At 38.2% G+C, this 72,089-nt stretch overlaps 1 protein-coding gene, 1 non-coding gene and 1 pseudogene across 2 annotated transcripts; 2 read left to right on the forward strand and 1 right to left on the reverse strand.

Annotated features, from left to right (window-relative positions):
- Positions 1-2,858: 2,858 nt before the first annotated feature.
- Positions 2,859-51,202, forward strand: LOC124597245 (aldehyde dehydrogenase 1A1-like). The gene is made up of 12 exons (XM_047135926.1): positions 2,859-2,891; positions 3,897-4,001; positions 11,287-11,388; positions 21,906-22,071; positions 24,342-24,532; positions 24,613-24,726; positions 30,007-30,109; positions 32,912-33,096; positions 42,245-42,409; positions 48,317-48,474; positions 50,414-50,488; positions 50,578-51,202. The coding sequence occupies exons 1-12, from the start codon at positions 2,859-2,861 to the stop codon at positions 50,645-50,647; spliced, it is 1,467 nt and encodes a 488-aa protein (XP_046991882.1). The 3' UTR covers positions 50,648-51,202.
- Positions 27,507-27,581, reverse strand: Trnas-cga. Its single transcript has one exon. It is a non-coding gene; the product is annotated as a tRNA-Ser (tRNA).
- On the forward strand, positions 42,977-43,094 carry LOC124555325 (annotated as a pseudogene).
- Positions 51,203-72,089: the final 20,887 nt, after the last annotated feature.

Consider the following 72,089-nt stretch of genomic DNA (forward strand, 5'->3'; position numbering starts at 1 on the left):
GATCCAAGATGACCTAAGATGGCAGAAACACACACAAAGCCTATGTAGTAAATTAAATACCATTTGTTATAGTATAAAAATTCTTGCTGGATGCACATCAATGCAAGCCATAAAAAATGTGTACTATGCCCAAGCAGAATCACTACTAAGATATGGTTTAATTTGCTGGGGAAATTCACCACTCAGCAAAAGCTGTTTTATTGCACAAAAAAGAATTATAAGAGCCATGGAGGCTCAGCACCTCAATCTTCATGCAAACCCTCATTTAAAAATTCATATTCTTCCATTACCATGCCTATATATCCTAGAAACAATAATGTTTATAAGGAAAATCGTAGATGAAAATAGCAAGATTGCTCCAAAAAACCAAAATATCCATTCATACAACACAAGGAATAATCAAGACTCACATATGCAGTTTTCACATACAACACTAAAACAAAAAGGACCCTTGCAAGCAGCAAAAAAACTGTATAACACACTACCTAAAAAAAAATTAAGGCAATAACTGGCATGCATAAATTCAAAACTGCAGTGAGTGACGACTTGCTACAGAATTGCTACTATAGTGTTGATGAATTTTTATCTACAATGTAAATATGTGAAAAATTTAAATATTTTATACAATTAAGACCAAAATAAGAAATGTGTACATGTAGATTTATCTGTGTACTATATGTGGTCTATTACATACACACGTGTGTGTCTGTATAATCACGGCCGAAAGTATGAAATGTGTGTGTGTAAAATTTAGTTGTGTATTTGTGAAATGTTATTCCCATATGTTGGAGTTATATTGCTATATACTGAAAACCATACAACAGTTTTTCTCTTAAACTTTATTGCAAATTATTTGACTTGTCCTATATCATTATGTACCCCTGTACAGTGTATGGTTCACAGGACCAATAAATATACAATACAATACATATCTGGTAAGGATCCCAGACTGATGAGCAATATCAAAACAGGGGTCACATTAGCGTTTTGTAAGTTATCTCCTTTTTTAATGGAGTACATTTCCTGAGGATTCCCTGATGAATCTGTCTGGCACTTGCCTTACCTGTGATTAATTTTGTGTGGTTTTTCCACTTTAAATTGTTCCATATGCGTATCCCATATTTTAAGGAAGTAAGTCTATGTACTGTATATGTGGTGCATTACATTTATGTTGAGGGTCAGTTACTACTCCCTGCAGCAAGTGTTGATACTCTGCTGGTCTTCGTTTCAAGGTTCAAGGGCATACAGCCAGCAAATGTCCAGAGTAGGTTGAGTTAAACGGATCTGGCCAACCTGTCTATAGTGAAGGCACTTAGAATTTGATCAGTTGCATGATGCGGAACATTTGCAAACTTGGATCCCAAAAAGTGAGCAAAGCCAACACAAAAACATCTGTTCTGAGTCATGGATAGAATGTCCATCCCCATTGACTGAGTGTGTGTGTGTGTGTTGTGAACAGATGGTGTCTGGAATTCCCGGTAACTGCTGCATCATGTTGTTTACCCATGGTGTCACTGTCTTGTATCTCTGTGAGTGCTCAGTGTCATTCAACAACTTGTTGCTGTGACAAACAAGTTAAGAACTGCTACCAGTGTAAGCTTTGGCTGCCACAATAACAATGTTGCCAATGGTGTGCAAATGAAAAAAAAATCTATCTGCAATTTGTAATCTGCCTTCCCACATAACATAGTCATGCAAAATCATTGCAGCCTGTTTAGGTGGGGGCAGCTTATTTAATCACAAAGTCCAAAGTGTATCATATCATGTGTATGTTGGATTTATTAGTTCATGTAAATGTCTCCAAAACTGTGATGGTGTTCTGCTGCCCAGATTTTCTACGTACACCACTTACTGTATTTACTGTTTTCTTGTTTTCGGTTAGGTGTTTGAGCAAGGTGGCTTTTGTTGTATCAAATTTGTTGGTGGTAGGAGGTGATTGTATCTCATTGCTTATGAGATTAGAGGCTCGTAGTGTGGAAAACATCAAAGTGTCATCCATTAAGTCACAGCTGGAAAGGAAGTTGTTCAGATGGAGAACACCTTCTCACAGGAATTTAATGGAAAATATATCCATCAGGCTCTAGTTCCGTCAATCTGAGGGCTTTGGTGGATGATTTTACATGGCATAGAAGGAACGCCGAAATTTTCTCATGTAACCCAACTGTGTTCCACATGGATTCGACCAGATTGCTTCCAGCATGGAAGGGCAAAAATTAATGATGTGAGGGGCTGCTGTGCAGTTGTGAATTAGCTAGGAATATAGACCCAAACACATGCACAATGTTCTGTACTTGGAGAACCCGATCAGAATCATTTGTAAAGTCAGTTAGGGGAATGGACTATGTTGCAATTTTTATAGTTATTCCATGTGACCATGATTATGTGCTGATGGTGAAAGTTTGTCACTTTCTGATTTCATTGTATACACTGTCTGTTCAGCATTGCTCAAAACACGTTGAAGGCCACTAAGAAAGCCACCACACTGGTAAAATGGTCCAAGTAGTTTGGATAACAGTTGTTCATTGGAACAAGCCATTATCTCTGTAAAATACACTGTAGCATATCTCAGATCTCATCAAAAATGATTTGCATACTTGTCACATGTCACCCCTGTAGAAACTGTAAGTAGATTGATACTCAGAATAACACTCATGTGGGTGTAGTGGGATGTTACAGTATTTGACTGAGTAGATCACTGAACACATGAACAAAGTGTTAACACAAGTAGGTTGCAAAGAACTAACTGTACTCATGCTACTCTATGAAGATAAAACACACTTCAAAGAACTGGTCACTCAGAATAGTTGCACACAATCTATTGCTCTTTGGGTGTGAAGTCCCCACTTCCACATTACTAAATGGGTAAAACAGTTCCTGGTGCTCGGTCCCAGGTACAGGTTGTGTGTCTGATGCCTTCCAGGGCCAGCAACAATTTGATTTCAAATATTTCATATAATTATTGACCAGATTTAAAAATTTAAAATTCTGTCATAATATATTCATTTCCCTCTACATTGATGCACTAATGATATTTCTTTTCAATAATTAAAATCAGCTTTAATTGAATTGTGATTTACGTAATCACAATAAAAGGTAGAAAAATTATGCCCATACAGACTCAAGCTCCTCATGTAGGATTCAGAGTGAGTTTTACATTGTATTGTGACAGTATTACACAAACTTCTATCTGGCATAAAGGAAGGAGTTGAGAATTCCTGTAGATTCAAAAGAAATAGACCTAATTAGTTACCTCTTTTATAAACTATCTTATTACTTAGTTTTGATGGCTGAAGCTTTCTGTTATGTGCATGACAAGAAGCTGTATTCATTCCACCAGGCCTTTGTTCTTATGGTACATAGTTAACTGTTGTTCTATGATAAATATAAAAGTAATTCTTCATTATGGATATATAAAATATATTACATGAATGAATGAACTGAAAGAACACTGCTGGGGCAAATATATTTTGGAAAATTGGAATACTCAATAGGAAAAACATAAACCACTTACAATCCACTGTTCCTTCTTGTCAATATGTTGTGTAACAGAGTGGTTTTCTCCTACCATCATATATTCTGATGTTGTGCTAATTGTTAAGATTATTTGAGTTGAGAAAATAGCGGCTGTTGACAACAATAAATTTATGAAGCAGTCTTCACAAAATTTTATTAACAAAAATTCAAAGGCAAGTGTTATAGTTTAATGAGGGATATTTTGTAGTCATTATCCCAAAATTATTGAAACCATTCTAATATGTGTTGTAGCCATCGCTGAGACCATGAATGCTATTTACAAAAGAAACATTCAAAGTTGCCTCATGTAAATTATGAACTATGCTGTTATTGCGAGTATGGTAAAATTCAGAAAACTGATGCTTTATCTAATTTCGTTTCAGCTATTCATCAATAATGAATTTGTTGACTCAGCATCTGGAAAGAAGTTCCCCATCATAAACCCTTCTACAGGTGAAAAGATTGCTGATGTTGCAGAAGGTGACAAGGTAAGCATTTAAAAAAAATATTTCTGTCCATTGTTAATAATTCCTGGCATGATTGAATTGAATGATATTTTATTGTATTTCACTCTGTATTTCAGTCCTTGCAAGTTCCTTGTCAGTTCGGTTTACTTCCTACATTATTTCCACTTACTATTAACTGATGTAAGTTTGTGGATAAGTACTTTCCAACGAGATATATAGAACAATCCTTAATTTTATACACCATAGCAGTGTGTAGTATTGTGCTTCACTACACAACATCAGTATGCTTAAGGTTCACATGTTAATGTGAGTACTATGCAGTGCAACACTGCACACTGTGAGGCTATAAAGATTAGAGACGTTTGTAAGTTGCTAATATCTTTTTGGTGTGACCAAATTTTAGTACTAGTCCTGGACAAAGTCAGAACAATTAGGGGAATTAACTGTACTTAGCTTTATGATGTTGAAGTTTTGATGATAACCTCCCAGGCTTCTCCTTCTTCTTCCTGTGCAGGCTTGTAAAAATAGGTTCTGGCAGCAGGTTTATGTTTGGCCTTTTTCCTTTAAATAAATAGTCTTGGCCATGATGTCATTTTTTTTACCATACGGTTTAATTCCAGATTCTGATACACTTTCACAGTTGGTTAGTACACTCCTGGAAATGGAAAAAAGAACACATTGACACCGGTGTGTCAGACCCACCATACTTGCTCTGGACACTGCGAGAGGGCTGTACAAGCAATGATCACACGCACGGCACAGCAGACACACCAGGAACCGTGGTGTTGGCCGTCGAATGGCGCTAGCTGCGCAGCATTTGTGCACCGCCGCCGTCAGTGTCAGCCAGTTTGCCGTGGAATACGGAGCTCCATCACAGTCTTTAACACTGGTAGCATGCCGCGACAGCGTGGACGTGAACCGTATGTGCAGTTGACGGACTTTGAGCGAGGGCGTATAGTGGGCATGCGGGAGGCCGGGTGGACGTACCGCCGAATTGCTCAACACGTGGGGCGTGAAGTCCCCACAGTACATCGATGTTGTTCCCAGTGGTCGGCGGAAGGTGCACGTGCCCGTCGACCTGGGACCGGACCGCAGCGACGCACGGATGCACGCCAAGACCGTAGGATCCTTCGCAGTGCCGTAGGGGACCGCACCGCCACTTCCCAGCAAATTAGGGACACTGTTGCTCCTGGGGTATCGGCGAGGACCATTCGCAACCGTCTCCATGAAGCTGGGCTACGGTCCCGCACACCGTTAGGCCGTCTTCCGCTCACGCCCCAACATCGTGCAGCCTGCCTCCAGTGGTGTCGCGACAGGCGTGAATGGAGGGACGAATGGAGACGTGTCGTCTTCAGCGATGAGAGTCGCTTCTGCCTTGGTGCCAATGATGGTCGTATGCGTGTTTGGCGCCGTGCAGGTGAGCGCCACAATCAGGACTGCATACGACCGAGGCACACAGAGCCAACACCCGGCATTATGGTGTGGGGAGCGATCTTCTACACTGGCCGTACACCACTGGTGATCGTCGAGGGGACACTGAATAGTGCACGGTACATCCAAACCGTCATCGAACCCATCGTTCTACCATTTCTAGACCGGCAAGGGAACTTGCTGTTCCAACAGGACAATGCACGTCCGCATGTATCCCGTGCCACCCAACGTGCTCTAGAAGGTGTAAGTCAACTACCCTGGCCAGCAAGATCTCCGGATCTGTCCCCCATTGAGCATGTTTGGGACTGGATGAAGCGTTGTCTCACGCGGTCTGCACGTCCAGCACGAACGCTGGTCCAACTGAGGCGCCAGGTGGAAATGGCATGGCAAGCCATTCCACAGGACTACATCCAGCATCTCTACGATCGTCTCCATGGGAGAATAGCAGCCTGCATTGCTGCGAAAGGTGGATATACACTGTACTAGTGCCGACATTGTGGATGCTCTGTTGCCTGTGTCTATGTGCCTGTGGTTCTGTCAGTGTGATCATGTGATGTATCTGACACCAGGAATGTGTCAATAAAGATTCCCCTTCCTGGGACAATGAATTCACGGTGTTCTTATTTCAATTTCCAGGAGTGTATATTCACATATATTAGTGATAACAATTGTTTACAGAGTGATCCATAACAGACATCAGCTTCCTAGAATTCCTGACAACCAAGTGAGTTATCTGCATTGATATGTCAAAGACCTCATAAAACCTTCACGTTCAGGCTGGAGTTGTTATTCCAGTTTTAGTTTAACCATTTTTAAGACAGTTTAATACCATTATAAAGCCAGAAAAATATTAAAACACAGGTTGAGAATACCATTTACAGTCATTTTGGTAATTATTTATGAAAATATGCTGTTCTGTATCATATTGACAATGGTATATTTAATTTGATCTGGGCATATTTTTCATTGTGATTGTCAAACAGGTGTTCCACAGTTTTTATTTTTTCTGCAAATAGGTTACATCTGTCTTAAGTTCTGTATCAGGACCTACAAATAATGAAAGTAATTTTGGTGTGAACAGTTTTGTGAATTGACTATGCTTTTGAATTCAAAATTATGATGTAATTTTCATATTTCAAATTTGGCTATTTTCTATCTTGGGTAGAACTGACAAAAACTAGGAAGTGTTTCAGTGTCTCTGTCTCCAAAGTTCTTGGATGAGACACAAAGTTCCAAAAAGTAATTTAATTAATTACACTGTTCTACAAAAAAAACCTTTTCTTCTATTTCTGATAAAAAATATTGTGATCCTAGTTGTATTTTGAGTGCTGAATTGAAAACTGTTTTTGGTTTTTTTCTGTCAGGGATAGTTTATGAGTAATCGCAATTTTATTTCTCTTTTCAGTTTGTGATATAGTGCAGCAAACGTGAGGTGAAATTCGACAAACAAATGCACATCTTTATGATGTTATAAGTTCATCACATTAATGGAGGGTGGGATCTAACATATAACACAGTAACCTTTGTGTATACACTTTGAAGCATTTATTTGACATGAGAAATTACAGAAAATTGTCAAACAATGAGCCACTGCCTTGTAATGCACATCACTTTTTTCTCTTGTATTGTGAATCTTTCTTCTCTTGAATGATATTCCAGCAATAATCTGCTAACATAGAAGGTACCCACTTCCCTTCATAGCGCCTTTCTATGGTAGAAATGTCTTTATGGAATCTTTCCCCATGTTCATCCGATACGTCACTACAACTCTCTGTGAAGTAGTCCAGATGAGAGTCCATCATATGTACCTTCAAAGACATATTGCACCCCAAATCCTGACATGCTTTGATCATATCCTTCACCATTGCTTTGTAGTTAGTAGCTCTTCTTCCTCCAAGAAAGTTTTCCGACACCATCTTGAAACAGTCCCATGCGGTTTTTTCTTTATCAGTTAAACATGCTTCAAAATTTGCATCTTTCTGCAGCTCCCTGACTTGTGGGCCCACAAATACACCTTCCTTTATTTTTGCAGCTGAAAGATGGGGGAATTTGTTAGCTAGATATGCAAACCGACAGCCTGTTGGATCCATGGCCTTCACGAATTGTTTCATCAGGCCAAGTTTGATGTGAAGCGGTGGAAGTAGTATATATTCAGGAGCTACCAGACTTTCACGTTGTACATTCTTTTCGCCAACTTTCCACCTTCGCCTAGGCCATTTCTTTTTCACGTAGTGAGAATTTCGGTCTCGACTATCCCACTCGCAAAGGAAACAGGCATACTTTGTGTAGCCTTGTTGCATTCCCAGTGCCATAGCAATTACCTTGAAATCTGCACATATTTTCCATTTGTGTTCATTGTATTTTAATGAATTTAGCATCCTTTGTACGAATTTGTAATTTTCTTTTGTCAAACTAGCATAAGCTACTGGAGCAGAGGGTATTTTATTTCCGTTATGGAGCAAAATACCCTTCAGACTTGTTTTCGATGCATCTATGAAAAGTCTCCACCCTTGTGAAATATAAGTGAAGTTCAGCACTTTCATCAGGCCAGCAACGTCATTGCAAAATGTCAGTGCTTCGTCAGTTGAAAAATAAGAAATAAAGGCATGTTCTCTGTGCCTGTACACACTGATTTTAGTACTTTGGTGCAGTAGATTATACTCTTGTAATCTTGAACCAAGAAGTTGCGCCATTTGTTTACTTAGTCGTAGATCATGTACTAAATCATTTAAATCTGCTTGTGTTAACAAATGTGGTGATGACTCACTTGTGCAGTGATATAAAGAATCATCATCTGTGATTTCTTCAGTACTACTTATTTCACTGTCACTCGGAATTTGACCTCGAGCTCTTGAAGGTACTGGAAGATTGTCGGAATGCTGCACTGGCATTCTCGCTGAAGGCAGATCTGGGTAAACAAAGTGCTTCTTTGACTTTTTGTTTGTAAAACCCTGAATTTTTGTTAGACAGAAATAACAATCAGTAACATGGTCCTTAGGCTCCCTCCACACCATGGGAACAGCAAACAACGCAACATTCTCTTTACCTTTCCACCACTGAATTAGTTTACAGTAACATGTAGCACAACAGATATGTGGTGCCCATTTTTTATCTTGGTGTCCTCCCTCTACTCCAAAGTAATGTTTGTATGCTTTCTTTATGACTGAAGAAATTTTCTTCCTATTTCTGGCAAAAGTGAACTTCCCACAGGTGTAGCAGTCGTTGTCCGGCTTATATCGACATCCACGACGACGTGGCATTTCTGCAAATTTAAAAATAGCACTTTGGTGAAACACCTGTATTAAATTAATAGTAGGGAACTAGAGGAACGCTGATGTGTAAAAACAAGCAGTCGTTTTACCTTCAGCACCAGGCTCAATCAGTTTACACACAGGAACTAAAAAAATTCAACCGTGCTCGGAAATATGACAGACAGTTACTTGGAAGCCAAAACACCCACTCGTTAAGACTGACACAAATTGCGGCTAACACCACTGTTGTAAACTCGATGCACCTGCCCCTAGGAGGCGTGAAGCTTTACTGCCGAGGCAGCGACCGGCTGTCACTGTTCGAGTTAATGAGATGTTTAAGGTGGTCTTAATGACATAGGTGTGGCGGGGGATAACTCAATGATGTCTGATTTTTCCCACCTGCTGTTGCACAAGAAATTATCATGTTCTATCACTACTGGATGCGGCAACATACCCGTATTTCTCTATAACGTCTCTGTGTTTGCCATGAATTGTGAATATACGTATATATACATATTACATAAAAAGTATCCCTGACAACGATATTTTGTTTACATATTTGAATTTCCTACGGTAAAATGGTCTAGAAGCACATACTTTAATATCAGAAATGGAACCCATGTCGAACAGTGTTATTTAACATATTTGCACAATTTGTAAATATTGTCTTTTGGTTTGTTATTGAAATTAAAATAGCTATTTCTATGAGGTTAAAGGCCAGGAGTTTGTTTACAAGCAATATACATTTTGTCTGTTTCAAAATCTAAGTTCTCTCAATAACTGAGTAGTTGCGAATTTCGTTTTAAGACTGCCCTGAAGATAATTTTCGATAAGTTGCAAAATCCATATCACATTTCTTCTATACAGATATTATAGGGTGCCTACAGGTATTATCTGTTGAAGTATTGTATGAACAGTTTGAACACATTAAGTGGTAAGGCCTGCATCTCCTGAACTTCAAAAGATGAACTAGACAGCTTTAATGAATCTACTGATACCATATACATAATGTTAATGTTCCTCCCACATTGGTAGCATAGCTCTTTTCCTTTAACTCAATTCACTCAAGAGGACGGGAGTATTTTAAAGGAAAAATATAACTGAAGATGACCTGTACAGTCCAAAATGCAATGTACTAAAGTAAAACATGAGTGCCTGTGACTAAAAATGGTGTTCATGGCACTCTCTGTGTAAGGTAACTGGTGATTTTAACTATAAAGTAATATTTTCAAAACACCATTCATATTGGCACTTAAACTTAAAGCTGATCTTGTGACTTGATGGTTGATTTGAACACCATGGCGAGTTAACAGACATGGTCTCAGTGAATTTGGTATGCCTATGTCTTCGTCTGATCTTTGAACTGACTTACCCAGGCAGTTATGGGGGGGACTATGGATCTCTTAAGTCAGGTGCAGATCAAGAGGGTGATGGGAAGGAGAAGGCATCAAGACATTTCACTACAAGCACTCATATTTTTAAATGTATCAATTTAGAAATTTTTTGTCTAATTTTGTGAGAATGTAGTAGCAAGAAAACTAATGAGTTTCAAAAATGGCAACGAATTCTGGAAAACTAAATGCTCTGATTAACACTAATACTTTCCACTTGATTTGTAATAGACTTCCTTCTAGTCTTACAGCTTTTTATCCTGATAGATATTCAGGCATCAGCTTTCTCTTATATCTACAGGCACAATTCATAAACAAGAGTCACAGAAAGGCTCAAATAAACTGGTATATTAAATAAAAATTCCAGATTGAGACACAAGGTCATTCTTTCTTCTTCATAAAGCACAAGTTTGCAACAAGTTTCAAGTTGCAAGTATTCAAAGGATCAGCAAAAAATCAATTCAGTGATAAAATTAAGTCCCTACATTAAGATGACAGTGAGGAGTAGTATTATGGCCATCCCTTAGAAACTAGGTATACAACAATGTGTGTTACTCACACAAAGTAGGAAAACGTTGTCATACAATTAAAGAACCATACCTTCTTGCTGTGGTCCAATGAATGTTTCTTGAGGTAGGGAGAGAAATACCACGATTTTAAGCTGAAGCCTTCAACATGCCAAACTATTTCCAGAGTCATGCTGAACCTCATATATTACACACAATAATCAACATTTGGATGAATACCGTTGTGTAAATGTACACCAATTTTACCATATTCAGTGCCAAAGAGCCAGTGGCTGATAATCTCACAGTGTTATTCGTAAAGAGTTGTCTTAAGTAACCATGACGCAGTTTTCTATTTCTCAAGAAGGTGACTAATTTAAAACTCCAAATTAAATTTATGGTTTATGGCAAATATTTATGAAAGCTGTTAAGAGATTATCAGAATCCCTTAAAACTGATATAATAAAGAGGGTTTAAGGTATGTGTTTCTCACACTAATCTTTTCATTCTAGTTCCATGTCACAGTCCATCACAACTCAGACAGCGCTTATTCAAACTGCCTGGTCAACCACAGTATGATGCGTAACATATATGTTGACTCATATTTACTTGTCACTCTATTGTTGCTTAAGTGGATAAAATAACACAGAAAATAACTGCTACTAATTGTTCATATATATATATCAGGATTGTTTAAATCAGCTTGTAAGAAGAAATTTTTTTGCAGATTGATATAGACAGAGCAGTTGCTGCAGCAAAAGCTGCTTTTAACAGAAAATCTGAATGGAGACAAATGGATGCCTCAGCACGAGCAAAGCTCATGAATAAGGTAACTATACACAAGACATTTTTGGTGTTCATGGACTTCTATTGCCTGTAGTATAATACAACTACAAAATATATCTGTCCACTTTGATTCAAAGGATAAAATGCTACTCACCTTACCCAGGAGACGCTCAGTCAAAGAGAGGTACAATGAACAGACTGCTATACATTGTGGCTTTCAGCCAAAGGGCCTTCTTCTGAAATAAAAAACACGCACACACACACACACACACACACACACACACACACACACACACACATATGCACAACTCAACTCACATAGGACTACTGGTCCCTGGTCACTGAGTCTGGCCACAGTGGCCAAAGTGCCTGTCTGTGACTCAACATCTCTATATGGTCAGTAGCAATCTATCCTTTTCATATAATGTTGAAATTCCATTCTGGATTTTCATGCACAAGCTGCAACATGCTCACACATAGAATAGTGAGCCAAAAAATATAGAATAAACATCTTTCATTCAAGAGCTGCAACATGCTCACACATAGAATAGTGAGCCAGAAAATGTAGAATAAATGTCTTATATTTCTGTCTATGATGACAAAATTGATAGGTCCTTAGACTACAGGTTTCAGTCAGTGATGATCAACTTCAAATCTACAGCAAAACATGGGAAAAAACAGATACAACTAGTGGACTGTGTACATAGTAAAACAATAAAATTGGCCATAGTGAAAAGTATTATTGAAGTACATGTGGAAAACACACACTTCAAATGTAACAGGGAATGCCTGTTTTAAAATGTATAACAAAGGAAATTGGTAAACTGTTAATTTATAGTAAATATTGTAGTGTTGTATTTGTTGACATTATTCTTAAAAAGTGTAAAAAGAATTTCTGTAAACCACTATACATTATATTTTTGCAATATTAGCTATAGACTTTTATTGTTCAAGTGTCAGACTGTCTTCCACAAATGCTTCAATGGTGTAGTAACATTTCTCTATTAAAATATTTTGGAGTAAACTTTTCAGTGAACCAGGTTCCATTGTTAATATGTTTCTTCCTTTTAATTTGTTATATATTTTTAGCCCCATGTATAGTGGTGTCTGAGCATAAAGCTTTAAGTAATGCGAAGGAAATTTGAAGTTTTCCTTGTGACGAGTACCATAGCTATGTTTAAAACGAAACTTTTCGAGATTATGTTGATTATTATATACAAAAATCAAAATTTCAAAAATGTACAATGAAGTAATTGTTAGTGTTTTTAATTTCTTGAACGATGCGCAACATGACTCATTTTCGTGGGCAGCACATGTTTCTACTGATTTTCCTCTGAAGAATTAGTAGCCTTGTACTACTTCTAGAGTTTCCCCAGAAAATTATCCCATACCGAATAACAGATTCAAAATAACTGTGGTAGACTGTCTTTCTTGTGTCCATGTGAGTAGCACCACATAAAATAAACATTGCAAAAGCTAGGGAATTTAGTTTATTTGCCAGGAAGTCTATATGTCTTCCAGATTAAACTTTTATCAAGGTTTAGGCCCAAGAATTTCACACGGCTCACTTCTGTCATCATTTGATTATTATGGGCTATTTGTACAGGACATATTACTGACAATTTAGAGGCAAATTGCATTATCTGGGTCTTAGCTTTAGTCTTGAGCTTTAGTCCATTTTTATGGATCCAGGATTCCAGTTTCCACAGAACATTTTCTATACTATCTGGAATCTTTCCTATTGTATCATTTTCTATCAGGACTGATTTATCATCTGCGTACAAGACTGAATAAGCATCAATACTTAATGATAAATCATTTGTATACAACAAGAACAGGTACGGACCCAGTATTGAACCCTGTGGAACTCCTTGGGAAATTGTTTTCCATTCGGAGTGGTAGTTAACTGAATTTGATGTTAAAATAACTCTTTGTTTCCTTTCTGTCAGATAAGAGTTGAACCACTGTAATGCAGTATCTTCGATGCCATAGCTCTTCAGTTTGTGAAGTAATAATGAGTGTTTCACTGAGTCAAAGGCTTTTGTTAGGATATTCCTGAGACTTTTGTACCCTGGTCTAGTGATGTGCTTATTTTTTCTGTAAATTCTCTGATGGCATTTATGGTGCCTTTTCCTCTTTGAAAATCAAACTGATTTTTACATAATAATATCATTTATTGTAAGGAAATTTTCTAGTTATTTTGTCACAGGTTTTTTAAAATATTTTAGAAAAAACAGGAAGGAGAGAGATAGGCCACTAGTTTCCCATATCATCTGGTGATCCCTTTTTAAAAATGGCTTAATCTCTGCATAATTTAGGGCATCTGGGAAAGACACATGTTCAAAGGACTGGTTTACAATAATAGTCAGTGGGTATGAAATAATACGGCATGCTGCCTTGATTACCATGGAAAGTATTCCATCCCATCCAGCTGATTTTTCTTTTTGTACTGATAATATTGTGTCTTCCACATCTCTCTGAGTGATTTTTCTGAATATTTTAAAACAAATGTTCTGTATGTCATTTCTGTGCCTGGAAATCATATTGTCCTGATGGGCTGTCATGTCTACTTGACATTTGAACATGATTTACAATGATATCAGCCTGAAACCTAATTTGAGAAATTTATTGGCTCTCATCTCTGATTTCTCAACAGGCTATACTGCCTTTGTTTTATTTCTTTGTTTGTTTTGAATATACTGTTTGCCAATTTTTTGCTGCCAGTATCACTTTTTTGAATATAGTCTTATAGCACTTAATGTAATTTACAAAATTAGGGATTCTATTTAATTTGAGCTCATTGTGCAGCTGTCTTTTTCTGGCACTTGAAATTTTTATGCCTGGTGTAATCCAATTTCATTTATTCCTGACTCTCTTTTGATAAGATTTTGAGGGGGAAATGTTTCATTGAATATATCCACAAAACAATTTAGAGATTTATCAACATTTTTGTTGCTTGAATCACAGTGGTCTAAAGGCCAGCTTATAGCACTTAACGTATCACAAAACAACTCCAAATTTTCTTTGCTAAAATTCCTTCTTATATAAGATTCAGATTTTAGTTTCTCTGTTTTGTGTGGGCTCTATAAACAAAACTGAGTTATTAGATATCCCTAGATCTAGGCAAAAATTCCTTGTATCATCAAACTGATAATTTGTAATAATATTATCTATGCAGGTTGCTGAGTGGAAGTTTTCTCTAGTGCACATAATAAAGTATAAGTTGAAACTAGATTTTTGGATTAAATTGTGAAATTTTTCAATGTCACTTCTTTCAATTAATGTATTTAAGTTGTTTATTACACATAAAAGAAAATCAACATAAATGTCCCCCAAGAAAATCAATTCACCTACATGACACATGAGTGGCTGCAACTAGGCTTTAGAAGAAATTAACAGCTACCAATATTTAGGAGTTAAATTTTTCAGTTCATAGTTTTCACAGGCATATGGCAGTCCAGTATCTGCCATTAAAAATGTTGCAGAGTAGTGGCTAAATGATGAAGCTTTTTATACACCAGAGAAATTTCATACAAACTGTAAAGATGATCTTAAAACTGACTCTCTTCTCTGTGAGAATATTAAAGTCCTATAGTTCTGATTTTCAAATTTTTTAACCAACATATTGTAGTTGATATTCATTGTATAAAGTGCCTATGTATTTTCTATGTAAAAATTGTTTAAAGATGGAATAAAATGATTTAATTTGATTTGACTACACAACAGCATTGTAAACAATACTGTAATCTTACTCATATTTGTCAATTATGTAATTGTGCAAAATGCAATAAAAAGAAGAATACGGAAGGTAAAGTCTACAGTGGGCTAACCAAATGTATAAATTATTGCAGTGATAAAATGCAATACATTAAAAACATCACTAAAGTAAAATTTAGATTGTTAAAAAGGAAATGCTTAAGTGACAATATGTAGTTCTGAGATATTATTGTGGTGATTTTACATAAAAATAATGACATATATAAGAACAAGCTTATCGAGTTAACAGATTAATATACTTTTGTGTGTATCTTTTGATGCTGCCGCTATGGTTTCATTATGATACAACACATTTTAAAACAGGTATCCCTCATCATATTTTGAGAACGTTTTCTACATGTATGTCAGTAACACTTTTCATTATGGCCAATTTTAGTGTTTTAAGATGTGGACAGCACACTAGTTCTATTCATATAAAATATAAAGTATTCAATAAAATAAAGTAACTATTTCCCATGTTTTATTGCAGATCACGAGATGGTCATTGCTGACTAAAACCAGTAGTTTATGGACTGAACAATTTTGTGATCAGAAATGGAAACAAAAGAAATTTATTCTAAAGAGATCATTGTGGGTGGTATTAAAGGGGAACAAACCTGTCTTCTTATAGTTGTTGTCAGTAGCGATTATGCACACACACAAAAGTATGGAACTGCACAAATAGGTTTAAAACAATTTAAAAAAATTGTATTACAGATTAATCATACAAAGCATGTAAACTTGTAAATAACAAGGAAATGAGAAACATATAACGTAAAATTACTGACTTACTAATTTAGTCAAAAGAAAATATACTTAAAAATTATAAAATTACAAAGACACGGAATGGCTGGCAAGATGTTACCTCGAATATGAAATTCCAACCTTATTGGTACTGTGCTAACATTTAAAAGTGAAAGGAATAATTCTAGGTTTTTGAATTGTTAGGTTCTTCCTTATGGAGGAAAGCGGGATTGGTTGCCTAAGCTTAGGAAGGAATGGTAGGTCATTCAGAGTCCCCTCGCCCATTTGCTGCAAGGGCGAGGGGAAAAACAATGATGAAGATAGTTAGGGTTCAGAGCAAGTAGAAGAGCAGATTAATGGAACTCACACAAACTTCATTGTTTCATGTGGAGATATGTGTACAACAAGATAATCTGGAAAATATTTCGAGTAGATTTCCCCACCATGTTATAGTTCTGGGTGGAGATTTTAATTTGCCGGATATAGACTGGAAGACTCAAACGTTCATAACGGGTGGCAGGGATAAAGAATCGAGTGAAATTTTTTTAAGTGCTTTGTCTGAAAACTACCTTGAGCAGTTAAACAGAGAACCGACTCGTGGCAATAACATATTAGACCTTCTGGTGACAAACAGACCTGAACTATTTGAAACAGTTAACGCAGAACAGGGAATCAGTGATCATAAAGCCAAAGCCTTGCAGACAAACAAAAATTACACAAAGCGAAATGTAGTGTGAGGAGGGCTATGCGAGAGGCATTCAATGAATTCGAAAGTAAAGTTCTATGTACTGACTTGGCAGAAAATCCTAAGAAATTTTGGTCTTATCAAAGCGGTAGGTGGATCAAAACAAAATGTCCAGACACTCTGTGACCAAAATGGTACTGAAACAGAGGATGACAGACTAAAGACCGAAATACTAAATGTCTTTTTCCAAAGCTGTTTCACAGAGGAAGACTGCACTGTAGTTCCTTCTCTAGATTGTTGCACAGATGACAAAATGGTAGATATCGAAACAGACGACAGAGGGATAGAGAAACAATTAAAATCACTCAAAAGAGGAAAGGCTGGTGGACCTGATGGAATACCAGTTCAATTTTACACAGAGTACGCGAAGGAACTTGCCCCCCTTCTTGCAGCGGTGTACCATAGGTCTCTAGAAGAGCGTAGCGTTCCAAAGGATTGGAAAAGGGCACAGGTCATCCCTGTTTTCAGGAAGAGACGTCGAACAGATGTGCGGAACTATAGACCTATATCTCTAATGTCGATCAGTTGTAGAATTTTGGAACACGTATTATGTTTGAGTATAATGACTTTTCTGGAGATTAGAAATCTACTCTGTAGGAATCAGCTTGGGTCTCAAAAAAGACGGTCGTGTGAAACCCAGATCGCACTATTCGTCCACGAGACTCAGAGGGCCATAGACACGGGTTCACAGGTAGATGCCGTGTGTCTGGACTTCCGCAAGGCGTTTGATACAGTTCCCCACAGTTGTTTAATGAACAAAGTAAGGGCATATGGACTATCAGACCAATTGTGTGATTGGATTGAAGAGTTCCTAGATAACAGAACGCAACATGTCATTCTCAATGGAGAGAAGTCTTCTGAAGTAAGAGTGATTTCAGGTGTGCCACAGGGGAGTATCATAGGACCGTTGCTATTCACAATATACATAAATGACCTTGTGGATGACATCAGAAGTTCACTGAGGCTTTTTGCAGATGCTGTGGTGTATCGAGAGGTTGTAACAATGGAAAATTGTACTGAAATGCAGGAGGATCTGCAGCGAATTGACGCATGGTGCAGGGAATGGCAATTCAATCTCAATGTAGACAAGTGTAAAGTGCTGCGAATACACAGAAAGATAGATCCCTCATCATTTAGCTACAAAATAGCAGGTTCAGCAACTGGAAGCAGTTAATTCCATAAATTATCTGGGAGTACGCATTAGGAGTGACTTAAAATGGAATGATCATATATAGTTGATCGTCAGTAAAGCAGATGCCAGACTGAGATTGATTGGAAGAATCCTAAGGAAATGCAATCCGAAAACAAAGGAAGTAGGTTACAGTATGCTTGTTCGCCCACTGCTTGAATACTGCTCAGCAGTGTGGGATCTGTACCAGATAGGGTTGATAGAAGAGATAGAGAAGATCCAACGGAGAGCAGCATGTGCTTTGTTACAGGATCATTTAGCAATCGCGAAAGTGTTACGGAGATGATAGATAAACTCCAGTGGAAGACTCTGCAGGAGAGATGCTCAGTAGCTCAGTACGGGCTTTTGTTAATGTTTCGAGAACATACCTTCACCGAAAAGTCAAGCAGTATATTGCTCCCTCCTACGTATATCTCGTGAAGAGACCATGAGGATAAAATCAGAGAGATTAGAGCCCACACAGAAGCATACCAACAATCCTTCTTTCCACGAACAATACGAGACTGGAATAGAAGGGAGAACCGATAGAGGTACTCAGGGTACCCACCACCACACACCGTCAGGTGGCTTGTGGAGTATGGATGTAGATGTAGGAGATATGTGTACATGATGCAACAGCATACATCAAACTGCTAATGTCAAAGGTACTCTCACCGCAGGAGGGTCAACCTCCGGCAAAGAATCTTATTATCTTGCACTTGCATCGTCAATGGTGAGGTCCCCACTGGAGCCCCATCTCCACACCTCCAGGAGAGCGGAACACTCGGGAGGATGTTGTTGGAAGTCGTAGCTGCTGGCATCACCTTTGTGAAGGTGCTAATGACCAACAGCGCTGAGGCTGACTGTTATGCAGAGCACGATTGTGTTGTTTCTTGGCAAGAGAGACGAGAAAGACTGTGATGCTCTGATCTTCACTCCATCTCTATGCAAGTGATATTGGCAGAGGTAGGGGTGGCTGTATTGGGATTGTTGGCCTGTGTCAGGATTGCAAAGCTTTGGCAGTGGAATGCTGGACTGTGGAGGTGACAGGGTAGTGGATGCAAAGACATCAGGCTCTCCTTACACGCTTAGAGGCAGTTGTTGTGTCTTAGGAGCTGTCATGATGAGGAACCCATCGGTCAATGATCCTAATGTAATCATGGCTAGTTCAGTGTCAGTGGGATAGCTTTTATGCACAGTTTCATGTCAAATACCTCTGTCTTTAACTGGCTCACACAAATCCTGAGGGGCAGGGGCAGTCACACACATGGAGGAAGCATGTGCACTGCCAGAAAAGTTCATCATACTGATTCGTGTCTGTGGTGGAACAGGCAGTCCATACTGTTTTGGCAATATGTGTATGCCCGTTGCCAACACTGCTGTCTCGTTCATGTAGGTCAAGCAGCAAGATGTGCATGGACTACTGTCCAGCCAATGCAGCTGTATATAATGTGGTAAACTCTGCAACTACTTTGCATATGGATTGCTGATGCCAAATCTGGAGAGAGATGAGAGTGACAGAAAAATGAGAACCAAGTATCAGTGACCAATGCGCCTGAACTGCGGCTGCATTTTTGTGTGTTGCAATATGGATTGCATGTTGCATTCGGGTGGTTGCATGGTGTGGAGCAGATTTGTGTCCGGTCGCCAGAGCGAGCATGGAATTGTTACAGTCACAATCAATTTGGTCCACTTGTGTCCAGGATATTATTGTTTGCTGTGGGTGCAATGGTCATGGCTTGCCAAAGGTCAGCAGCCTCACGGTGTGAATTAGTGGCATCACTCTCATGAGTGTATGGAACTTCTCTGATCACGTCAGCTGCTAGTGGCTGTTGGCAGAATATTGCGCTAGGAATATACTGGTGGTGGTCACTGTTGTCTGGAACGTTCAGTGGCAGCTGCTGCCTAAGAGCACAATAGCACTTGAACATCCTAACCTCCAACACCTTGCGGATTTATTGGTTATTTTTCTTTGAATGCTGTTAAAGGTAACATAGTAACATAGGTGCTGTAATCTGAAACATATGGCACTCAAATCTAATGCACTACTGCTCCTCTAGACTTTGAAATTTGTCATCAGGGTCACAAGCACACCTTTGTTGTGCACTTTTTAAGTAGCTTTTGCGCATGCGCAACTCATGTGATGTAGTTGCCTTACAGGCCAAATACAGACAAATTTGATAAATAACATGCACAGGTCATGATGTGCACAGCTAGCACTTACCACTCAACTAGAAATTTACGTCAGTGCCACCAGGTGGTAGCACACTGTGGCAGACTTTTATTCCCGTTCGCTTGGCATAAATCCTGCTGGATGATAGTACACTCCTCAGATATTCTAATTCACTCACTATATACTGTATTAAAATTAGATAAAACATCAGTATATCTCAGAGTTGTACTGACGGTAAAACTATTGTGGGTTTCTGAATGAGTCGTAATATGTTAAGTTACGAATTTTATCATACGGTAATCCAATTGAGGCACTGAGAATCGTAACGGCTTAAAGCACATCACCATCGATTGTGAGATTGTAGAATGTATTCATGCTTCTGAAATCTGTTGATCTTAAGGTGAGTCAAGTTTATCTGTACTGCAGGCCCACATTGTATATAAGAAAATTCATGAAAAGCTGTATCACTGGTTTCTCTGATGTTCACTTAAATTTGGGATTGACTGTAGTGTGCTTTAAACCCTTAATGTTCCCAGCACCTCATTTGTATTCTAGTCAAATGACCATGTTCATTGACATTACTACTTGAGTTTAATCATTTCCACAAATGGCACATAGTATTTGGAGTTGGTTGTTTATTATGCAAGAATTAACTTTCATGTGCAGTGTAACATGAACTTGTTGAATCTATTTTATATGCTAACAGAAAAATAAAGCTGTGAGGATGGGTTGTGAGGTATGCTTGGGTAGCTCAGTCAGTAGAGCACTTACCCATGAAAGGCAAAGGTCCCCAGTTCGAGTCTCAGTCCGGCACACAGCTTTAATATCCCAAGAAGTTTCATATCAGCACACACTCCGCTGCGTTTGAGTCTCGGTCCGGCACACAGCTTTAATCTCCCAAGAAGTTTCATATCAGCACACACTCCGCTGCAGAGTAAAAATCTCATTCTGGGATAGGAAAAATAAATTACCAGGAAAAGTTAGCCACAAAGAAAGTAGAGCCTCCAAGAACAGATCCTTTGACTGAGAGAGTGACAAATTAAAATAAGTGTGACAACAAGCAAACATTTAAAAAGGGAAGTGTACAGACGGCACAAGTTGAGTGGATGCAGCATAAGAATATCTGATTTTCTGCCTGGAGTAAATTTGTTAGGGATCTTGTACATTTGTCCAAAACAAAAATGGAAAAGCACAAAAACACCCACTTGTACAAAAATGCAAAATGGAGAGTTGTGAAAGCTTACACATTATTTCATTATTGCCCTAAACTGTACTTAATTACATGCCTCTTGAAAATTTTTGGGTACAGACTCAGAATGAATATCCCAATTTAGTAAGGAGGGTGGCGGACATGTTATTAGGCTTCAATCAACTTATTTGTGTGGTCAGTATTTCCCACAAAGCCATTAGTCAAGATGAAACATTGGTCTCAACTGCAGTAGGAAGAGGATCTGTGAGTTGCTGTTTAAAATACCCAATCAAGACTGGAAAACATGACGCTAAATTTGAAAATGTCAGAAAACTTTGAATTTTGAACCATGTGCGTTTTTACTCTTGTTTATTTTCTTTATGGAGGACTAGTTCGATTAAAACATTTTTAAATTGGCATTTAAATGTTGACTGTTGTCCTGTTGTCATTTGTATGTTATGATATTTCAAATATTAAAATGTTCTAAATGAATCAAAAGCAATATTGATGGAAACAGTGAAGCTTTAACTAACCAATTTGAAAAAGAAAAAGAAAAAAAAAGAACCACATTTGTGTGCTCTGTAATTAATCTTCTCTTGTTTTCCAATATGGCAGCATAATTATTTTAAGATATTACCTGAAGCTGACTCATCCTACATTACAATAAACACTCTGTGTATATAATGTAATCAAATGGGATGAAATAAAAATTAATCAATTGTGCAATATGGAGTAGTGATGTTCACAACTGTAAGAACTTCATCACTGTTTGTATTCTGTTGCAGTTAGCTGACCTAATAGAAAGAGATGCACAGCAGCTTGGGAATTTACTAACAGCAGAGGGAGGTAAGCTTTATTATGGCGCCTGCTATGAGGCTGTTAATACTGCAAACACACTGCGCTACTTCTCTGGATGGTGTGACAAAATCACTGGGAAAACAATTCCTGCTGGTAAGTTTGTCATATTAATTTAAATAATGCTTTATCAAATAATGGAGAATCCAGGATGAAATGTAGCAAGCCAGTGCAATTTGGAATCTTCACACCAACACCAGCTTTTCTGAATTGTGCAGGTGGGAACTCTCCCTGCAATATATCCTACATTCCCGTAATCCTACTGCGTCAACCTTTGTTAAGTCATTGTCCTTACCCATCTAGCCCCTTCCCTCTCCCCATTCCAGCGTTACACAGCTCTCTATTCCACCAATGCATCCCACAGACGTTTTACTTCTCTCCTATTCTGCTACCCCCTCCCCATTCCTCCGACACTCCTGATTGATTGCACCTAGCTGCATAACGTGTCTCCACCTCTCCCCCTCTATTCTTCCACAAGCAGCTCTTTATACCATCCCCCACCCACTACACTGCTATCCCTCCCCATCCAAGCCTGCTCCTTAGCCCTATCCAGTTGCTTCTCCCACCATGCACCACTACTTGCAGTCTGGCCTCAACAGCCAGAGACCATGGTCATGCATGTGTGAGCTGTGTTTGCATGAATGTGTGTGTGTGTGTGTGTGTGTGTGTGTGTGTGTGTGTGTGTGTGTGTGTGTGTGTGTGTGTGCGCTGTCTACTTCTGACAAAAGCCTTTTTGACCAAAAGCTCACTTTCCGAGAGTCTTTTTATTGTGCCTATCGGCAGTTCAGCATCCCTGCTAAATGGTAAATAATGCTTTAAGAATAAAGAGTGAAATTGTGATTTACCCCAAAGTGGAAATAGTAGCTTCATGATGCTCCTCACAATTATAGGTAGTCATTTTCATGAAAACAGAAGAGAAAGACAGAGCCTATCTGGGAAACATATTGACACAGTATATCCAATAATTTGGAATATAAATTAACTATCAAAAATAGTTCTTACTGTAACACAACAAAAGAAATGAAAGTTCTGAGTGATCACTCTTAATCTAATGTTACATCATAGTCAGTGGAACAAAAGAAGATAATTGTGAGTTACTGCAGCTGTACATCTGTTTTAACAGTGCTGTGATGGATTATGGATTTATTCCAGAATAAGATTTTCACTCTGGGAAACATATTGACACAATATATCCAATAATTTGGAACATAAATTAACTATCAAAAATAGTTCTTACTGTAACATAACAAAAGAAATGAAAGTTCTGAGTGATCACTCTTAATCTAATGTTACATCATAGTTAGTGGAACAAAAGAAGATAATTGTGAGTTACTGCAGCTGTACATCTGTTTTAACAGTGCTGTGATGGATTATGGATTTATTCCAGAATAAGATTTTCACTCTGCAGTGGAGTGTGCGCTGATATGAAACTTCCTGGCAGATTAAAACTGTGTGTCGGACCGAGACTCAAACTCGGGACCTTTGCCTTTCGCGGGCTAGTGCTCTACCAACTGAGCTACCCCAGCATGACTTACGCCCCATCCTCACAGCTTTACCTCTGCCAGAACCTCGTCTCCTACCTTCCAAACTTTACAGAAGCTCTCCTGCGAATCTTGCAGAACTAGTACTCCTGAAAGAAAGGATATTGTGAAGACATGGATTAGCCACAGCCTAGGGGATGTTTCCAGAATGAGATTTTCACTCTGCAGTGGAGTGTGCACTGATATGAAACTTCCTGGCAGATTAAAACTGTGTGCCGGACCGAGACTCGAACTCGGGACCTTTGCCTTTCGTGGGCAAGTGCTCTACGGATTTATTACTTAAAATATATTAGGAAGGGTGTGTTGAAAATCCAAGTATATAAAAAAAGAGATACCTCCCTTAAATACTGAGGAGTGTACTATGATACTGCCCTGGAATCAGATTAAACAGCAAATACTCACCCAGTTGTCACAGTGTCTGTGGAGGTATCTTGTGGAATACCAAGATAAGTGTGCTTTTGTAACTGGGGCAAGTATGACATGACCCAAAAATCTTGTGTATTATGAATGAGTTTGAGTTGTTTGTATTTTACTTTCAAGCCATACATTGGCTAAGTGGTTGTTAGCTGCCAAAGAAAAATTAAATAAATAAAAGCAGCATACACATGGTATGATTCAGGAGCACAAATGATTAAGGAGATAGTGACTGGAAAAAATTAGAACAGTAGCACACGTAATGTAAGTGCTTTATGTAAGTTAAAAAGTAAGCATATTTATTTGTGTATGTGAATGTTATTTCTATATTTTGTTTACATGTTTCAAGATGGTGCTGTCTTGAAGGTCTTAAGTTATGACTTATATCTGTAAGTTTATGGTTGATTGCAGATGGTCCATTCTTTACATATACACGAAAGGAACCAATTGGTGTAGTGGGGCAAATTGTCCCATGGAACTTTCCACTGACACTGACAGCACTGAAATGGGGCCCTGCACTTGCCACTGGATGTACAATTGTATTAAAGCCTGCAGAGCAGACTCCTCTCTGCATACTGTATTTGGCTGCTCTTACAAAAGAGGTAATTCATTTATTATATGGGTCACACTACAACTAAAGTTTACTGTAAAATTATGCTTTCAATAAATAATGTGTTTCTAGGCTGGATTTCCTAATGGTGTTATTAATGTCGTACCTGGTTATGGACCCACTGCTGGAGCAGCTGTTTCTTCTCATCCAGACATAGCTAAAGTTGCTTTCACAGGTTCTACACAGGTAAGAACATCAATAAATTCAGATCCACAATGACTTTGAGTGTTTAAATGCATTAATACACTGAGGTGGCAAATCATGGGATGGCAACATGCACATATACAGATGGCCATAGTATCACATATGCAAGGTATAAAAGGGCAATGCATTGGTAGAGCTGTCATTTGTACTCAGCTGCTTCATGTGAAAAGGTGTCCTTTGTGATATGGCCACACAACTGGAATTAACAGATTTGCTTGCAGAATAGTAGTTGCACCTAGACAAATGGGTCAGCCCATTTCAAAAATCATTAGGAAATTCAATTTTCTGAGATTAGCAGTGTCAAAAGCATGCCAAGAATATCAACGTTCTGGCATTTACCTCTCACCACAGACAATGCTGTGGCCGATGGCCTTCACTTAACAACAGAGAGCAGCGGCATTTGCATAGAGTTGTTAGTGCTAAAAGATAAGTAACATCGTGTAAAATAACTGCAGAAGTCAATGTGAAATGTATGATGAACGTGTCCACTGGGACAGTGCAGTGAAATTTGGCATTAATGGGCTATGGCAGCAGGTGACTGATGTGAGTGCCTTTCCTAACAGCATGACATCGCCTGAAGCGCCTCGAGCTCTTAACTGAATCGATTGGACTCTAGATGACTGGAAAACCGTGGCCTGGTCAGATGAGTCCTCATTTCAGTTGGTAAGAGCTGATGGCAGGGTTTGAGTGTGGCACAGACCCGATGAAGCCATGAACTCATGTTGTCAACAAGGTACTGGGCAAGCTGTTGGTAGCTCTATAATGAAGTGGGCTATGTTTAAATGGAAGGGACTGGGTCCTCTGGTCCAACTGAATTGATCATTGACTGGAAATAGTTATGTTTGCCTACTTAGAGAATAATTGGCAGCCATTCATGGACTTCATGTTCTCAAACAATGACGAAATTTTTATGAAAGTCAGTGTGTCATATCACCAGGCCACAACTGTTCACGAAAGGTTTAAAGAACTTTCTGGACAATTCAAGCAAATCATTTGACAACCCAGATTGCCTGACATGAGGCAGTTGGTGTGCAAAATCCTGCACCAGCAAAACTTCCTTAATTATGCACGGCTATAGAAGCAGCATGGCTCAAAATTACTGCAGGGGACTTCCAATGACTTGTTGAGTCCATGCCACATTGAGCTGCTGCACTGCGTCGGGCAAAAGGTCCTCAGAAAAAATCAGGGAGGCTACTCAAACTTGAAAAAGAAATTCCCTGAGAATTCCAGGTGGGGAACACAGTGTTATCACAAGGATTTCCTGAGAAATTAACAGTGAACAAAGAAGGGAGGGGGGGGGGGGGGGGGAGCATCTTGCAATAACTTTTTAACTGTTCTTTTCTCTCAGCTGAGATATGCTAGCTATAAGCAGTAGTTTGACCACAGTTATTACCCACTGATAATTTATATGGAATAATTTTCATATAAATAACACTCCAAAACATCAAGTACTTTAAACTTTTTTATTTATAAAACTCAATAAAATTAAATTACAATACTTTGTTAAAAACAATTCCCAGAGATTTTATGACATTCCTAAAATTCCCTGAGATTTCCCTAATTTTTCCAGGTAAACTTTAATTCCCTGAGAATTCTAGGTTTTCCATGTTTTCCAGAAGAATATCTTAAGATATTAGAAGGTATCCTATTACTTTTGTCACCTCAGTGTAAATTTAGTTTGACAGTGGACACTAATGTGAATAACACAAAAACTGATATAAGAAAGGCCGCCAATCAGGTATACAGGGAAAACGATGAGTAGTAGTTAGGCACATTTGGAGCTGAACATATTTGCTAACCCTTTCAATCATGTGTTCTTGAGAACAAAGGATTTCAGGAATTGTAACAGTCAAAAAATGAGAGAGGACAGTCAACTACTCAACTAAAGGAGGAGTGAGGAATTGGCACACTCAAAAAGATTACTAAATCACACAAACTCTAGAACTGGGTGCCTAGAAATTCCACAGACGGAGTTTATTGCAGTGTGTGCAAACTGAACTGGACCTACGGTAACTGTACCTGATTTTCATTGGTGGATAATTTCATAAGGAGTTTCTGAAAGGATTAAGACTTGACTTAAGCTATTTGCTGCAAATAATTTTGTAAGCATGTTTCACGATTTTCCTAACTTCGTCTTGTATTTGACCACTTTATTAATAGACTTTATCATCAACAAACATCATAGTTTTGAAGAGTCCTACATTGATCTTTGTATAAATCATTTATGTACGTTAAGTCCATGAGTGGGTCAACTAGTGAATCTTATGGTACCCAACATTTAGTGTTTCCTCATCCCAAATTTTGTTTTGGCCAAGGGGCATTATTTGTTAACTTGATCCTCACTTTTGTATTATTGAAAGAAGACTCCACATAGGGAAAGGAGATGCCTTTAAAACCATAATTATTTATTTATTTGTAGTAGAATTTTATGATCTACATAGAAAATGCTAAAAGAGTTACTTTCATTGTTTGTTGTACAAAATTCGAAATTTTGGCATCATATTGTAACTGCTTTTCCTTTAGAGAATAATTTGTGGAATTCAAATTGAACAGCTGTTGAAAGGTTATTGTCAGATAAGTGGTTCAGTACTCTGGTTTAAGCTTAATTTGAGAGGAGGGAGATGGGTCTATAATTACAGGTCATTTGCTTAGCTCAACTTCAATAAATTAGAGTTGCTTCTGCATACTTCCGTCTCTTAGGAAATTCATCTAAACACACTGAACAATTACAAAACTGAAACTTCCTGGCAGATTAAAACTGTGTGCCCGGCCGAGACTCGAACTCGGGACCTTTGCCTTTCGCGGGCAAGTGCTCTACCAACTGAGCTACCGAAGCACGACTCACGCCCGGTACTCACAGCTTTACTTCTGCCAGTACCTCGTCTCCTACCTTCCAAACTTTGCAGAAGCTCTCCTGCGAACCTGGCTAAGCCATGTCTCCGCAATATCCTTTCTTTCAGGAGTGCTAGTTCTGCAAGGTTCGCAGGAGAGCTTCTGCAAAGTTTGGAAGGTAGGAGACGAGGTACTGGCAGAAGTAAAGCTGTGAGTACCGGGCGTGAGTCGTGCTTCGGTAGCTCAGTTGGTAGAGCACTTGCCCGCGAAAGGCAAAGGTCCCGAGTTCGAGTCTCGGTCGGGCACACAGTTTTAATCTGCCAGGAAGTTTCATATCAGCGCACACTCCGCTGCAGAGTGAAAATCTCATTCTGAATTACAAAACTAATTCAAGGGAGGAAGGGAATGGATACACTATCAAGGGTTAGAAATACAAAATCAAATAGGAGTAATGCAGGAGCAGGTTTAATAATGAATAAGAAAGTAGGAAAATAACCTACTATTAACAGAATAGTGAAAGCATTATTGTACCCAAGATAGACACAAAGCCCACACCCTCCACAGTAACCTGTGCCTCTCCTTCCTTATAGTCTGAAGTCGCTGTGCGCAATGGTTCCTGATGGAATCAAAGCTGATTCATGTACTACCTCCCATTGACTGCATTCTTCATTGGGCCAAACAGATGGAAGTCAGAAGGTGTGAGACCGAGGCTGTGGGCTGGAGCACTCCAACTGGTGGATGAGTGTGTTAGCACTACCAACAGAGATGCCCAGTCATGCAGCAAGGTGTTTGACTGTAATCCACTGACCGTCTCAAATGAGAGTGTCTGCACAGTCCTACATAGCAGGAGTCACAGCTGTGAGCAGCCGGCTGGCATGCAGGAGATCATATTTGCAGACCAAACATATATGTGCGATCTTGTTGTGATGATGACACATGCTTCTCCCAATGATTCACCATGCTTTTGTTCACTGCCACATCTCCAAAGAAATTCTGCAGGCACCTATGAATATCTGCAGTACTCTGGTTTTCCACCAAAGGAAACTCAATGGCAGCTCTCTGCTTGGAATGCACTAACATTGCAGATACCAGTTTGAAGGCTACATACAGCACTGTCATAAACAGAAACTTCATGAAACTATAGGGGCTGAAACAGAAATATTCCACAATGTCTCACAACAAATTCCACATTTTTAACTGAAATTGGCTGAGGAAAAAAATGTGTTGCATCACCTATTGAAAGCCCCTTCTATTATGCCTACACTACTATAGTGCTTCCTTGTATCCTTTGTGTGTATCTACTCACTTTCTGTGTCTTCCAGATGAAGATGTTTCATGCACAACATATTCATAAAAGTGTAACTCACTCATGATGTAGATTCCTTACAATACTCTGTTTGTATTAATTATTGAGTGATATTCAGCAGTCTAGGACCTTAAACAAGTTGAGCTGAAGAAGAGATAGAGAAATTTTAATGAAAAACAGCACACTTAATTGTGGGTTTGTTTTGTCAGTACAAAAAATTGCAGAAATCTTCAACAACTGCAATGGGAGAAGCCATCAGAAAGGTACTGTTTATTATGAAGAGACTTCCTCTAAAAAATTCAAGGTATCAGAATCAATGAGGAGGAGGGGGGGGGGGGGGGTCAGTAGATCTATAAAGAACATAAATCTTTTGTTGTGAAAACATTACAACATACTGGTCATTTCATAACCATATTTATAATCTGAATTAATAGAGGGAAACATTCCACATGGGAAAAATATATCTAAAAACCAAGATGATGTGACTTACCAAACGAAAGCGCTGGCATGTCGATAGACACACAAACAAACACACAAACAAACACACACACAAACATACACACAAAATTTTGTGTGTATGTTTGTGTTTATTTGTGTGTCTATCGACGTGCCAGCGCTTTCGTTTGGTAAGTCACATCATCTTGGTTTTTAGACATATTTATAATCTTAATCATTTGGTTATAAAACTTTTATTATCTGCCATCACCTGTTAATTCACAGGCAGATGATCAAATATTTTTATAGCTGCATAGCTTGCTCCTTTCTGTGCTAGAGTAAGGTTAAGTTGTTGATCATAGGGGCTATTTTTGTTCCTAGTGTTATAATTATTAATGCCACTATTAGTTTCAAATTGTGCCTGATTCTCCACAACAAAAGTTATAAAAGAAGAAATGTATTGTGATGTTGTTGTTAGTATGCCGAACTTCTTAAACAGTTGCCAAACTTCTTAAACAGATGGCTACACGAAGTTTGAGGATAGAAAACAAATATTATTCTCAGTGCATATTTCTCTGGAAACAATACTTTGCGTCTAAGTGTGAAATTGCCATAGAAAATTATTCTGCATGACATAACATTTTATTAAATCTCTCATTAAAGAAAAATGTAATATTTTTGCATTGTAGGTTGGGAAAATAATTATGGAAACTGCCGCAAAATCTAATTTGAAAAAAGTCTCGCTTGAGCTTGGAGGGAAGAGCCCACTTATTGTTCTTGATGACGCTGATGGTAAGTAAAAAATCTTGATACTTATTTGACATTATAATGTAATTGGATAGTTAAAGAATATACTCACCAAGCATGAGGACACACATATAAAAAGAAGGTTGCAAGCATTTGGAGACAGTGGCTTCTTCTTCTGGCAGAAGGGTTGAAGGGGAAGAAAGAGGACTGAAGAAAAAGGACTGGAGAGGTTTAGGAAAAGGGGCAGATTTCAGAAAAGTCACCCAGAAACCCGGGTCAGGGGAGACTTACCAGGCTGAATGAGAAGGAAACACTGATTGGTGGGCTCTGCACTGGGCAAGATTTAAAAACCGGAGAGCTTAAATCTGGAAGATGGGATAATATGCAAAACAAGGATTACTGCTGAAGCATCATGCACAAGTAACAGAGTTGTGAGGGGGACGGTGAAAAATAGACAGTTCAGCCACACAGCCTTGGGATTCAAGGCAAACGTATTTGTTTGGATGCAGAATCTTTACAGCAATACACCACACACTGCTGTGCAGGACATTTGACTCAGCTACAGTGATTTTCTCTGTATCAAGTAACCCGTCATGCACTCATGTCACACTGAAAGTCCAGTGCCTACATGACCTTGGAAACGGATTGTCTCATGTTTTGGACATTCAACTTCTAATGATTGTCAGATGCTCTGGTATCATTGGTCTCTTTCATATTGCACTGTCATGCTGACAGCCAACAGTTCTAGTGTTATCCCATGTGACTTGCTGAACTGGTACATTTGCTGTGATGACAGCACTCTCTCTTCAACCAATATACAGGGTACCCACGGAGGAATGATCAGTATTCAGGGACATGACAGGAATGATCATTTGAAGCAAAAACTTCCAGTAAACATGGGCTCTAAAATATATACCTTAAGGACTATGAGCACTTGTTCAGTAGAAGAGATGTTTTTTTACAGTGGCAAAGATGACCAAGTGCTCATAGCTCTTCAGGTATACACTTCATAGACCATGTTTGATAGACTCTTTTTCTTGTTTTGGTCCATATTACCACCTCTCAAAATACAGAAAGCATAGATCTTACAGTAGAAGACATTTGTTTCATAGTATCAGAGATGAAATGCTCATATAATTCTTCAGGCATGCATTTTAGAGGCCTTATTTACTAGACTTCTTTGCTTTGAATGATCATTTCTGTCATATCCCAGAATATTGACTATTCCTCACCCATTTATCTCAAATTAAATTGCTCATGGCTTAATGTTCCATGCACATTAATGAGCCAAAACATGACTGCTGCACACCACAAAACTGAATGTGTCTTACCACAGAAAGTGGAGACTGGAAGTTGCCTGCTCTGTAAAACAGGATAAGTGGTGATCTGAGGCAAATCTGATAACAGAATAAAAAAATGGCTCTGATCACTATGCGACTTAACTTCAGAGGTCATCAGTCGCCTAGAACTTAGAACTAATTAAACCTAACTAACCTAAGGACATCACACACATCCATGCCCGAGGCAGGATTCGAACCCGCGACCGTAGCGGTTGCTCGGCTCCAGACTGTAGCGCCCAGAACCGCATGGCCACTCCGGCCGGCGATAACAGAATACAGTGCCCGAACAGGCACATGTGTTTCAGAGCACACTGATCATTGCACACTATTGAACATCACACTGAGTCAACGACATCGTCAGTTATGATTGCACTGGCCACAGGATCACTGAGATTGAACAGTGGATCAATGGAAAAGTTTCAGTTGGTCAGGTGAATCACATTTCTTGTCACATCAGGTCGATTGTCTTTTCTGGGAACATCGTCATCCAGTTGAACAGATGTTCAAAACATGTGTCATGCTATGGAGGGCAGTATTATGCCTTGGGAACATTCACCTGGGCTTCCATAGGACCTGTGTAAGTAATTAAAGGCACCATGGAAGCTGTGGATTGCATGAATATTATTGCAGATCACCTGCATCCCATCATGCTTGATGTCTTCTACATTGGCAATGGGATCTTCCCACAGGATAATCGTCTGTGTCACAAGACCGGAATCATGCTACATTGTTTTGAGGAGCTCGATAATGAACTCAAGTTGATATCTTGGTCACCAGTGTTAACTGATCTGAACCCAATAGAACACATCTGGGACACATCAGGTGACAGCACTGTGCCCCCAAACCTTCAGCCCTTAGAATGATATTTTCATTTGGTAGCGGAGTGTGCACTGATATGAAATTTTCTGGCAGATTAAATCTGTGTTCCGGACTGAGACTCGAACTTGGGACCTTTGCTTTACATGAGTAAGTGTCCTACTGGCTGAGCTAGCCAACCATGACTCAAGACCTGTCCTCACAGCAGGTACTGGTGGAAGTGAAGTTGTGAGTATGGGTCACAAGACATGCTTGGGTAGCTCAGTCAGCAGAGCACTTACCTATGTAAGGCAAAGGTCCTGAGCTGAAGCCTCTGTCTGACACACAGTTTTATTCTGCCAGTTTCAGTTCAGCCCTTAATATACAGGAACTTGTGCCACATACCTCTGGAAAACTACCATCTATTTGTCAAATCCATGCCATGCAGAATTGCTGCTGTATTGCATTCTGAAGCTGGACCGACACACTATCAAGGAGCGGGTCAGAAAATTTTGACTGACTGTTGTGTTAAAATAATAAGTAACAAGAGACATGAAAAATCTACTACATTATTCTTTATTAATTTAAAACAAACTCCTGTAGCTTCCAATGACCTCAATGACACCCTAGGAACTTCTGTTTCTGAAATTACTTCTTTCACAAGAAAAATATTTTGGAAAATGTAGTTAATATACATCAAATTTTGTTACAGTTGATGAAGCTGTGCAGCTAGCTCATGATGGAATATTCATGCATCAAGGGCAGATTTGCTGTGCTGGTTCAAGAACTTACGTTCATGAAAAGTTGTATGATGAATTTGTACAAAAATCAAAAATTAAAGCAGAGGCTAGAAAAATTGGTGATCCATTTGATAATAGTGTGCAGCATGGACCACAGGTAAACTATAATATTATAATAAAATATCAATTAAGCATTTGTAATTTGTCATAGATACAGTAAAACATCCAGCTGTTTCCGTGTGGTGATTTAAATCATACAGCTCATCCTTTCCTATATACAGGGTGTCTCAAAACTTCAGGGGCAAAACTATAGCAGTGATTGAGGATTGTAAACTGAGTACTACATGAGAAGTAACGACTGGAAACAAATATTTAGCTTTTATTGACATAAACAGCATACACCTTATGACAACAATTTAAACTCATAGCAGCTAGCCAGGCTGACGACTGCCAGTCTGAATGCATGACACGCAAAATTTGTCCCTTTCTCTCAAATGACTCTGCTGTCCATTGTCCAATAAAGCAGGTAGCTAGGACAACAACAACCACTGTCAATACATTTTCTACAGGGGTTTCATTTACAAACGATTTCATGTATCAGGGTAGGGGGAAAAAATTATAGGAGTGATCCAGTGATCTTGCTGGCTATGGAACACAACTTCCCCTTTCAAGTCAATAATGATAGTATCATAATAATATGCTCCAACATGTTAATACTACGTCCTTCCATAAAAAACAAGACATACTGTCTTCAAAAACTTTGCAAGAATATACCAGATAATCACTGATCTGTGGGTTGTTTCGGGATCTTTCCAAAGCGTTTGATCTTATAAATCATAATCAACTGCTGTTAAAATTGTATAATTATGGTGTCCGTGGTATTTCCTACAAGTGGTTCAAGTCATATTTAACTGATAGGAAACAAAGAGTACAAATTTCTCAGGATTGAAATATGTACCATTATGAATATAAAAAAGTTAATTATGGCGTGCCTCAGGGCTCGCTATTGGGACCATTGTTATTCTTGATTTTTATTAATAACCTACCTCAACAGTTATCAACAGCTGATACCATATTATTTGCTGATGATACCAGCTTCTTTATAAAAGGGAAGAATGATTATGAGATACTCCAAAAAATCAACAAAACAGCAGAAGTGGCAGAAAAATGGTTTAAAGGTAACTGTCTAGTTGTCAATGACAAGAAAACTGTATGGATGAACTTCAACCATATAAGGAACAAAACTAGGACCAATGTAAAATTCAAATTATTGAATAGCCAAATTCAGCAAAAGAATCATATAAAATTTTTAGGATTATGGGTGGATGAGTATCGAAGATGGGAAAAACATGTAGAAATTCTTAACAAAAAATTAAGCAAGTACTGTTACATATTAAGAGTGTTTAAAGATTGCTGCAAAACCGAAACAGTGTTAAGTGCTTATTACGCACACGTGCATAGTCTACTGAAGTATGAAATAGTGTTCTGGGGAAATACCTCCTTTGCAGAGCATTCTCTTAAGCTCCAAAAGAAAGCTTTAAGATTAACAAGTCATGTTGCTTACAGAGCACCAGGTGTCTTTAAGGAATTAAAAATCATGACTTTACTATCTATATTTATATTTGAAGGCATATGCTTCATTAAAAACCATCAAGTTTCAGCTTTGAATAGTGAGATCCACAATTATCAAATAAGGAACAGGGATGGCTATCATGGGGATGTGCACAGAAAATCAATATATCAGGACAGTGCTGTTTACAAACAAAAAATTCTGTACAGTGCATTGCCAGATATCATAAAAAAATACCAAACAGTAACACATTCAAAAAAGAACTAAAAAATCCACCAATAAACAACAGCTTCTACAACATTAACGAATACCTGGAATTTTGCTCAAATCTGTAGTCTACTTCACAACTCTCTGAACAAAAATTCATAATTACTAACCATACCTAGATAAAACCAAACTTATTTCATCCATGTATGTATGTAATTATGCACCTAACTTTTGTGCTGTATGTTACTACGCCTAGTTAACTAAAATACTGGTATTTAATAGTTTTAGTAAATTCAACCAAGGGGTTTCACAAGTTTTTGTTCTATCTGTATGTACCTAAGCAGAATAATTTTTTGTTATAAAGATGTGTTGATACCAATGATAAGATTTTGTACATGATGTAAATATGTAATATTTTATCCAGTTCTGTACTTTGACAACTGCAGTATTATGAATGTGATAATACAGGCGATAAATAAATAAATAACTATACTCTATCCAAAGAGGGTGGCAGCAAATAAGATGATATCACCTGATCTTATACAGTTCCAGACCACAGTATGATAGCAAAGTATCTCTGCCAATATTTGCATTGTGTCCTTTGGTGTTATAATACTTGCAGTTTGATGTTCTAGACAAAAGGATTCCAGTTAAGCCCCACTTAGATATCATGAGGCTTCCCTAAGGCCACAGTTGTTGTAGAGGTGCATATTTCAAGTGTCATGCCTCGCTCTGGAAGGTGGGTCCCGTTTAAAGATTGACTGACTGACGGCTGAGGGGCACCACTAAGTTCTGAGAACCTAATACGCTTGAGCAGGAGGCCTGTAAACCATACCATTACAAACAAACAAACCTTTTGTTAATTTGCAACCTCCTTAGTGGCTCAGGAATACAGGAGGCAATCTCAGTGGTTTTCTCCAAGAAAATCCAACTTCTAAACCATTAGGGAACTGGCCGCAAACAGTGGTGGAGCTGCAACAGGAGATGGCAAGAGAACATCACTTGAATTCCCTTGTTGTATGTCAGCTACTGTTCAGGGACTTTTCAGGAAGTTTGGTATCCTGTAAGAAAGACTAGTTGGTGTGACGGCCCAGTATCAGTTGTTCATTGCATGACACTGCAAACTAAGTCATACATGACACAATGACATAACAGTGAAGTAAAAACCCTGAATGGCCGAGCAGGTATAAGAAGAGGAAAGCTGGCAAGCAGAAGCATTATAAGTGATTGCGATTTCACATTCAAAGCCGTTTTAACAATTCAGAAGACATATGCATATCATTCAGAGAGCATTCTGAGGTCTTTGGGAGTTCATTTTGAGGTGATTGGGGAGACAATGTCAATCTTTTCATGAGATTTTCACACATCATGCTAAGTGATTTGCATCTTTTGCACAGAGCATTCTGACTTTGCCCTCTGGAGGCATGTCATTTATTTATTTATTTAGTCCTTCAAATCCTACATGAATAGAATATATACAAGGATATTCGACATGGTTAGGTATTTACAAGATAAGATACAGTCCTAAGGACTAGATATTGAAGTAATTTAGTATTGAATCATACATACTTGCTATTTTCTACCCAGTTTTCTGACACTGGCTCTGATCACTGCATTCATTCTGATTGCTATTATCACTTTGTGATATCCTTGTTTTACCAGTTTATGTCAGATTGTCCTTCTTGTGGTTCAATGCTTGAATCTTTAAGCATATAACTGTGTTCCCTTCATATGACCTTATCTAATGTGGACACTGTTCTATAGTCTACTTACTACACCCTAAAGCCATGGTACATGAAGAAAAGAACTACTGGCTGTAAAATTCAAATTATTTATTCATCCAGAAAATTTTTACAGATTGTAGGATAGCTCTTTTTTGGGTCAAGAGGATGATTGAGCTAGCAGTTGCACTACCCTTGAGTGTTACAATCTGAACAGTTTAGAAGCTTGCTTTGTGTGCAAGTAAATGTAGGCTCTAGCACATTTTCTTCAATGTCACATTTGTTTTTGTTAACGTGTGTTGGCATTTAAAATAATGTTGAAGCCATCAACCTAAAATGTTTGTTTCCATTGAGGGTGTAATTCTACTTGTTCTTATTGTCACAAAGGTGTTGAAGGCTTCACACTTTAAACAGAAGTTTAGAAAAGTTGTTTTTGATGTATTTACTATTAGCATATTTCCATCAAACCAGTCATTTAGCTGATCTGTAGCTTTATTTATGTTTGTTTGTTGTTGTATTGTGGTTTCCCCTGTATGAAGGATGCCAGTGTTATCTACAAACAAGATATTTATTTGTTATTCAATGCTTAGACCTAGGTCGATTATGTACAGAAGGAAAAGTATACGCTCAAAAGAGGATCCTTGAGGGACTCCACTTTTTATTTTTCTTGCATCTGAAAAATATGTTATAATTCTAACATTTAGTTAATGTTTTATTAATCATTTCTGTTTCCCATTTGTTAAGAATGAGGAGGAGAACCATTTCAATGCAGTGCCTCTAATGCCTTACTTTTGGGGCTGTTCCAACAGGCTTTTGTCTTCAAGATGTCAAAAGCTTTGTTTGGAGCTAAGAAAATACTAGCAACATTTTGTCCATTGATTCTAAAGCATTTTGTAAAATACTGTAGATGGAATTTGTAGTAGATTTATTTTTGTGGAAACCATGTTCCACGATTCCTTCAGTGACCTGAAGACCCAGTAATAAAGAGACAGGTCTATATATTTCTAAATTTGCTTTGCCATTTTTTATGAGTAGTTACCATTTTTGCAACTTTAATACAATTAGGAAAGGTTCTCATTGAAAAGAATGAGTTGATTTATGATGAAGTCTGGAATACCACCAATTTCCGAGGTGAATGATTCATTTGGAGTTGTTTCATAAAGATAGATTATGTGGAGGCAAGAATTTACTTTGTTCCAGTGGCTATTTGAAGAGATAATTGATTTTTTTTGTGCTGTCTGCACAGTACGGCCTGAAGAGATTTGCAATCCATTGAGAGTCAGTAATACCCTTTTTGTCACAGTTCAGGATGATATTTCTTGTTACTATTTCTTTCTTGCTTTATTACTTTCCAGACTGCTTTGCTTTTATTTTCTGACTCTGATATAAACTTACTATTAGCCATTTTTTTTGTCTGATTTGTGACTTTTCTATATATCTGAATTATCTTGTAATATAACTGTTCAAGGGAGGCAATATGTTGTGGCTTTTTCTGTAGTTGCGCAATTCTCTCTTTGTGTTGCTTGAGATTTTTATGCCTCTCTATCCATTTCTTTGAGACCTGTGTTCCTTGTCACCCATGTTTTGAGAGGAAACACCATTTTAAAAGAATAACTGAAAATGTCAGAGAACTTTTTAAACGTTTTGTGATACTTGTTCCCATCTTTCTGTTGTTAATAAGTGATTCAATGTTTCTATGCTCGGTGTGTTGAATATTCTTGCAGTCACAGTTTGTTTATGGTTTTGGTTGGGCAGTAAATAGCCTGTAAGTGTTATCACTTGGGCTTTATCATCACTAAAATCTGTATTTATGCATTCTGCAGTATAGGTTCTGTTTACAAATATTTCGTCCACAGTAGTAGCATTAGTTTTTGTAATTCTTGTTTGAATTGTTAGCACTTATTTCATATTGAAAGTATCTGTTAGGTTGAGCAATAGTTGTTTTCTCCCACTTGTTTCAATAATGTCAGTGTTGAAATTCCCACACACTGCTGTTGATTTTTTGCCTACATGTATCCCATTTAGTAATATTTCATGTTTATTGAGAAATGACTCGAAGTTCCCATTTGTAGAGCGACAGATACACATGACAACTGTATCTGCACTGCTAATTTCAATGATTGTAGCTTCAAAGGCTCTTTCTGCATTGAGGTACTGAAAAACTGTCAACAGTTTTGTATTTCAATCCAGTTTTAGTTAAAATAGCAGCACCTCCATTTTTGTGATTTCTTCTACAGAAGTAATTTGCCAGTGTATAGCCTGGCATCAAAAATGAAGCAATCTAATCTGCCTTAACCAGTGTTCTGAGACACACTGAACACTGACAAAATGAAGTGCAGTATTTAGCAAAACTTCAGTGTCTAAATAATAATAATAATAATAATAGCTTTATTCAACATTGAATGGTACACTGCACATGGACAAAGAAACAGTAATGATTAAAGTTATTTGTACAATACACAAGACACATTCTTCTGAATACGTCATTAATTTACAACAAAATTACAATAAGATGTTTACTTATTTCTAGTCACATAATTTCACAAAGCATTTGTTGTTCTTCATATAAGTATGGTACTCTTGTAATGTGTAGAAAGGTTGTTTTACTAAAAATTTCTTAAGCTGATGTTTCAGTTTAACTGTAGGAAGAGCCACAACTGCACTAGGCAGTGCATTAGCTAATTTTATACCTGTGTACTGAGGCCCCTTTTTGTAAAGTGCTGTTCTGTGGTTGCCTATGTAAAATCTTTCTTTATTTCTAGTATTGTACTGGTGGAAATATGAATAAGTGTTTGGGTGCAGTCTTTTCACAAGCAATATGGCTTTTAGAATGTATGTGTTTATAACAGCTAACACCTCTGTTTTTGGAAACAAGTTTCGATAAGATTCCCAATATTTTGCTCCACAGATTATTTTCACACCCCTTTTTTGAAGAATGAGTAGCTTATCCAGATTAGCTTTGGTTGTTGCCCCCCCAAATTTCAATACTGTAGTTCAAGTGAGAGGAAAGAAGAGCATGGTATGCAGTCTTTAGGACTACAGTGTCTTTACAGAACTTGCTAATAGTACTGATTGCAAATATATTTTTTTGACAACTTAGTTGCTAGGGAGTTAATATGTGTGTACCATTTCAGGTTGCTTTGGATTGTTACGCCAAGGAATTTTATACTAGACTCTTTCTTTACCAATTTGTTGCCAATGTATAATTTAATTTCATTATTCAAACCACTTTTGTTAAACTCCATCAAACATGTTTTACTGGTGCTTACATTTAAGTGGCTTTCATTAAAAAACTGAACAATTTCTTTTGTCACATTATTACACTCAGCCTCTAGTTCATTACATTATTCCTTTTTATACACAATGGATGTGTCATCAGCATACAGAACAATTCTGTAATTCATAGTACAGTATTTAATATCATTTACATAGATCAAGAACAGAAGGGGGCCCAACACCGAGCCCTGGGGCGAACAGAAGGGGGCCCAACACCGAGCCCTGGGGCACGCCATATTTTATGCAAGTGATCTATGATTTGTAGACACCACTTTCCATTTTAAGCAGAACAAACTGTTTTCTATTGCTCATATAACACTTTATTAGGTCATAAGCAGTGCCTCTAATGCCCATGTTCCATAGCTTGTCTAATAGGATGTCAACATTCACACAATCAAAGGCTTTTTCCAGGTCTAGGTATACACCTGCCACATTTTCCTTGCTTTCGATACCCCCTAACACCTCTTCAATTAGTTGAGCAGCTGCAGTGCTAGTTGATTTACCTTTTAGGAATCCATTTTGATTTTCAGACATCAGGTTGTGTTTGTTAAGAAAGTTTATAATCCTGTTGTATAACTTTCTCAACTATTTTGGAAAAGACAGGAAGGATTGAGACTGGTCTGTAGTTTTCTATTTTGTTGTTGTCACCTTTCTTAAAAATGGGTGTTACCTGTGCTGTCTGGAAAGGTGCCTGATTCTATTATATTGTTGACTGCTACAGACAGAGGTACAGAGACATTTTGGCTACAGGCTTTTAAAACATTAATATTTAGGCCATCATGCCCAGTGGAATTAGAGGGTTTTAGAGAACTAATGATGCCCATTATTTCTGCATAGTTTGTGGGGGCTAGATATATACTATGGTCACATGTATTACCCTTAAAACTGTAGTGCATGTTTTTATGTTTGTCATTTATGGCTTCCCCTATGGAAGAAAAATATTCATTAAAAATATTTACAATTTCCAGTTGGTCTTTTATGAGCATGCCATTGTAGTTAATAGTAAAGTCCATACAGGATTTGTCATTGCAGGTTCTAAAACTGTTTATGACTGCCCAGATTCCAGCAGTTACGTTGTGTGAGTTTTGAAGCTTATTTGCAACATAGTTGCTCCTGGTCTGTGTTAGTCCTTATAGTGTCCTTGATATATTTTGATGGCTTCCTTTAGCTCAGGAATCTCTCTATTATTCAGCATTGCACTGTGGAGTAGTTTTAATTTTTCCCTAGCTTCAGTGACATTACTATTTACCCAAATATTTTTGTTTATATTTTTTGTTTGTTCCTTTTTTGTGATTACAACTGGGCACGTGGTATCAAAGCAGTAACTGAATCCAGCAGCAAAGCTATTATATGAAAATCTATTATTTTCAAACCATTTTATATGTGCTAGCAGGCAGTTTAGTCTATTTATGTTGTCATTTACATTATTCTTTTAGTTACAAACTGTTTTTTGTGAGTGACTGGACAATCTTTTGGCATATGGAGAGACGCGTGTCACTGTAATTTATTTGTCCACTCAATTTTAAGTTAACATGCAAATTTCCTAAGGGCATTTTTATTACATTACTTATCTCAGTTTTGCTTGGATAGTCATACAACACCATAAGAGACTTGCTGGGAGATCAACATCATCATGTCAGCTGCCCACACTTGAACTTGTCGACAATTCTATCATGTGGCAGGATTAAGTGGTTGATCTTCCACCTATATGCACAATTACCAAGTCATGTCTATGCCCAGTCAGATCAGTCCCGTGACTGTTGTACTGATGATTTGTGCATAATAATAATAAATGTTAATTTTTTGCTGCTTTATTAATTAGAATTTATTCCATTTTGTGTACCATTTGCATATCTTTTCATTTACATGTTACAACACTGTGTACATTTTACAGGTTAGCTGAAAAGTGCTTAGTATTGATAAATCTTCTCCCATACAATTTTCTCTCATTTTACTGTGTAATCAATTTTTTTTTCAATAACTTTAGGCAGCCCTCTATTTTTAACAAGCCAGTTTCTCATAAGTTTCTACCTACTGTGATGAAATTCTTCCAATTAATATTATATCTGTCATGAAACATTTCCCAGTACATCAGTTTAGCTTTCTGAGCACTGTATTTATTTATTTATCCTGCAGCACCATACAGTACCTCAATGTCTGCAAGTTCTTTCAGTAAATAATGCTCCATCTTTGGCAACTGATCATGGTCTGTAAATGTTAAGCAATATCACCAATACATCACAGATGAGTGTATTAGTTTTCAAGGTAGCACCACCAGTATGATGTGGCAGAAAGTTTTTTGTTATGAAATATGCACAGTTTAAAAATATATGCCTCACACATATTGCTCAAACAAGATCTTATTCCATTTGAAATTTCATTTTCGACTGTTAGTACCTCAACTAAAATATACTTATTGTAGGACTCTCCACCACCTACATAATTTTGGACCTACAGGTTTGAGACAACCGGTAGAATATATATTAAAACTGAAATATATTTAAAAAAAAACACGTTTTATTTCTTTTCAGATTGACGAGGACAGTTTCAAAAAAGTTATGGATTATATAAAATCTGGGAAGGAGCAAGGAGCTCAACTTGAGTGTGGTGGTGATCGTTTTGGTGACAAGGGCTACTTTGTAAAACCTACTGTTTTTTCAAATGTTACTGATGATATGAAAATTGCGCGTGAAGAGGTGATTAATATGCATTCATTACTTTAATTTAATGGGATTTTGCCAATTTTTTAATTTATTTGTTTGTTGGAAATTTATTCGACAGTCATACAGCAATTCACATCTTATCGCACTTACGTTAAGTATGTAAACTATTCCCATATTCATAATCTGGAATTCATTTTCGCTATTTATGTCTGAAAATGTGCATGCTGGTTGACTAAGAGAGAACATGTCATGTCTTTGGAAATGATAGTACTGACAATGCTAAGCTATGTTTGTTATATGAACAACCATTCTACTCCTCATAGCTACAACATACACAGTTGACAACACAGAAAGGACTCTATGTATTGTGGGGAAGGCATTCCACACTAACCTTGCAGACATAACCTGCCTATGGGGCATATTGGTATGAGTGGGACAAAAAACAAACAGGACACAGAAAGTGCTTTTTTCGGATTTTGGGTACCTTTATCGGAACAGAACATAATTAAAATAAAAATTAACAGGAGAACAACAACACACTAAAATTATATAGCAATAAAAATGGACACAGGGGAAATAATTCCTACAGAACATGGTAGCGGCAACGGCCTTGCTGCAGTGGCTACACTGGTTCCCGTGAGATCACCGAAGTTAAGTGCTGTCGGGCATGGTCAGCACTTGGATGGGTGACCATCCAGGCCGCCATGCGCTGTTGCCATTTTTCGGGGTGCACTCAGCCTCGTGATGCCAATTGAGGAGCTACTCGACCGAATAGTAGCGGCTTTGGTCCAGAATACCATCATAATGACCGGGAGAGCGGTGTTCTGACCCCACGCCCCTCCTATCCGCATCCTCCACTGAGGATGACATGGCGGTCGGATGGTCCTGGTAGGCCACTCGTGGCCTGAAGACAGAGTGCTTTTTTTTATAGAACATGGTAGCCCCCCCTGAACTGAAGGACACAATGATTGGAAAGTAATGAATTATAAGTCTCAAAATTACATACAGCAATTCTGTACCTAAGCAAATACAAGGAATAAAAAGTAAAGGGTTCACAAGTATACCTTGAATGGATTTGTTTAATCTAAGTGTGCATCATGTCACTATAGGTGAGGTGCTGGGTGTAAGCCACAATGGCAACTCCATATGGATGAGGTGCACATACCATTAATACCCATATGATCATGACAACAATGCAGAAGGCAACAAAAAATAGAAACAAAATTTGCAGACACAAATGTGGTAGTCTATGGCAGTGAGGCAATATGTGGCACACTCTCAGCAATATTGTTACTAAGAATTCCGTGATGCAGTAGTAGCCTAGTGATCCCATGAAACTGTTGGCGGCAGTGTGGAAACATCAATATCAAATTAGTTTGTACGGAAAAAAAATGTAATGCCCTGCCACTAGCAGTCACTAAGGTTTTGCAGATGCCAGCAATCATTGTTCATCGAATCATGTGGAACAGACTCACTGGTGTCATCTTCTCTGCACAAGTACGTGTCCAGAATACTGTTACTGCACCTCATGGTAAGAGTTCTCTTCAAGTGGCACAGCACAATCAACACTCACAATAAAACATTATCTCATTGGGCGACCAGGTCAGTTGTTCAGTGTCAGTGCAGGCAGCAACAGTCAGGGAGCTCTTTCCATCGTATGCTTCTCTCTGGAAAAACCCCACAGCTGCAGCGAGGCAGTACATGGTGGAGAGAGGTTCCACTACTTAGGTCTATATTTACTATATATTTTGGCACAAACAATTTCATTTTCCAGCAAGAAAGAAGAGAATGTCATCAGAAATCAGGATATCAAGAGATTATCCGGGACCCTAGATCAAGAATAATACAGCATGTCAGGAAGAGAGCCAAATCACCAGATCAAATCTGAAAATACATATGTGCCACCTACAGGGAGCACACAATGGAAGAATTGAAAGTTACTATGGCTGAGAGGAAGCAGATACCAAGCTTTCTCTAGAGACTGAAGATAATTCTTGAAACATTAAGTGCAATTTGTAATTGATATGGCTACAAAACAGACAACTTTTGTTATAAACTTAGATAAAAACTGTTTCCTCTAATTAAATGTCAGGAGCCACATGCATGATCAAAAGCAGAGGTTAATACGAGACCTAGCTTTTGGAATAAAAGAATCAACCATCTAACAAATGAGCAGAATGGGTCAGAGTAAATGAGACTCTCCATAAGATAAATAGAGGCAAGATAAATAGAGATTGCCCAGATCTTCAAATCAGGAAGGATATAGCAAAACAGGAAAAGAGAATCCCACAAGAAAATTCTAGCATCAGACAAAATTTGGTGTTTGAAGTTACTGTCTGTAGAATTTGCAGAGAAGATGGAGAACAGCGGATTATAAATGGGATCACAGATGAGCAGATATAATGCAAATTAGAGAAGAAGAAAATTGAACTGGTGCAGAAGAAACTGTCATTGAGAGAAAGAGTCAAGTCCACTCAACTGATGAAGAAAGCACAAAGCTCGGTACTACACAATATGTACTTTGCAACAGGGTATTGTGTGTTTCCAGCATAAAAACTACCCAGTAGCACTCAAACATTTTCACTGATGCCATTAATACAGTTTTATTTTTCCTTGGACAATAAGACACCAAAGTGCAGTTGTGTTGAAATCCAAAAATAAAGCTTTTCTCTTTCCTTATTTTCTTTGGTAAAAATTCAGGAGATATCCTCTGCTTTTTTTCTTCAAGGAACCTACTATAGTCATGTCTGCGTAGGTTGTGAAAGCAATAGCAGTCTATAGCACTCCAGCAAAACTGAGGCCTTGCTACAGAGATGTTTACCAAACTGTGCAATGCAATTGGTTGCAGTAGGCATACGAAGCTACTGTGCTCAGCCTACTACATCTGTCAGGGATCTACTTACAATGACCCGACTGTAGGTGTCACCTTTCTCCTTTTTCAAGGTTCCAATCAGTGTAAAACTTGTAAACCAGTTACTGGTTGTGATATTCTGGTTAGTGCCTTCAACTGGCTTGACTAGTCAGAGAGCAATATCTTGAAATTGTATGGTGCCTTCGGGTTGTTTTCCTACATATTGTTCAAGATTGTATGTATATGCAGTCTTTGCATCAACCAACGTGATTATTTTTAGTCCATACTTGTTTGGCTTATTGTCTGGATGAACAGGATCCTCTAAGTGCTAAAAAGCTGTTCACCGATTGTAAGATATTTACTCACAGTAAAGTTATTTTGAAAATTTGTCAGAAATAACTCAAAATTTTTCCTTAATGGTGCAAGATTATCAGTTTCCTTCCTTGCAGTATGTTCGGTTACATCATCAGATCTTAGACGTCTTAGTAAAAAGCAAAACCTCTTTCCACTCTTTGAAAGACAAAAAGCCTTAATGCTATTGCCTTTTGAGTTACCCCAAAGCTGTATAATTTTTTCAATTTCAGAAGGAGAAGTTGGTGATACATCCATATGACTGAATTTTATTAGTGTATTAGCATTTCTTTTTTCAACATACTACTTAGATTTTTCTCTTGAAACACCAGTCCCTTAGGGACTATTTCATCAAGTTTAATTTACTGACTGTGCACTCACTGTATGGTCATAAGAAAAATATGTCTGTAAAAAAGAATTGTGAAATAAGTGTAATGAAAGGTGACATTCATAACTGCAAAGCACGAATCAGATGTGGTTATCATATGACACTGAGTCTACCTGAGCTGAAAGACAATTCTATAATGCATTTCCAAATAATATACAGCATCTCTGTGGGAATCTGTTTAAGAGAAAGTTGAATTAATTGTTAACTAAAAATGTTTATACTCACTTAATGATTTCTGAACTCCACTATCAGCAGTAATACTTTTGTATATTGTAGTATATTAATGGTGGAAAATATTCATGTACTAGTATCTAACGTGCTATTTGTTATAGATATTTATTATATGTGTGGTATGAAATCACTTCTGCAAATGTACAAACATGACAATGTCCATGACTGTTAAGTTTTAATGGGCAAATAAAGATTATTATTATATGAGAATGCAGGCTTTCTCTGTGAATCTTGATGATAAAATCCTCTCGGGTTGACAGCCGAGTCAATGCGTTGTTCTCTGGCAATGTTTCAGCAAGTTTCTTACTTGCCATCTTCAGGCGAAGTGTCGGGTTCATGCCTCGTCCGAATCTTTATAGCTGCTAGACCACAGACTTCTCTGCATCCTCGGCGCCGGTCGATCCAATCAGGCATGATTGGAATTTGCATGGTTCTATACAATCTCTTGGTTTCTTCAAATTTATATGTGTGTTCTTCATTGAGGCTGTGCTCTGCTACCACAGATTATTCCTTTTGTCCGAGGCGAATACTTCTCACATATTCAGAGATGCATTGTGTGATGCAACGCTGTGTCTGTCCAATATATTGTTTCCCACACTCACAGGAAATGCTGTAGACACCCGGTGTTCTTAAACCCATGTTGTCCATCATTGAACCCAGCATATTCCTTATATTTTTTATGGAGGACAGAAGATGGTTTTTATCTTGTTCTTCTCCAGTATCCTAGCAATCTTGGCCATAGGCGGACCTGTGTGCAGGAGGAACACCAGACCTTTGTTGTTCTCTGCTTTGTTAAGGTCCTCCTTCTTCTTCTCGCTCATCTTGAGAGTGCATCCAATCTGTGTTCCAGTGTAGCCATTCTTCTGGAAGGTTTTCTTCAGGTGCTGAATTTCAGTAGATAAACTGTCCTTTTCGCATATGTCATGAGCTCTGTGGACAAGGGTAATGAGCCCGGATTTCCATTGTGCTGGAAGATGGCAGCTGGTGGCATTGAGGCACAGGTCTGTGTGTGTTTCTTTCAGTAGACCGAGTGTCCCAGTGTGCCGTCTGTTTTCTTCTTTATTAGGATATCAAGGAAGGGTAGGCACCCATTTTCTTCCAATTCCATTGTGAACTTGATGTTCTCCTGTATGCTCTGCAGATGGTTGAGAAATTCCATTAGTGTCATTGCCATACGGCCAGACTGCGAAAGTATCATCCACATATTGATAAAAGACCGTGAGCTTAAGGCGTGCTGTTTCCAAGGCGATATCCTCAAAGTATTTCATGTACAGATTGGTGATACATGGTGCCAGTGGGGATCCGATAGTGACTCCATCCACCTGCTGGTAAAACTTTCCTCCACACTGGAAATACGTGGTCGTGAGTGCATGGTGGAATAATTTCACTGTGTCTTCGTCGAAATGATTCCCAGTAGTTTCGAGGAGTCCTCTAGCGGTACCCTCGTGAAGAGGGATGTAACGTCAAAGCTGACAATAATGTCATTTTTGGCAAGACTCCCCTCCTTGAGTGTCTTAACAAACTCTGTGGAATTCTTGATGTGGTGGGGACATTTACCCACGAGAGGCTGAAGCAGTTGTCCCAGGTGTTTGGCTATACCACAGGTAGGAGAATTGATCATGTCTACTATCGGGCGTAGTGGTATCTCCCTCTTGTGTATCTTAGGGAGGCCGTATAACTGTGGTGGAACCGGAGCTCTGGAGTACAGCCTTTTTAACAGGTCCTGGTCCAGACCTGAGTTGTTGAGAAGACTGATGGTCTTTCTAGTCACAGCTGTTGTAGGGTCCTTCTCCACTTGTTTGTAGGCCTGGTCCTGCAGCAGCGAATTAATTGCCAGTGCCGAGGAGCAGAGAAGCCTGTGGTCCAGCTGCTATAAAGATATGGATAAGACGTGAACCAGACACTTCGCCTGAAGATGGCAAATAAGAAATTTGCTGAAGCTTTGCCAGAGAACAACACATTGACTTGGCTGTCAACCCAAGAAGATTTTATGATCATGATCATTATTGTTATTATTATTATTATTATTATTATCAATGTCTTTGAAGTGCATTATGTTTGGTGTGTGGCAAGCAGAAAAAAATATTCTTTTCTATCAATATGACTGATAATGTTACAGATATTTGGGCCTGTACAAAGTATAATAAAGTTCAAAACTATAGAGGAGGTCATCGAGAGAGCCAATGATACACTTTATGGTCTTGCTGCTGGAGTTATCACAAAGGATATTAACAAGGCTCTTACAATTGCCAATGCACTTGAAGCAGGTTCTGTGTGGTAATTATCAATGTTGTTTGAGAAAAATGATAAGAGGAATTTTTTCACTGAATATATTCAAAGCAGTTGCAACTGATAAGCAAAACTCTTTTTAATTAAAATAGTTCCAAGTTTTGAAATTACTGGTTCCATTTTTCAGAGAAGAAGGGAAGAATAGCTACTCACTTCTTAAAGGCACAGTGTGATCTGCCATTTTTATGTCAGTTGAGTTAGCATCACAGTTTATGTTGTTTGGTAGATGATGTAGTTTTCATTCTACATACAGTATGAACCTTCATTACTTCACTTTACATGGCGCAATCACATTAATGTGACCACTTCTCAAAAGTCTGAATAACCACATTTTGCAGCATGTCCATGCAGAAAGAGAGTCCGTGAAGTTGTGGAAGGTACCAATAGTGATGTGGAGCCTTGCTGACTCCAGTGCCGTGGCCAGCTATACTAGGATCCATCATGCAAACAGCTGATTGAGGTGGTTCCACAGATTCTTGACTGGGTTTAAATCTGGGGAGTTTCATGTCGAAGGGAGTACAGTAAATGCATGCTGGTGCTCTTTGAATCGTGCGCATCCATTGTAATCTATATGATGCATTGCATTATCCTGCTGGTACATGCCATTATGCCGAGGAAAAACAAACTGCTTGTAGGAGTGGACATGGTCCCCAAGGACAGATGTATACTTTTGCTGATCCACTGTGCCGAGATCATCCAGGGAATGCCACAAAAACATTCCTCAGATGATAACGCTCCCTCCTCTGGCCTGGACACTTCCAAAAATTCCCGCAGGGCCGTACACATCAACAGCCGTCATTCCAATGGAGGATAACACATGATTTATCTGCCATCTGTCCTCACTCAGTGGATGTGCAAGTGTGGTATTGGCATGCAAATTCCAGCCTTTGTCACTGATGAACAGCAGTCAGCATAGGTGTATGAACCATGCCCCTGCTGCAGAGGCCCATACGCTGCAACATTCACTGAATGGCCATTGAGGAGATATTGTTAGTAGCCACTTGGTTCTGGTCTTGATTCTTGGCCTTGGCAGTCAGTTGCTCAACAGTTGCACGTCTATTTTCCTGTTTGCCATGCATGGTGTATTTTAACTATGCCAGTATGTGAAAAGCTTACAGACATAGTTATTTTGGAAATGCTTCCACATCAGGGCCAAAAGCGAATGATTCAGCCCTTTTGGACACCAGATAAATCGGTCTATTTCCACATTACAACAATGACTGCACTGTTTTCAGCATCTGCCCCCCCCCCCCCCTACTCCACACACACACGCAACACACACTTTCACACTTTATATACCCTTCCCTCTTAGAGCTGCCATCTGTGAGTGGTTACTGCACATTGACCTCAAGCATAGATGGTGGTCACAATAATGTGAATAGACTGTGCTGTTATTGTGGCCAGCTAATACTGATGTATATATCCATTTTGGGTGTTGATAGAAGGAACTGAGTACAAACACCTGTGCTTCACCATTATACATGATAGCATTCTGTAATGTTATCCTCATTTACTGTACCTCTTACTGACGAACAGTTTCCTCGTTCCCTTTATTCTTCAAAAACATTATCGTTTAGCCTGGAAGGTCGTAATTAACAGTGTTTTTCATAATTTATCTGTCACTGTTTTTACAGTCCTCTCACAGACAAGATATAATCAGATTGTAAAAATGAAATCAACTTTAACATTGCATTAATTTTGCAACAGATAAATTAAAGAAAAAATAGATTACAGACTTTATAAAAATTGAGAAATCATAGCAGTTAATAGTTGTATTTAACCTCCTGTAGCGAATTTTACCTATTTAAAAGTTTTCACCATTTTTGTTCTGATTTTATATGTTGTCATCCACAATGAAACTCTCTTCTAGTACATAAATTTAATGTATTAATCATGAACATGAACTGAAAAAGAAAATTTTTTCAAGGGTGAACTGCTTCTTTGCACTTGGACCTCAGTCCCCATTTGGTGGATACAAGCTCTCAGGACTAGGAAGGGAATGGTAAGTGGGGAAGTCATTAAGCATTTAAGCTATGATTACAAATCTTCACGAAGTCTCATAATAAAACTCTGTTACTTTATCATTTGCAGTGGAGAAGAGTCATTGGATGAATACCTGGAAGTTAAAACAGTTGCAGTAAAGTTGCCTGTGAAATTATGAAGTGTTAAAAGCTGCTGTCTTCTGTTTTATTCTTTGTTATTCTAAAATACAATGTTACATCCATGTACAATGTCAAATGTTATCTACATATATAGTGTTAACTGCATGCAGAAAACATCTATATAGTGTTACACAATATTTCAGCCTACAGTTCAGCTGATCAGATGACAGAACAAATGGCAGTTTGTTCGTATGCTATTGACACTTACAACTAAAATAAAATTATTTCTTAAATCTTTGGCCATATCAGTTAAAATTATAAGTTTTAGAGGCATTTCTGAATAAGCAGCTGCTTGAAATATCTTTTACAAGTTTCTCCAGTCGGCATTTCCAGTTTATTTGGTAGTTAATTATGATGCTTAATATTTGCCAAAGTGTCATTTGCTGTCAGGGTTAGACTTCTGGTGATTATGTGAAAATATGTTTTTTCTTGATATTACAGTTATCAATCTAGATGCTCCTACTAGCTATTTCAGTGTTTTTTCTTTTCATTAAGATAATTTTTTCCATACATTATTAGACTATTAAAGTTAATAAATAGATTTTTACATTGCATGTCTGATTTCATCTTGTTATAATCCTAGTGCCTCTCTTCTGTAATATAAGAACCATTCATTAACTTGAAAGGTGCTGCCCAACATTACTACTCTTTATGATAAAATAGGATAATCAAAACTAACAACCATTAGGACTTGACTATCTTTTCTATATATGTATAGAACAAATGGTTCTGAGCATCATATAGACTATTTATTATCACAACAGTTTCACATTCTACTGATGAACTACACAAAATAACAATCAGACATCTTGTCACAGGCAAAAGGCACCTCACAAAAGTTCTTGGTGAGCGTCATGGATGAATGATCAAAAACTGCCAGCCTCCAAAATTTATAATAATAATAATAACAATTTTATTGTGATTCATCCATTACAGCAATAGGCAACATCAGGCACATAATACAATATAACTGTTAATTCAAAGAAAATAAGAGACATGTCAATAATACTACAAAATTATATTACATTTGAAATAATCATTTATGTCATAGAATGGATCAGCAAGTAGCCATTCATACAGCTTTTGTTTGAATGCTTGTTCAGGTAGTTCTTGTACATATTGTGGAAGCTTATTAAGTAGTTTGTGCCCCATCAGTTCATAGCTGTTAAGTGACTTTGACAGTCTGTATTAAGGAGTATAAATGCATTTGCTCCTTATCATGTTGTAGAAATGTAAATTTTCTCTACGTTTTGCTTCTGGTAACTTCTTTTTTGTGTGGGGTAAAACATAGTAAATATACAGGTTTATTACAGACATGAGTTTTTGTTCACAGAACAATGGTTTGCACAACTAGGATCATCTGATGGAGACTTGTCTTTTAGACTAAAAACCATCTGCTGCATTTTGTTATCATTCAATAGGAAGCCATTTACTTTAAACAAAAAAAAAAATGGTTCAAATGGCTCTGAGGACTATGGGACTTAACAGCTGAGGTCATCAGTCCCCTAGAACTTAGAACTACTTAAACCTAACCAACCTAAGGACATTACACACATCCATGCCCGAGGCAGGATTCGAACCTGCGACGGTAGCGGTCACGCGGTTCCCGACTGAAGCGCCTAGAACCGCACGACCACACCGGCCGGCGCTTTAAACCAATAGGATGCTTGAGTCATTGTCTGTGCAACACAAGCTTTGAGGCTACTGAAATCATTACTACAATGACGGAAAGTTGTATCATCTGTATATAGTACTGTCATGGACTGGATGAATTATGGCAGATCATTAATCATTATGAGGAACATAAAAGGCCCCAGTACAGATCACTGTGGTACACCTATTTTAACTAATTCAATATTGGACTTTTATTTACCTACACAAACAGCTTGCTTGCGATCCTGTAGGTATGATTTTAAAAGTTTAAGGCTGTTACGTCCAATGCCATAGTACTCCATTTTTTTCTAGCAATATTTTATGCTCTACATAGTCAAAAGCCTTACTTAGATCACAGAAGGCGATTTGAGCAAATCCTTTATCCTCAAACACTTGACATATGTGTTTGACTACTAAGTCTATAGCATCAACAGTTGACAAATTTTTCCTAAAACCGTATTGTGATTTTCAAAGTACACAGATAACTGTTGGTATATTACACATTCAAACATTTTAGAGAGAGCTGGGATTATGGAAATTTGTCTGTAACTTGAAGGTGAGTCAATATCTCCTTTTTTATGTATTGGGACTACCCTAGGCAATTTTAGCTCATCGGGAGAACATCCCTCAGATATACACTTATTCATGCAGTATGTTAAAGGGTACACAATACAATCCATTATTTTTTTTAGAATGTTACAAGAAATGTCATATATGTCTACACTCTCAGATGATTTCAGATGTTTAACTATTTTTAGGATGAGACTAGGTGGGACCTCAGAGAAGGTAAACATACTTGTCTTTACTAATGGTTTACAGGCATTTTTTGAAAGCATCTCAGATGAGCTAATGACAGATTTGGTGATAGCATTTCCTTCTTCTTGTACTGATTTAAAAAAGAAATCATTGAATTTCTGAGGGCATATACTGATTTTTTTTCTTTATTTCATCTTTAGTAACACTATTTATTAGTTTCCAGGCAACTGTGCATTTATTCATGTAATTCTCAATACTGCTGAAGTTTTGTGCTCCTTTGGCTTCCATAATGGTTTTTTTGTACTTATTCCTACCTTGAACATAGGCCGATCTGGCATGGTCAGTCTTCAGATTTTTATGTAAGCTGTGCAACAACATAACTTTGTTTATCAGATTTGTTAGTTGTGCAGTATGCCAAGGGTTTCGTTTGTTTATACCACTGCCTTTGGAGACTTTGTCCATTATTTTGCATTTCTTTATCAGAATGCAGCCATTAAATTGTGTCAAAATGCTTCGAAAAACCTTTCAAATATTTGTTTTGCTGACAGATCTTTACATAGCGTATAATTTGTTTCACCAGACCATTGGCCACACCAGTCTCTGTTAGTATGGGACTTACAAAACCTGTCAATTTTATCATTTGTGATCAATCTAGTGATTACCATTTTTGGGACAGACTTATCAATGTTACTCTTATCAACACAGAACCTACTTATGTAATTTAATGATACAGAATCATGATCTGAGAATGGGAATACTGCCACATCACATGATTCTACTGTAGTATTGAAACTGTACAGCAAGTCGGTAGGTATGGTGAGACACTGTCATCAGATGTTTTCTTTTAGCTTTCCTAATGAGGTCAGGGTATTGCAGTAGACTTGTGACTTCAGATAACCCAGCAACCAATAATCACGAGGGTTGAGGTCTGGGGACCTGGAAGGCCAAGCATGATGGAAGTGATGGCTCAGCATGCAATTCTCACCAAACTATGTGCACAAGAGATCTTTCACACATGCAGCAATATGGGGTGGAGAGCTGTCCTGCATAAAAGTAATTCCTTCCAGTGGTGTTTATAAGCCACAGGCTAGGTATGATGTGATTCTGTTAGATATTAGCGTACCTCCCATGCACCTCACACCCATCACACTCATGTGGCATCACTGACATGTTGCAGTCCATGGGCATTTGTTGGCCAGTTTTTGCACTCATCTTTAGGTTTAAATGAAGCCCAATGTCATTTTAGGCATGAGTGTCAATTTTTACCTCCCTATCTATATTATTCTGTGAAGTATTGAGTTTTCAAATGTTATCAGACTTTTGGGCCATGCTGTACAAAAACTAATCTGCAATATTTAGCTGCTCTGCCATGTCACTAGTCTCACTGGGATGAAAATCTTTGAATCCCCCCTTCACATCCCCACCTCCTCCATCTGTGTGTGTGTGTGTGTGTGTTCAGTGCATGTTATTTTACAGTATGTATAACTAATTATTTGCATGATTGCCTGCCATTATACACCCAAAAGCTTAGATGTGAAACATGTTGTTAGATCTATGCTTATTATTAACACAGAAGGCACTATTAGAAATACCGAAAAAGAAATCAAACAGTGGAAAGTACAGGTAGGAATATCAACAATATTGCTGCATGGTTTCAATGCGAAACCACTGCCTGAGTGGCTGGAGATAGTGGTCACATGTGTATGAGGCTTGCTTGTCTGTGTGAATGTGTGTGTCTTTTCTTTTCTGAAGAAATCTGTGGCCAAAAGCTAAGTGTGTAACAATGTTTTCATTGTGTCTGTCTGCAACTCGACATGTCATGTTTATGGTGAGTAGCAATCTACCTTTTTCATAATATTGTTGAAAAAGAAATCAAGTTAGAATTAAATTTCTTCTGTGGCTATGGCAGACAACAATAAAGAATCTTACATTTAACTAGCAACCTTGCCCATGTGTGAATAAGTACAACTAACAATTTACAGATGGATGACTTGTCTAGCTTAGTGGTAACTGTGTTTACAAGCCACTGTATGGAGTTATGATTACAATTCAGAGAACAACGTTAGGTAACAGAACCTCATCACTTTCATGTAATTTAACTGAATTAAGTAGCGCATTTCATGAAAGTTGTCAGCTGGCACAAATATTATCCATTCCACATTTAAACCAAGTGAGGTGGCATGTTGGTTAGAACACCGGGCTTGCATTCGGGAGGACAACAGTTTAAACCTGTGTCAGGACATACTGATTTAGGTTTTCCATGATTTTCCCAAAACCCTTTAGGCAATTGCTGAGATGGTTCCTTTGAAAGTGCACAGCTGATTCCCTTCCCCATTCTTCCCTCATCAGATGGGACCGATGAGCTCGCTGCTTGGTCCCCTCCCCAAAATCAACCAACCAATCCACTTTTAATTGGTATTTGGGATAACAAACTGTGGCAATGACAGGAACTGTTAGCCACCATGCCAACCTGCCTGTCTGACAATAGCGCCAGTTCAGCACAGGCTATGGTCACTCGCTGGCAGACCAAGAAAGGTGGCCCAGCAATTAGCACACTGAACTGGCATTTGGGTGGACGAAGGTTCAAATCCATGTCCAGCCATTCAGATGTAGGTTTTCTGCAATTTCACTAAATTGCTCAAAGCAAGTATGAGGATGGTTCATGACAAAGGAAACTGCCAGTTTCCTTCTCCATCCTTGAAAACAATCCAAGCTTGTGTTCCACCTTTAATCACCTCAATGTCAATGGTACATTAAGCCCTAATCTTCCACGCTTTTCTCAGTGGAGGTCCAGCAAGAACTCCATTTTCTGTGTAATCTTTTCCAGGATTTCCCTTCACACCCATCAAATATTAACTCCATACCAAAAAATCTGTTCTGTTAAGTAAACACTGTGCAAGGGAATTTAAAACCTTGGTTTTCTGAGAAAATCTAAGAAGATAAATGACGCACATAGTATAAACACTAACACCACCACATACCAAAGCTAACCAAGAACAGAAGTTACTGACAGTGAAATTAATGATCAATGGGTGATGTAGCATAAACTCTGTCCCTCTGTTTAGAGTCAATCAGATACTGTTATTTTACCTGCAGACCAGGGCAATTACCATTGTTTTGGACAAGCAAGATTATGTTCAACAGATGCCATGTTTACTGTCTGATTTAGTGTATCACAGGATCAGTGCTGACCACCAAAAAGTGTTGAGAGACAGACTAACAGCCAACTTAATTGTTATTGTGCTGTTTACACTAGGTTATTAGGCCTCCATGAGGTCCACAGGGAAGAGGTTCCTCTTTGTCTGATTGTGAGTAACACTGGTGCTTTGACATATCATGTAGCAAAACAGCGTGCTACTCTGTTGAGCCATATAGTAAGTCAGTGTGAGCAGCACATAAGAACTGGTGGATGTGGTGGTGTGTTGGGGCTTATGGGCACTCAACATCGAGGTCATCAGCGCCCTAAGAACTGGTGGATTTCTTATGTCAATTAGAGGGAGTATGTTTAAATGACTGATATTCTAGTGATTTTATGTAGTCTCTCACTTCACTCATTTTCTTCTGTCTAGTTCGTTCTGCTAGATTGAGGTTATGTTTGGTGCTGAATTAATGAACCTATTTCGACATGTGTTGACTTCCACCTCCTTTTCATTCAATGATCAGAACTATAGGCAGATAGATGGAGTTGAGTTGGGAAACCCATTGTCACCTATTATTGCCAATTTGTTTATAGAAGATTTCAAGGAACATGCCTTGGAGTCAGCTGCTTTGAAACCTGCATGGTTTTTTTTTTCCAGTTATGTAGATGATACTTTTGCTGTTTGGTGTCATGGCAGTGAGTATTTAATGAACTTTTTAGAACACCTGAATTCAATCCTCATGAAAATTTGTTTCATGATGGAGGTGTAAAAGGATGTCTGCCTTCCCTTCCTTGATCAAGTTGGCTGGGAGGATGGTGGACGATACATTGGGATATGCCATTTACAGGAAGCCTACCCACATTGACTTGCATCTGCAGGCTGATAGTTGTCAGCATCTGGTTCAACATGGAGGGGCACTTTGTATCTTTGTCCACAGGGCCCACGTCATCTCAGACCCTGAGAGTTTGCCAGCTGAGTTAGCTCATCTCAGAGTCACCTTATATCAGAATGGTTATTACAAAAGACATGTCAGATGTGTGTTGGGCTATTGATTAACTGTGCACCATGTGAGTAATGATAGTATTGAGGTGGCACCACAGTCTAGGCCTTTTTGCTTAATTTTTTGACCACCATCCAAGATTGGGGTTCTTTAAGGTTCCGTAGGGATGATCTTGGTTTGCATACAGCAGGTGTCTACCGTATTTCTTGCAGCTGTGGGCAAACTATCAGGACTGAGGAGGACTCTTGTACTGAGTATGCTTACAACAGCTGAACAAATCTGCCATTGCAAAACATTGTTTTGGCACTGTTCATCCTATGGAATATAACAATGTGGAGATTCTGGCATGCACTTCCAGCTATTGGGATGGTATTGTTATGAAAGCTGTTGAAATTAAATTAGCATGTAATCATATAAATAGAGATGCTGGTTTTTGTTTAGATTCTGCATGGAATCCTGCTCTCTTCCTTGTCAAAAAACAGGGGGAAAAAGTTTATGCTACCTCACCTGTTGATTATTAATTTCACTATAAATAACTTCTGACACAGTCATCTTTGGTCTATGTTGGCAGTAGTGTTTATAGTGTTTGTGGGTGTTATCTTTCTGGAGTTTCTCTGGAAACGAAGGTTTTTAATTTCCTTGCACAGCACTTACTTACTGCAGTTTTGCCTTGAAATAGGCAGCATATGCTCCTGCTGAAATACCAGCGATTCTTGAGTCAATGAGATCACCGGGCTGCATTCCTATAGGTTATCTGAATGTATATAATGTCAGCAGTCAGGACTCTTCTTTACATGTCAATATGTGAGACAATTTTACTTTCATTTATAAACAATATTTAACTAATATTTTAATTCCATGAGTGACTTCTGCTTTCTTGGTAGCGTTAAGCACAGTTTATGGTCCAGTGCCCAGTGGTGGTCTATGTGGGGGGCTAGGTTTGCTTCCTCTGAAATCTGCAATCTTACTGCTAACACATTGTGCTGACGTATGGAGTCATCTTTTAGGAGAGATCTATAATTACCAGAAAAACATTTAGGTGACAGAAACAGACTGTCAGAATAATAACACAAGCTAAATCAAGAGGCTCCTGAAGACCAGTTTTAAAATGTCAACATATTTCCCTTGTCTTATTTATATCACTAATCTTCACAAAAGGAAACACCTTAAAAGAAGAAAATATCAACTGAGATTTTTAGTCTTATGATACTAGACAGAAACATAACCTACATGTCGATATAGTAAGGATTAACAGTTGTGTGTTTGATTAGATTTTTTATTTGGTCCTGTTGATCATATATTGTACAAAGGGTGTACTAGTACTATAGGACAAGTCAAATGAAATAATACAAAATTATGTGAGCATCTTATATATCATAGGAAAACTAATTTTCTACAAATGATTGATTGGGGACAATATTACAACCTGCATTTTACTGATATAAGTTTAACTGAATGGTTATAATAGCAGAATGAATGGAAGTACACATTTTTATCCCAGTGCAACAAATAAATAATGAATTTTACATTCTGTCATTACAATTTAAATTAACATACAAAATTTTTATGTTTGTCACATAAGTAAGTTCATTAGTGTAGAATAAATTGTAAGACACATTTTAACCTATTATATAAATAAATTTATATTTTATCACTATAATTTATGTTAGAAGTACACAATTGTGTCTTCATGACATAAGTACAGATTTTCTTTCCTCTATTTTCACTCAAAAGGATGCCTTATTACTCTAGGAATTCATTAATACGTTTGTTCTCTGAGGAATATTTTTAGTTTATTTTTGAATACCTGCTTGTTATCAATTTCTATTTTTATTTTCATGGGAAGCTTGTTATATGCTTTTATTCATGACTCAGTTACTTCCCTACGGACTTCCAGAGTTGCAGAGCCTTGGCGGAAATTTTTCCTCTGTCTTGTGTTATGTTTGTGAATGTCACAGTTTTTCTGGAAAAATTCTTTGTTGCTGGCTGCAAACATCATCAAGGATTTCTAACAGTAAATATCCTGACAGTCTTAAAGAGACCTTTGCAGGATGTTCTTTTAGAGACTCATACCATAGGAGTTTACAGAATGGAAATACTCAAAATATTACAAAAGCAGTGTCATACTGGGATGAAAACCATTGCCTTCCTATTGGAAACAAACACCAAATTTATACATGTTGAAAATGAAACTGAAACAGAACTTGCTTGACCACTGCTAATCTATTTAAGAGGTTTTGGAGTACCATACATTTTTGTTTAATTGATCAAGCTACCTTAACCATACTTGTTGCTTATAACCATGGTATCTGTTTTTATAATTATGTAACCAGCATGCAAGATTTATTGAATTATTATTCCAAAAACATACTATGTATAAACTGTATTCCTATCTCAAATGTGGCTTTTGTACTGTATGTGCAAACTCTGCCCAAACCACAATTTGCAGCATCAATAAAGTAATAAAAATACAATTACTATTTAGCTTGTGCAACATGTGTAAGGGAGCCTTCCCTGTCTAGCATGGAGCCCGCTGCACACCTTCAACAACAAGCAGCGCTGGATCTCAATGCGTATCATTTCATTTATTTATTTATTTACATTTTCTTTGCATGGAGCCATCGTAATGATGGCTTTTGCAAACGTCAGACTTAATACTATGGTTATATTTATACTTATAAAATACACTATATTCTTAGCTGTTGCTTCTTATGTCTATTTTTTACATTTATCACATTAAAACTGATATGCTAATGCCTCATGTTACAATCACTATCTTAAAATTCATTGAAAGAATATAAACATTTTCTATTAGAAAAGATTTTAATTTTGTTTTAAAAACATTTCCCATGTACGTTCTTAGAGAGTTTGGTAGCTTGTTATATCAAATCAAACCACTGATGTTTGACCTTCTATCAGTCATTTTTAGCGTTGTTATGTTACAGAAATAGTTACACTTTGTTCTATTGTTGTGACCGTGGACATCACTGCCCTTGATAGCTTCTATTGGTTGACTTATAAAAAATAAAACTATTTTGAAGATGTACAGAGAATATATTGTCAGATATTCATTCTGCACAAACACTTCATGACATGAATCTCTATGTCCCATCCCATGTAGAAGTCTTATTGCTCTTTTCTGTAGTAGTAGTATTCTTTTTAAATGCACATCAGCTGCCTAGCCCCATAGTTCAATTCCGTAATTGAGAAAGGGGTAAAGTGTTCCATAATATACGAGGGCGGTTCAGAAAGTAACCTCCGATTGTTCACAGTGCGGGTTGTGGGGGGAGTAGCGACGCCAACTGTGCGTTCACGCACTCAACAGGTCAGTCGGCATCAAGCCGTGGTCGAGTGAACGTCGTACCTGCGCTAGTTTAGTTTTTGTGGCAGTTTGAAATGTGTGCTGCAATAGAAAACCCCGCCAAATGTGAAGTGCGTGCTGTCATAAGGTTTTTTACAGCCAAAGGATATTCTGCAGCAGCTATTCATCGTGAGCTTTGTGCCGTGTACGGACCAAGAGTTATGAGTGAAGGAATTGTCCGTGAATGGGTACGTTTATTTAAAAGTGGACGAGAAAACGTTCATGATGAAGAGAGGAGTGGTAGACCATCATTGGTGACTGACGAACTCGTTCAGACAGTTGATGCAAAAGTTCGTGAAAATCGACGTTTCTCAATGTCGGAGTTGTCTACTGGTTTTCCACAGATTTCTAAGACTCTCTTGTACGAGATAGTGACAGCAAGATTGGGTTACCATAAGTTCTGTGCACGATGGCTGCCCAAAATTCTTACCGACCACCACAAAACTCAAAGAATGGCCTCTGCATTAGACTTTCTGTCACGTTATGAGGACGAAGGAGAACCATTGTTAAACAGAATCGTGACCGGTGACGAAACCTGGATTAAGTACGTGAACCCTGAGACAAAAGAACAATCAAAGATGTGGGCACATTCAAATTCGCCTACCAAACCAAGAAAAGCCTCGCAAGATTTTTCTGCCAGAAAACTGATGGCAACGGTGTTTTGGGATGCCAAAGGGGTGTTGTTGGTTGAATTCATGGAACGTGGTACGACCATTAATCAAGACGTGTACTGTGAAACAATAAAAAAGTTACGTCGGGCTATACAGAACAAACGCCGTGGTATGCTGACTTCCGGTATCGTTTTTTTGCACGATAACGCCCGTCCTCACTCTGCTCGCAGAACAACGGCCCTTCTTGAGTCCTTCAAGTGGGACGTTATCAACCATCCACCTTACAGCCCAGACCTGGCGCCAAGTGATTATCACCTCTTCATGCATTTGAAGAAATGGCTCGGGTCACAGCGGTTTGATGACGACAAAGAGCTCAAAGATGCGGTCACAGGCTGGCTCCAGGCACAAGCGGGTGATTTTTATGCAGAAGGAATTTCAAACCTTGTGAAGAGATACGATAAGTGCCTCAATCGCTATGGAGACTATGTAGAAAAATAGTGCAAAGATGTAGTTGTAAGATGTATATATTAAAATATTTTTATTTAACTTGGTGTATTTTTTTAAATCAACCGGAGGTTACTTTCTGAACGGCCCTCGTACTAATTTCAGTGCTTGGCAAGGAACTATCTTTGCGAGCTGGCTGAGGAGATATATAGCACTACTAACGTTTCCACATACGAAATTAATGTGGTATGTCCACCGCAAATTTTCATCAACACATACACCCAGGAATTTACAGTTACCATTTTCTGTTGCAGAGATATTACGCACACTATTCCTATTGTTGTGATGAGAACTGCCTGTTTTAAATGTCAGTAGTTGAGATTTGGTGACATTCACCTTGAGTCCCTGATCATTTAAGTATTTCGTTACTTCTGTTACACCACTAGTAGCAAGAGATGTCATAGTGACAGTACAAGGCTGTGGGATGAAATACAAAGAAAAAATGTTCTGAATGAGGCAAACAGATAGTGCAGAAAGCCATCTGAGGTATACAGGTACCAGAAGTGATGCTGCTGCTTCATAGACTTAGAGGAGGGCAACTAAGTACAGAGAACAGACACTGGAACCGAGTCTTGTGCCTCTGCTCCCTACAACTAACAGGAGGAGTAGTGTGAACAGAAAGAGAAGGTGCAATTTTAATAGTGCAGGAAATTACTCAATGAAATCCTAGGCATGTTTCTGGTAGCATAAGCATCCACAAATATGGGGGTGGGGGGTGGTGGGGGGATGGTTGCTTACCTAACTCATTAAGTGAATCTGCAGTATGGACTTTTCATTCAATGCAGAGTTCTCATACACTTCTAGCAATGATTGTCTTTGACTCAGCTAAACCACACATTCAGGCAGTTCTAACATAATGTGCACGCAAATCAATGCAAACAGTGTACGACCTCACAATTCAACTCATCAAAATAACAGAGAAAATAAATAAATAATTTTGTTGGTGCCAGTTCCAAAAATACTCAATTTAAAGGGACAATTAATGGTAAATATTATAAGTGAACCCCTAAACAAGAATTGGAAGTCTTCTTCAAATCTCATTCAGCAGGGCAGTTCCTCGTTGATGTTCTCCCTCAATCAAAACAGGGACAACACAGTACAGCAGTTTCACACTGAAGAGCATACTAACCTTTCTTTATTTTATATACATACTTTAGTATTTACAATACATAACTATTGAAGGGATTATTACTATCCAAATATTCTGTCTCTATCTGCTCCATAATGACAATAAAAACAGTGAAAAGAAATTGTTTTGTACTGCAGCTATTTGACATTCCAAATTTAAGAAAGGAAGATTACCTTCCAAGCACAGGAATGAAACAAAAATTTGACAATTTTTTACACACACATGGAATAGCCACAAAAACTTCAATAAAACAAACAAATCAAACTTGTGATCATAAATTAATTCATACCTACTGTACCCTTTAATTACAAGATTATTTTAACTTCGTATTTCATGCAATGTAGTTCCAAGATGCATTAATTGCATGGGTCTCATCCAGTAGTTTTGGGACAAATGTGGCGAGGTACCAGATGTTTAGTTCCAGAAGAAGAACAACCATATTTCATAACTGTAACTTCCCTACACAACCATAGAGCTGTTAAATATTGAAATTAACAATGATGGTATTACATGTCATCCAAAAGTAAGTTGCCCCTTTTTTATTTCTCTGCAAAATAAACTATACCTGTGACATGTGAGCAATGGAGTTTGACTATATAGTACATATTGACAATGCTGTCACCAGATTATGACGAATACCACAATATCTTGCCACTATGCTGCCAGCTGGCATGGAGGTACCGCTACAAAGTGTGTCCACTTGGGGAGCTGCACTCTGTTATTTATTTCTTCACAGAAAAACAACTACCTGCTGCCAATATCATTGGGAGTTAGCATCTGCCCATGGGGATGGCTGTATGAGCTTTCAGATGGTTCGATGTTGGTGTGTACAGTTTGTGGAAGGGTGCATAGATGTGCATGATGAACAGCATATGGGAACTACAGTGACACATAACGAAGCCATTATTGCAATTCCCAATATTGTGGAAGAAGATCATTGTGTTACCATTGATATGATCCTAATGAGGCTACAAAATCTCCCTTACATATGTTGATTTTATATCCATGTTGTGTAGCTTCAGATAAATGAACAAACAGTATGAGTTGGCAATTAGAGTGTTTCTTGTGAAGAAGATAATTATCTTTATTTTGTTTTTAAATTGTTTCATTTTCATAGTCTGTGCTTGTTGTATTCTTGTATGAGATATTCCTTTAGAGCCACATGTGATGCTGAGAGCAGTCAGCCTGCCTGTGATGTCACAGGAAGTAGAAGCAAAGAGACCCCACACTGTGTGCAGCTCCAAAGGAATACCAAAGACTGGAATACAGACTGACAAGAATGTCAACTGGAAATTCAATTGTTTCTGGGAAGAGAACAAGATTGGCCAATCCTGCTTGTCTGTATTTGTCAATGTTTATGAAGAAATAATAAATTTTTATTCTGTATTTGAAGAATGGCGCTACTCCTTTAGTAGAGTAGCATGATAAAAAACAGAAAAGGATTTTGTCGAGAGTCAGTTGACATTTGCTCCACTGAAGATGCAAGACAGTCTTAATACCCTCGCATTCATGGAACTACAATTGGACTTTCATCCATAACAAAGATCCTGAAAGACCATCTTCACTTTTACAAAGTCTGTGTAAGAAGGATGCCATGGTTGCTGAGAGATGTCCACCAGCAACAATGGATAGTTTGGCCAGAATGTTTCTCAAAATGCATCAGAAATAGATATGCTCTTCAAATGGCTCGTTACACCTGGGAGACCTTGGTCCAGCATTTGACTCTGAAATAAAACGTCAGGGTGCGGTGTAGAAGATCCTGGCAAAAGTGCCCCATAAAAGGCGAAGGTCACACATTTGGCTGGTAAAGTTATGGCAACCATCTTTTGGGACTGTCAGGGGGTTTTACTCGTTCATTACCCACCTCACAACACCACAGTGAATCCAGAGAAGTGCTATAATGCCTTGAGGAACCTGCGAGCTGCCATTAAAAAAAAAAAAAAAAAAAAAAAAAAAAAAAAAAAAAAAAAACTGGACTTTTCTGTCACAAAGCTCTCTCTTCGTGACAATGCTCGGTCTCATACAGTTCAAATGACCAAGGTGTAGCTCGGATGATTCAATTGGGAAGTGTTTCACACCCTCCATATTCACTAGATCTTGTCCCAAGTAATTTTCGTATGTTCCCCCCCACTCAAAGCAATTCAACACCATTGATGAAGTGACATCAACATTGAACACCTAGTTACAAGCACAAAATGCAACCTATTACTGCACTGGTTTGGAAAAATTTGTGTCATGTTGCCAAAAATGCTTCAAAAAACATCGCAACATGTAGAAAAGTAGCAGAAGCATTGTACAATCTGAATGAAATTATGTCATCATGATCAACTGTGTGTAATGCTTGTTACAAACTAGGGAAGCTTAATTATTGGATGTCCCACGTATTAATAAGAAACTCATGTAAGCATTGCAATGGTGCTACATAGGTTTAAATTTTTGAGGAGGTTTTTCCATAAGCTCTTATATCAAAATATTGCCATATGCTTCACATATTGGAATCTTGAGAAAATTCACTTATCTAATCCTGTAAAAGGGTAATAAGTTACATTCTCCCATACATATGCAAGATATTGTAGTGTGTCCAAAAACTGTATGAATTGAATGTGCTATGATCCATGTAATGTATTGCCTTGCTTTGGGAAATGGGGATACCACAGCATTAAAGGCCTGCATATTAGTTATGTTCATTTTACTGAACATCTCTTGCTATGTTCCATATCATGACAAATTTTGGGCACTCAAAACAACATTTGATTACATCCTCCAGATTACAATTTCCACCTGCAGCCGATGGTTTTAACTGGATGGAGTAAAACTTGGAGTTGGTACCAAGTCAATCTTGCACCTTCTGGCATTATTTTCATTGTTAAATTTTCCACGTGGGTTTTCAATTGTGCTGTGTTAATCACAGTTCACATTTATCAGGAAGTGCAATAACTCTGAGAGTTATGGCCATTTTGTGAACCTTTTTAGGACATCCGTTCATATGTAACTTCTACTTATATAATAATTTTGGGTGAAGTTCAATGAGTGTGAGATACTGACGTTACTAATTAGCATTATCTCTGATGTCGGGCAGTATTTATGTCACAGCAGTTCCTTTTCTACACTCTGAGACAAAAAAAGAAAAACAACGCACCACAAAGGAATCATCTGAATGCGATGGAAATTGGCAATGTGATATTCAAGTACAGACAAACAAATGGTTTCAGAAAAATTGGATGATTTATTCAAGAGAAAGTGCTTCACAAACTGAACAAGTCTATAACATTTTGGTCCACCTCTGGCCCTTATGTAAGCTGTTATTTGGTTTGGCATTGACAAAGAGTTGTTAGATGACCTCTTGTGAGATATCGTGTTAAATTCTGTCCCATTGACATGTTAGATCATCAAAATCCCATAATGCTGTGAATGTTCTCAACTGTGGAGAGATCTGGCGATCATGCTGGTTTCGCAAGCATGAAGACAAGCAGTACAAACTCCAGCCATGTGCAGGTGGGCATTATCTTGCTGAAATGTAAGCCCAGATTGGCTTACAATGAAGGGCAACAAAATGGGGCATAGAATATTGTCGATGTACCACTATGCTGTAAGGGTGCCAGCTACAAAATGAAATGACTCCCTAGACCATTGCTCCTGGCTGTCGGGCTGTATGGTGGGTGACAGTCAGGGTAGTAACCCACTGCTGTCCAGGAAATCTCCAGACATGTCTTCAATGGTCATCGAGGCTCAGTTCAAAGTGGAACTCATCAATGAAGACAATTCTACTCCAGTCGATGAGATTCCCGGCGAATGTGCCCGACTGCAATGCAAACGGGCATGTTGGTGTACAGAGGTCAATGGTAGTTGCCACGAGCTCAGCCCCCTTTCTGTAGCTGCCTATTACTGGTCCTTGTGGTCAGTGAAGCACTAGTTGCATATCAGATTGATAATAATGATGAATATGGGCCTCTGAGTGCCTCTCTGACAACTCCTCAGCCCTCACATTTTGTCTTCTCTCTAGGCTGACTGATTCCTTCTTGACTCTGTGTTCAGCCATAGTTCCCCATTCCTGGCAATATTGTCAAATAGTAGCATCACTCCTATTCAAATGTTGAGGGATTTGCCGAATACTCCAACCAAATTCTTTGAGTACAACTACACATCCTCTCTTAAATGCTGAAATCTGCATATACTGTTAGTGGACCTGTCTGTGAGGATAGTTACTGTCCCACTGACGACAAGGAATGAAATTGCAAAGACTTTATGCCCTGGTGTCGATCTGTCCCCTTCTTTCTATCCTTGCCATCAGTACAGTGAAGCAGCACTACAGCATCATACACTCATCCATCAGCAACCAAAGTTCACAGTTTTGTATTTTCTGTCAACACCTGTATGAATATCAAATTTTTATTTTTTTATTTTCTTTAAAAGTGTATTGCACACTTATCTCTGTTGATGTTTAGTGTTGCGCATTTTGCGTGCAAGTCTGTTAGTCCCAGACCACCCTCAGTTAAGCTGAGGGTGCAGATCTGCAAAGAAATCTTTAAAATATCACCCCTCCATATAAATCAATATATTGCTTACAGTATAGCCCTCCCTATTTCATTGAGGACGTGAGCTAAGTAACACGCTTTTGTAGGTATTTGCAAGATGGTTAGCTTGACATTTTTGTCACAGCTAAATAATAAATCCAGGGCTCTGGGTGCCTCTCTGACAATTCTTCAGTCCTAGCATTCTATCGTCTTTCTAGGTTGACCACTTCCTTCTTGACACTGTGTTCTACCAGCATGGATTTTTATGACTGCTCTTATTTTATGTAGTGTCAAGCACCAATTGAGAATGCACATTCTTTGTGGGTTATTTGGCACAATGAAGCCTAGCACTTCTCGCAAACCTTTGGCAGTGAACCAATTCTACTGTATATTCCACATATTGTTTGCAATTGGCAATGGCATGATGTTTTTAGGGGTAACAATTGCACCTATAGATTTTGGTACAACTGGAGGATGTTGTGTAACGTGTCAACATCTCTTGAACTTCTTATGAGAACACTCAAGTCATCTATGTAAGCTCTTCATGTGATCTGTTCATTTGCTTTTAGAATTCCTTGTCACTCCCAACATACATTGATATGGAGGAGAGAATCTAAAGCTATTACATACATTGCTGTAGATAACATGCAACACTGTCTGACTGATCTGTTGATGGGAATTTTCTTATTTAGTCTACCATTAATAATGACTTGTGACACAGCATAGCCCAAACAAAATATTCTGAATAGCATTCGTGAACTTGTCACTAAAGCCCATTGCAATCATGACTTTTTCCACATATTTATGACTGACTAAATTGGAATCCATTGGATACCAATGGTGCACAGCAAACGTTGAATATTCAAATCAAAAGAAAGACAGCAGTGAGTTGCAGAATGCATTGATTTTCTGCAGATCTAGATTTTCGCTGTAACATAGTCATCATAGTTGTCAAAATAAAAGGACAGAACAAATAACAGGTACAGAATATGTATGTAATACAGTTATACAAATGTATGGAAAGTTCTGGATGAGAATAATGAATTATTTAGGAATACAGATGACTCACAAAAAGGCATAACAAAATGTAGGAAGACAGGCATGTGTGTGTGTGTGTGTATGTGTGTGTGTGTGTGTGTGTTTTTCTCCTACGGCTTGAGAAAGAAATTTCATTCTGAAAGCTAGCAAAGCAAAGCTCTGTACTTTTTGTTTGTGTATCTGTTGATAACACAGTTATACAAATGCATATAAGTGAGAACATAATGATAACATACCATTACCAGAAGAGGGACATAGGCTTAACCATGTCAGAGCATAAACATGTAACAATTGACTCAATCATTTACATGGCAGAAAAAAAGACTGAAGCCATTGCTTACAACCAGTGCAGACAGTGAGAATATGCTCATCAAAGACCTGTAGTGACCTCTATTCCAATATACATCCCAGAAGCTACAGCTCTATTTTATGGAAGATCATAACGATTAAATGAATGTTAAAATAAATATATACAGGATATGCAAAATACGTGGTGAGTATATATAATATATAAAAAGCAAATAACATAACAGACAGAGATGTCCCCTTTGGGGCTATATTGCGACAAACCATGTCGAATTTTACACACATCAAAAAAAGTTTTGCATCACCTCCGTTCTGAGAGTTCTGGAACCTGTACAGAAAATTGAAATAGAGATCAACAGAAACATCACTTCCGACCTTTTTACTGCTCACGAAAACCACACATAGCATGTTGTACCACCATACAGCGAGACCTTCAGAGGTGGTGGCCCAGACTGTCGTACACACTGCTACCTCTAATACCCAGTAGCATGTCCTCTTGCATTGACGCATGCTTGTATTCATTGTGGCATACTATCCACAAGTTCATCAAGGCACTGTTGGTCTAGATTGTCCCACTCCTCAATGGCGATTCGGCGTAGATCCCTCAAGAGTGGTTGGTGGGTCACAGCCCTTTCCAATCTATCCCAGGCATGTTTGATAGGGTTCGTGTCTGGAGAACATGCTGACCACTCTAGTCAAGCAATGTCGTTATCCTGAAGGAAGTCATTCACAACATGAGCACAGTAGGGTTGTGAATTGTTATCCATGAAGACAAATGCCTCGACAATATGCTGCCGATGTGGTTGCACTATCGGTCGGAGGATGGCATTCACGTGTTGTACAGCCGTTACGGCACCTTCCATGATCACCATCAGCGTACGTCGGCCCCACATAATGCCATTCTGAAACAGCAGGGAACCTCCACCTTGCTGCACTCACAGGACAGAGTGTCTAAGGCATTCAGCCCGACCAGGTTGTCTCCAAACATGTCTCCGACGATTGTCTGGTTGAATGCATATCCGACATTCATCGGTGAAGAGAACATGATGCCAATCCTGAGCGGTCCATTTGGCATGTTGTTGAGCCCATCTGTACCGCGTTGCATGGTGTCGGGATTGCAAAGATGGACCTCACCATGGACATTGGGAGTGAAGTTGCGCATCATGCAGCCTACTATGCACAGTTTGAGTCGTAACATGACATCCTTTGGCTGCACAAAAAGGCATTAATCAACATGGTGGCATCACTGCCAGGGTTCCTCTGAGTCATAATCCGTAGGTAGCAGTCATCCACTGCAGTAGTAGCCCTTGGGCAGCCTGAGTGAGGCATATCATCGACAGTTCCTATCTCTCTGTCTCCTCCATGTCCAAACAACATCGCTTCGGTTCACTCTGAGATGTCTGGACACTTCCCTTGTTGGGAGCCCTTCCTGGCACAAAGTAACAATGCAGATGCAATCAAACCATGGTATTGATCGTCTAGGCATGGTTTAACTACACACATGAGCCATATACATCCTTCCTGGTGGAATGACTGGAACTCATCGGCTACTGGATCCCATCCGTCTAATAGGCACTGGTTGAGCATGGTTGTTTACATATTTGGGCAGGTTTAGTGACACCTCTGAACTGTCAAAGGAACTGTGTCTGTGATAAAATATCCACAGTAAACGCCATCTTCAGGAGTTCTGGGAACCAGAGTAATGCAAAACTTTTTTTGATGTGTGTATAATAAGACTAATGAATTAAAAATTCATTTACAAACGTTTTATACACCATATTTTATTAAAGTGTTTCAAAAAGTATAAAGATACTTTGTGAATAAAGCCTGAAATATCTGCAATAATATAAAATAACATAAAATAGTGCCACAAGATGCATGAGGCGCCATCACTAAGATTACATTTGGAGAAGTAATAATCTAAAAACACTTTATATTCAGGTCCATAATGTTTGGATACATTTCCATTCACACACTTCCATATTTATGCCTGTGACATAGCTAGAGTGATTTGATATCCCTATTGGCGTGAAACAATAAAAACACTGCAAAATTCAAGGCCCTGTACACAACAATCTCCTTAGTAAATGTTGTTTCAGTATAAATGAATATTTGTTAGCACAAAGAACTGCAATATCACACACCACATTTTCATCATGATGATGTATATATTGTAAATATCTTTTAATTTTCAAATTTGTGTCTTTTGTACGAAAAGCTGCAGTTGTAAGCTATGGTCACAAACACACTGCTAAAGCTATAAACTTTTTAAAACTAGATTAATTGTTGTAGATTCATAAGCAGAGTATGATTTTGTAGTTTATATTTGTGTTCTTTGGGCAAAAAGAGGTGATTTTGTAAACTATTATCACATGATGCAATACGAATGGTAAACATCCTATTGCTTTTCTGTGTTCTTATCAAGAGTATCCATCCATTTATCTTTTTTGAAGTTTAATCACAGTTTGAATTAAAAGGACTGAGTATAATTGTGTGTAAGTAATAACTCGCTTGGAGCATTTTTTGTGTGTTAACTCCTGTATAGTTGTAACAGACACACAGTTTATAATAACCACATTAATTCATGTTGTCTCATTTCATCTTCTCATAATATTGACTTGTCTCATATCACTTTGTATCTATATGTGTAAATGATGAAGAGGATAAATAAAACAACAAAATACAATACCACGCTGCCACCAGTAATGCTCCCCACTCATTGGCCGGAGTGCTGCACAGGGACATCTTGACGACACACTTGACCACACAGTTTGGAATTGAACTGCTACCAAATTATCTATATTTTTCAACAGTTTCCAGAACTACCCAAAAACTGGAAGTAGCTGTCGTTGCTTCCTTAATGAAGATAAAAGCAACAAAAGGAATTTGTTTTGTGCTACAGCTATTTAACAATGCAAAGATATAGCACCATTTCCAATAGAAAAGGAAATGTCCCCACTGAAAAAAATGCAAGTTTAGTTACAGCTGGTGCAAAAATGCAATGCCTTCATACAAAACTCGATACATTACCATTGTTTGCTGAGGAAGTTAGAACAGATGTGTTATGTTTATGTGAACACTGGATAGCCCATACAGAAAGAGAATACTGTGGGCATATTGAATATGTGGAAATGGTGAATGCATGTTGTAGAGAAACTTCTATACATGGTGGTGTGTATACATATGCAAATGGGAAGCTGAGTGGAAAGAAACTTGACATAAGAAACTTCTGTGTGGACTTGGATCTAGAATTGGCTGCTTTGTGGCTGCCAGATGCTAACTTAATTGTTGTTTCCATGTACCGTTCCTCAAATGGCAATTTTGAAAACTTCATCAGCAAACTGGAAAGTTGTGTGTGTCATCTAGAGTGACTAGGAGCAAAAATTGCCTGATGTGGAGACTTCAACATCCATATCTGATCACAGTGCA

The sequence above is a fragment of the Schistocerca americana genome, chromosome 1 (genome assembly GCF_021461395.2).
Source record: "Schistocerca americana isolate TAMUIC-IGC-003095 chromosome 1, iqSchAmer2.1, whole genome shotgun sequence".
NCBI classification, from domain to species: domain Eukaryota; kingdom Metazoa; phylum Arthropoda; class Insecta; order Orthoptera; family Acrididae; genus Schistocerca; species Schistocerca americana.

Excerpts from the sequence above, each read along its gene's own strand:
- LOC124597245 (XM_047135926.1), top strand. The coding sequence starts at position 2,859 with ATGGGTAAAACAGTTCCTGGTGCTCGGTCCCAG. Across the intron at positions 24,533-24,612 it reads TGGCTGCTCTTACAAAAGAG|GCTGGATTTCCTAATGGTGT; the intron begins GTAATTCATTTA and ends ATGTGTTTCTAG. Across the intron at positions 24,727-30,006 it reads CTTTCACAGGTTCTACACAG|GTTGGGAAAATAATTATGGA; the intron begins GTAAGAACATCA and ends TTTGCATTGTAG.